Genomic DNA, 72,089 nt, shown 5'->3' with positions numbered 1-72,089 from the left:
TCAAATCCCATCCCAACTTGTAGAAATAACGTGGCTTTTACAAATTAGTAGTTTTGCTTAAGTTTTTCATCTAAAATTTGTGAATACTTAAAATAGCTACCTCATAAAATCATTGTGAAGGTATATGACAGATATATATACATACAGATGGGCATCAAATTGCAGTTGGGTTACCTACCAAAATCATAGCTTAGCCTAGCCACTTTCTATTGAATGATTGCATATTATTTTTTGCACCATCATAAAGTTAAAAGTCATTGGATTAACTATAATAATGCAAAAACATTTGTGTATGTGTGTGCATGCATATGTTTGCAAGTGTTAATAATTATTATAATTATAGTTTCCTGGTTACCTAGGTATAACCACTTCACTCTTATTCTCAAAACAGTTTCAGCTATAAAAATCTAGATGGATTTTTTCAAGACATTAAAAATATCATTCCATATTCCTCTATTTTCTGTGTGAGTCAAGCAGCAGTCTTAGATCATTGTTTTTTTCCTGTTCTGTATAGGTATCTTCTTCTATACTATAGTTTTATACAGTTTCACTGAAAGTGTTTTCCTGGTTCTTTTTAGAGCTTAAAATTCACTGAATTATTGAAATGTGTAGATTCCTATTTTTAATCAGTAAAGACAATGTTCAGCCTTTTTCTCTTCAAATATTACCTCCCCTGTGCTCTTCCTTTTATATTTCTAGAACTCAAATGAAATGTTTGCTGAACCTTCCCTCTCTACTGCTTTTGTCTTTTAATCTCTCATAAATTCCAACTATGATTTTTTTCTGTAATACATTCTGTACAAAGTCTTCTCATCTGGTTTCTAGTTTACTAACTCTCTCTTTAGCTGTGTCTGTTTTAATTTTAAAATTAATGATTGAATTTAAATTTTTAAAATTTATATTTAAATTAAATTATTTTAATCACTGGATAATTTATTTGGTTCTTTTAAGAACCTGCTAAGTATCTTATTTGTCTTCATTCTATAATAATTTATTTTTTCTTGAAGTTTTAAAACTCAGACTTTTATATTATACAACTTCAGCTTATTTTATTATTTTTGTGTTACATTTTCATATCTAAATTATTTGTAGATCTGATTTTTTTCTCTGCTGGTTCATACTTATGAGAATGTTATTTCTTTTGGCTTCTTGAAATATATGAATATATATATATATATATATATATATACATATGTATGTATATATAATTATCCTTGGATAATTACTTGTTTTAATCTTTGAAATGTATGTAGGGTAAATTCCACATATCTGCACTTGCTTTTGCTAAGTAACTGGTCTCTTCTAGTCTAGAGTCATTTTGGCTAAATAAATGGTTTAAGTTATTTGGGAGCTTCTGGGTATTGTGTTTAGGGCTCTAAATACAAAGTCTGTTTTTATAGTTTTTCTCTCAGTGTGTTCTTTTCATCTTTCCACTGCTGAGTCAGCATCAAGACGTTGTTCCCTACAATTTGTTCTTCCAGTGTTTTCACTCTCACCCTGATGTTCTTCTGGTATTCCTATTAATGTCAGGATGCTCTTTAAATTACTCTCTACCTTGGATGGACTGCAAACTTTTACCTGTCTCCCATGACTTATGAAACACTGAAATCTAACTAATGGTCAAGTGCATCAAGATATGGAAAGTTCATTACAACAAACACAGTTACAAATATCCTGTGTTTCTTAAATTTTGCCAGAAGATTTTCAATCACCCTTCATTTACCTTTCCTTTGTACTATAGATATTCCTTGATTTTATCAGACATTTTCTTAGGTTCCATTTTATTATTATTATTATTAAACTGTGATGTCCAGGATGGCTGATGCTGTTTGTTTGTTTGTTTGTTTATTATTTATGTTTTTGTCTTGTTTTAGGAGAACCATTACTAGTACATAAGAAACTCAAACTTCTATTTAATGGGTATGTGTGCACCTGAATGGGTGTTAGAACATTCAAAAGCTTATTATACCAATGTTAGTATCATGATTCAAAATATTTTTGTTGATTTTCACTTTTAAAATAGCTTCAAAGACTATGACATAGTTTTTTAATATCTTCAAAAGATATTATGTTCTCCCTCTGAAAGCAAATTTTATTTGTTGAAAACACTTGAAAATAATTTGAAACCTATTTTGATGGTGATAGGACTGCTCAAGTTGCTAAATAAAATAAACATTATTTAAAAAGTAGTTGTGACTGTGAAATAATGACATGGATGTTTTTAAGGCATGATGTCTAAATTGACTTAAATTGACTTAATCTCTCATGATAATATTCATTTAGCCAAATAAATTTAGGTGGATTTATTTAAATGCTTCTTTACCATAGAGTTGCATTTTTGCAGGTTGATGCATTCAACTAAATGTTTCATATTTTCATTTTGTTATCCTAAATATCTAGATAAATGAGTATTCAGAAACATCCTCAAAGTCATGAAACTTGAAATGGTGACACATACAAATGGATCAGTTTTTAATGCACATGTCCAATGATTTTGCATCTTAACATTTTCTACCTCTCATGTTATATACATGGCAGATATGATTCTGTTGTTTTGAGAACTTTTTTTCCTTAGGTTGTTGTTCAGGTAATCAGGTGGTAACACCAGATACGATATTACATGACAACTTGTATTTTTCATTGTTATCTTGAAATTTCAGCATGCACACAAATTAAATTTATAAAAATTATTCAAACCTTCAGTATTTAATTTAAAGAGGGTGATTTAAGTTCACATATGAAAGTATGTGGTGTGAGGATATGACACGTCCAAGTGTGTAGGGGTAAAATTGTAAATTATTTGGGGGATGAGTTGATAACTAACTGTATTGTTAATTTTATTGTCCATTTTGTGAAAATGAGTACATCTCTAATGATACTGCACCAAAGACACTCTGCAACAAACTATGTGTAAGAATTAATCACTCACCCTGGCTGGCGTAGCTCAGTGGATTGAGCGCGGACTGAGAACCAGTGTCGCAGGTTCAATTCCCAGTCAGGGTATATGCCTGGGTTGCAGGCCATGACCCCCAGCAACCGCACATTGATGTTTCTCTCTCTCTTTCTAGCTCCCTCCCCTTCCTCTCTAAAAATAAATGAAAATAAAATCTTTTAAAAAAAGAATCACTCTACAGTTAAATTTATACAAGAGATTATAATTATAACTACAATAGCCAATTTAGCTATTTACAGAGAAAAAGCTTTACATTTTTTAATTAAATTGATATATTAGTGAATATTAATTTTTATTGATATATATTTTCGATTTTTAAAGAATTTATATTGGGGAGGAATGAGAAAGTCAAATTTCAGAGGAAGCATGATTCTAATTACTGAATTTATAAAAGAGTGATCAATGTTTTCTGGGCTGAATATGCCAGGTGATTTTTAAAACTTGCTTCAAATTCTCTGATGTCATATACAAAATTAAAATCTGCCGTTAAATTGCTTGATGATTTTCACTTGCTATAGGTTGGGGAGAATGTTCTCATTTATTCCACTTAGAAATGTTTTTTTTTTCTGGTTTCATGACTTTCTTTCTAACATATCTTTATTTTTTAAAACAGCATGCATTTGTGTTTATTTGTCTCTGCAAACACTATGAATGATAGAAGCCACAGAAGAGCCAGGAAGTACTCAATGAATTGCTTCTGCCTCCATTATATCTGGTTTTCTGTGATCACTAATTGCCTGTCACAGCTACTGAGCCATGAAGCTGGCACAGCTGCCACCTCCTGTTTGGTCAAGTTGTCTCCTATTAATCTGAACTCTGTTGTTTTATTCCATTGTCTCTACTTTCTTACTCTAGACAGAATAAAAATCTATTATCTAACTGTGATATGACTGTATCAAAATTTTAATTTTGAATAAAAATAGAATGAAAAGAACTTCTCATGTAAAGTAAATCTCTCACCAGGGCTGCATGGAATTTTCTCTGCCATGCTGATTTTAAGGACTCTGTCATTTTCTTTTTCTACTATGACTTGACTATTTTCATAGTTTCAGAGACTATCTGGTGAAATTTTACAAGCAAGAACAAAATAAAAACGTATAAACATGAAGAGAAAGTTCTGAGGCCAGTGTGATAATGATCAGAAAGTTTTGTTGTTGTTTCTTTTTTTTTTTTTTTTGCTTATAGTTTTCTACAAAGTGTTATGGAAACCATGAGTGTGTACCCAAGGGGGCCAGGGACCTGATTTCAAGAATGAAAGCATAATCCAGCCAAAGGCCGGTGTTGGGAGAAGTACATGAACATCCAAGATACAGCAAACTCACCAAAACCAAGTAGCCAAAAGAAGCAAAATAAGCAAAAGAATCTTGATGGTGAAAAACCGCTTGAGCAAAGGCTTCTATAAAATCTAACAGGCACAGGCTACTGACATTTTTTTAATAATGGCTGCCTTCAATTTTTATTTTTAACTGAGTGGGCATCAGAGTTTGGGGGTGGGGTAGTTCAGCCTGCCCATTCATAAATCTCCAATTCAATAAATACAACATTTTTGAAGTGAAGTGAAATGCGCACAAGAATAATATCAATTTTACTGGCATTCTAATTCTGCAGCAAGGTTCAACTACAGCACCTGCACAACCTGTGCCACATAAGGTATCCTTGTGGATTATAAACACAGAGTTGAGTTGTAGGAAAAGTCACCTGGACTTGACCAGTTAAAAAGCTGAGCCATAACTTTCCAATCACCTAAGTGTGTGTGTAACTCATAGGGTGGACAAACCTGATAAAGCTGTTGGAATTAATATATGGAATTCTTTCTTTTAAACATTAAAGATTATGTATAGGGAAAAATGTGGTTGCCCAATTCCAACATGCTCCCATAATAAGGGCATGCTCCTGGTACCAGCAGTGGCCTGTTACCATTTGCTTAGGAAGCCCTGAATTTGGTTGGAGCAGGACATTGATGAACTCCAGGGCCATACTTTACCCAAAAGTTGAAGACTTACTTTCCATTCTAATGTCTGTATTAAATTATACCCAATCTGTTTCTTTCATATATTTCACCAGGTTAGGCAAAATGATAATGTGGAGGTCAACCAATGTAATGTATAGGTATCTTAAATTAAAAACAAAGCTCTACTTTTAACAATTCTAAAGGAAAAATGACAGCTCTCCAAATTATTTCTTATTGTCCTTATAAGTTAAATTCCAAAGAATGTTTAAAATCCAGGTCTTAAAGTCCAAAGAAAGTAAAAGTCAAACAGGATCTGTCCTAAATTTCTTATGTTGCTCCATTTCCACCAGGACCATGTAGGGAAGTAGCCTCCCTCCTGGAGGAAACCATTTTAGCCCTGCACTCTCTAGGACACTGTCATTTCTCCTATCCCAGAGACAGTGTACCTGTTTCCCCCACGCTCACGTTCCTATAACTGAAGAATCAATCCTCTTATATTCAAGAACTGAAGCTACTCCCAAGCTTTCTGAAAGGGACCTAGATAGGACTGCTAAACTAGCTTGAATTCTGCCCAAGACCTATGTCTATACCCATCACCTCCTGTGGCACTGGGATCTATTTCTATCAACTTCCATTTCCTTTTCTGTTCTTTTAAGAAAGAATCAGCTATGTTCATGCTTTTTCATTTGTTCTTTTCTGGCTTTACCTCCTAGAGATCTAGCACCATTTGTTGCATTTGAATATCTGATTTTGACATTATTTTTTTCTCTTCTTGTGTTCTGTCCCAGACCTTTTTTTTGCTAACCTTCTTCCTAGGTATTTCCCATAATAAAATGTTTAAAATCCAGAAGTTTGGGGGCTGGCAAAAACATCCATGATTCACACCAGGCTCTTTCACTTTCCTCTTTATTCTCCCCTTACTCCATCTTACAATCAGTGTATTTTCTCACATTTATTATTGCTAAATTTGAAATGCAGAAAATATTACAAGAGTAGCATAATATACACCCCTATATGGATTTTTTTTGTATATTTGGCAATTGCTAGCATTTTGCTTCCTTGCTGTTTTTCTTTCTATATGTATGTGTTGTTTTTTGCTGACACATTTGAGAACTATTTGCGACTACAAAGAAACTTTATATCTAAATACTTCAATATTGTCATATGAAAAAGTGATCTTTAAAAATCTATAATAGAATGAGTATTCATTTTATAGTATCTAACACATATCACATTCAATGTTCTTCAAATGTCCCAATATTTTCCTTTACAGCATTTATTTTTGTTTGTTTATTTATTCTGTTAATCCAGGTTCAATCAAAGATCATGGCTTGCATTTATTTTTCATGTCTCTTTGGTTGCTTTTAATCTTACAGGTTTTTTGGACCTTTCTGTCTTTTCTGAAACTATTTTTATTTGTTTATTTTTGTTTATTAGTTTCCTCAGAGTTAGCTACAGATTAAACACTTAGGACAGAAATACCATGACAGCTTCATTTTTAATGTGTCTCATCATCCTTGTGCCTTTCCGGAGTTCTAACTCCCATAAATTTCTCAGGCATGTTCTCTAGGGGAACAGGCATACTCACAACCCCACTCATATGAACTGGGTCATCTTAAAAGTTATTCATTAGCTCTTTGAGTATTCTACCTAATCTTCATGGTATGTCTCTCTGAAACTCACTTGCATTTTGTCAATTCCTTAGTACAACTTCCTAAGTCTTCAAGAAGATTCTGTAATTAGTATGTGTAGCTTTAAAAACGTGCTTCTCAATAGACTGTAGGCTGCACTCTTACTCCTTTCTCAGCTATACTAAGTTAGCTGGGGACTAACCAATCTTGCTGATGTAGTAACAAATTGAAACATCTCCTCATGTTTTAAATATCCTGTCTGAGGGCTTTTAAATGGCAAAGTATTTTTTTAGGTCATTTCCTGTTCTTTTGTGTAGATCTAGATTTACTTGTGAAATCCTAGGTCTCTTGATATACATAGTCTGTCCAGAAGGTTTCCAACCATGTAATATGAAAAATAGAGACATGTACTGAACAAGATTCAAGATACAAGAAACATTGTGTGTAGGGCAATGACACCTCAGTCCCCTTCAAAGTAGGCGCCTTGGGGACTACTGTGTTAGTAGGGAGAACTAACACAGTTCTCCCAATGGCCATAAGCTGCCCCATAATATTTTCCTGAATCTCATCAATGATTTGAAATCTCTTCCCTCTCAAATGTGATTTCAGTTTTGAGAAAAAACAGAAGTTGCATGGTGTGCCAAATCCAGGCTGTAGCAGGGGTGAGTTACCTGGGTGATTTGATGTTTCCCAAAAAAACTCTGCATGAGATATGATGAATGAGCAGTGTGTATCAGTGATGAAACTGCCAGTTCACAGTTGTCCATAGCTGTGGCCTTCTGAATCCTCTGAATAGTTTCCACAGAAGAATATTTAAGCTCAGTGCAGTCATTTTGAATGAGACTGCCTCACAGTACACATGCTAACTCAAGGGTGTCTACTACCCCCTCTAACTAGTGCAGTGAAGTCAGAGTCTACACATGCACATTCCAGTCCACTCTCCTCAGCTGCCTACATACATCGATGTCATGCAACCTGTTCTCATTATATTAACAATGACTGGGTTTTTTCTGGACAGTATGTCTATATGCTTATTCATGTCTCATTACAAATTTCCTAGTTAGCCCTGAGGTGGTTGTTGTTTGTTTGTTTGTTTGTTTGAGTTGAAATTGTTACCAAAGCAGAAATAGAAAATGTGGGAATAAATCTATCCTTAATATTTTTTATGGTCAATATCATTGATGACTTCCTTCTTCTTCTACACATAAACTGGGAAGAAAATGTGGCTTATGTCCCCTAGAAGCAGAACCTGAAAGAGTTGGGAGCACAAGATTTATTGAGAATGTGAGAAATGGATGCATCCATAGGAAGGTTCAAAGGGCGAGTCAAAATGCAACACTACTTCTTTCTAAAGAAAAGTGGTTGGTCTTTTGAACCTTTTATTGGTTTACCCATTTTTCTCTGCAAGTTCCCCCATGGGCAGGGGTGAATAAAGGTGGAGTAGGTGGCAGAGCTGGCCAGTCTCCCAGAAAGATGGCCCTTGTCATTTGAGGGGAATTGTCTGGAAAAAAGTGGCAAATATGAGCAGATAACAGCTGACTCTCACAGTAGCTGAGTTGCTGATGAGTTGGCTTGGTGAGCAGATTTGAGCAGGGCACCAATAGCATTCTGTGCATCATGATTGGACTTAATCTTTGAGTGAGCCCTAGAGAAAGGATTTTCTTAAAATGAGAAAAAACTACCCCGTATTACATCTCAGCTGATATGACAATCCTGGTGCAACTAAAAATATGCCATTCTATCTAAGTACACATGCAAAATTTCATTTGATCTTCTTAAACAATCTTTTAACACTTTTATGTATTTACTATTATTTAATGACTTTTTTTCCCCAAATTCCATTTTCTCTGCCTAAATCCAGCCTTGGGAAGTGTTGGGAACCGCCCTGACTGGTATCAGAAGCTGAAACCCCCGACTAAGCTAAGGCTAAGGGAACGCCCTTAGAACCATAAGCCAGCAAGGAGACAAGGGCTTGTCTCCCTGGCAGGAATGCTGCTTCTGCTGCTTTATTCATAACTGAACCCCAAAAAGCTTGGTCAGTTAGCCAAAGACGGGTAAGATTCCCCATGGGGGGAATGACCTAAGGCAGGCACAATCACTTTGGGAGGCCCCCCAAAAGAAGGATTTAGGGGGCTGCAGCAAAAGAGGGTGACAGACCCTCGCTCCTCGGCTTTGACATAGCCTGAGTTCTCATCCTCTGGGAGAAAATCTCCTTATTGCCTTAGTTCCCCTGCTAAGCCTGAAACAATGACAGGGTGGTGCAACTCTGTGCTGAAAAGGGCAGATTCCCTGGGTGATCAGGCCTAAGAAAGAACATGTAAATTACTGTGAAACCTTCTTTGTTTAGAATGCTCTCAGTTGAATGAGAGGGGTCCAAGGAGGAAGTTTGTTCCTCAAAGTCTTACAGCTCTTTTACCCCGACTCAATAGACCAGCAGAGTTCCTTGTTTTCTATAGTTCCTTACTTCCCCCTGATAAGTACTGTACTTTACCTGAATTATTATGCAAAATGAGCCAAATAAAAGCATGTATGGATGGTAAATCGGGGCGCTCCCCACTGGGGGGGGGGGGTGGCCATTTCATCCCTACTTCCCCACAGAAACTAGTCTGTCTCTGTGCATGTTTGTTTTTTCTCGCGTGTTTTTCGGCAAGCCATCCACAACGTTCCGTGGTCACTGCTGGACGGTGACCCACACGCAACAGGGAAGAGGCTACATTCAAGAGTCTGCCTTATTCTACAGAAGATAGATGACTCATAAAGCCTTTTCTCCTTAAATCCTTTTTGTCTGTGCCTCATAACAAAGCCATAATCTTTGATCTAACATAGACTCAGACTCTTTTCTTGAGGGAATTCACTGATTCTAGATACAGAGCCAGGTGTCCTTCCAAGAACTTTCTATGATGGTCCCCTAAGAGCCTTCTAGAGCTGCCTAGATAATACTTAACTAAAAATATTGCTCATCAGCTGATGCAGAGACCAGCCCACAGTATATATGTCATTATGGATGAAATGAGACATTCACACAAACTACCAAGTCTGGTGGAGGAAAAGGGAGAGCATGGCTTTTCTCTCAAGGGGAGCAAAAGACTTGGCCCTTGCTGTGACCAGCCTTTATTGGGTTTCTTGGCACATTACATGATGTTCCTCATTTACTATGCACAGGTTTGATTTAGGTGGCTACCTTTTACAGGAAACAAAGGAGCCAATGCTGCTAATCACATCACAGAAGAAGGATATTTGCAAATGAAAAGGAAAAAGTAGTTGAACTGGTTACACTCATCCTTGGAAGGTTTAGCATGGATTTTAGGAAGTTACTTTATAGTGAATGTCCTCAATTCAGTGTGAGGGAGGTTTTTAGCAAGAGCAAGACTCAAAGCAGCCTAGGCACATTGCAGGCCTGATTCCCCACAGGAGAACCTATCCATGGGCGTGGGTCCTGTGCATCTCTGAGTGGGAGCTGGGCCCATGCCATGCAGAATGATCTCCTACAATCAGCAATCTATTCCATCCTGAGGGATTTCTAACATCCTGATAATAAATTCTCATTTTCCTAACAATATGGAGGATCCTCAAAAAATTAAAAATGGAACTACCTTTTGACCCAGGGGTTCCACTTATGGGTATATAGCCAATAGAAACACAAAACATTAATTCAAAATAATATAAGCATCCTTATGTTTATTGTGGTATTACTTACAATAGCCAAGATGTTGAAGTCACCCAAGGGTCCATCAATAAGTGAGTAAATAAAGCATCTGCAGTTCATTTACACAATGGATATTTCTTAGCCATAAAAACAAACAAAATCTTACCATTTGTGACAGCATGAATGGACCTAGAAGGTATTATGGTAAGCAAAATAAGTTAGTCAGAGAAAGGCAAATACCATATGATTTCACTTATATGTAGAATCTAAAGGACAAGAACAAACAGAACAGAAACAGAAAACAGACTGATAGCTGTCAGGGAGGAATGGTGTTAAAAGACTGGGTAAAAAAATGAAGAGATTAAGAAGGACAGATTGACAGTTACAAAATATTCACAGAGATGCAACAGACAGCATAAGAAACATAGTCAATTTATATTAACTATGATGCCAAGTGGGTACTGGAAATACCAGGTGGATCACTCTGTGATGTATCTGATTGTGAAACAGTGTACAGCCAAGAGGGTGGCCCCAAATAGGGATTAGGAATGGGGTCCAGAACTCAACCTATCCAGGAAATATTAGGATGTCCTCACCCCTTACCCCACAGGTGTGAGTTGGGGGAAGGGACAAATGGAGCAGAGCCATTGAGAACTGTTTTGCATAGCAACAGCTTTACAGCTAACATCTGGCATGGTCATTTAACATATTTATAACCTTTAACTGGTTGCATAGGTATGTTAAATAGCTGTGGCCATGCTTTCAGCCAGGGAGAAGGGAGTGACTTCTACCCAAGATGTAACTGGGGGGCAGTTCTCCCAAGTTGTGGCACCTATGTGAGAGCTTGGAGAAGATTGGCTCTATGACATGGGGTCACACCTGCCCAGACCCACTATGGCAACCCAGTAAAACTGGAGGATATGAGAGTGCTGGCAAGTGTAGCCAGTTGTGGGAGGAGTCAGAAATGGAGCCACAGAATAAGACTGACTCAGGGATTTAAACTGAGACACAGCAGCCAGTATGGAAAGGACTAAGAGGCTGTGGCAGGGCAGAGAGGACCATGCAACTCTGGCAATAGAGGAGAGAGCCACCCACTTCTGGCAGACTGGTGACCCCTGCAGCCATGTGAGAGAGATCCATGTAGTTTTGCCAGAGTGCAGACCCCTGCAGCCCTGTAAGGGATCATCACTATGTGGCTTTAGCAGAGAACTGCCACTCAGCTTTGGCAGAGTGGTGACCGCCCCCTCCCCACAGCTTTGCCAAGAAGAACCATGCAGTTTTGGCCTGAGTGGGACCCCTAAAGCTTTGGTAGAAGAGGACCACACAGCTTTGGGGTGTTCCCTTTGGCTGAGTGGTCTGGGAAGCCGGAGAGACTTTACCTGGAAGAAGGGCAGAAGAACTCTTGCCAGTAGTCCATGAGAAGGTACCACATCGCTTTGGATTAATTAGAGAGCCTTCCTGGATGATGACACAGCTGATGGTGCCCATGGCCAGAATCATGGACGTCTACTTCTTTTCCTGAGATACGGTACCCCAAATTAGGGCAGGGAGAGAAGAAAGAACTGTGGGCATCTGTGGGTATCCAAAAGGGACTTTGATATTTTAATGAAGACTTTAGGTCACTACTTTAAGTTTGTATAGCATTAAATAAACATTTCCTTTCCACAAATCTCTGGCATCAAGAGACATCTTCCTAAGTTGGTAGACAATTGAACCTAGTGGGGCTCCTTTCGCTAACAGTATATAGTAACCCCGCTTGGCCTTGTGTGTGGGTGTGTTCTGTAATAGTTTTTGGTGTCCCTGGGTGGGCTTGCTCTGTAACAATTGTATGACCACTATGTTGTATACCTGAAACTAATACAAAATAATTTTAAATTGTAATAAAAAGTCTCATCTTCCTTAAGTTAACTAGATCCAATTTCAATTGTATATAACAACAGAAGTTTTCTATTATATACAAGAGTCTACATGTTTACATAATCTAATGTTCCCCAGGTGACATAGCTATTATAGTAAGCATCATAGCTGGAATTAGAACACAGGCATGTATGACATTTAAGGCTGACCTATCAGCCACTGTGCTATTTATATTTTTATAAATATCATAAACTTTTATGGATCACAATACACAAACTATACATTCAAATTATTTAATGATAAGTATTTTACTGAGGAGAAAAGGGGTATACATGCCTGTGTATGGTTAAGAACTGTAATAATCATCATTAAAATCCAATTTTAAAATATTTACCTTTAACAATATCACAAAGTGCCAGTGAAAAATGTCAATGATTAGGCTTCCTTTCAAATAACATTAGCTTGAGTGGAGCTCGCTCTCGCTTAGTTGCTGTGCATCCTAGGCACCTTGAAGGACATCCTTCAGGAAAATAAATGGGATGAAGTGATAAGGGTATTTCAGTGTGGTGAGCTAGGCAGTTCTCCTTTCCCAAGAATGCTAAGGAAAGGGGAGTAAAGTAGAATTCTCTGTGTCCCCTCCAACCTCCGCATGGGTCCTAGGAAAACCAGCACAGCTGCTCTTTGTCCTGATCAAGGGACAAGCCTAGCTTTCAGTGGTTCCAACTCCTTATAGACACAGCTGTGACCCAGTGACTCATATTTGAATACCTTCCTGGGAATAAGTTATATCTTCAAAGGCAAGGGGTCACATAGTCAAGGGAATTAATCATGAGATTTTTCCCACCCAAACAACTTGACTGAAAAACCTATCTCTAGATAGACCCTTCTATTTCCTAGGCTGCTTCTTTTATATACTGCATAAAGTAAAGATTATATTATGACTATCTTAACTTATAGATTAATGTTTGCATAACAATCTGTCAGTGCTCATCTTTCACTGTTTCACTTCACTATAATTTTCTTGTTTCCCCAGGGATTACTAATTAACTTAACAGACTTTTATGTCAATGCTTTCACTTTGGGTTTATTCATTGCAGTAATTTTTTATTTCACTGAAATTCACATTCCATCTATGTACCTGGGGTGCAAAGAATTTAGAAGCTAGGTGACTATCTGTTTTAGATTTGACATGCACCATATTTTAGCTAAGTATTCATTTTAAACTGGTATGATTAAAAAACTAGAGTTTAAAATGAAAGAATCCAAACATTTGATGACTTCTTTCATTAAAAAGGAGGCACATTTAAAAGGCATTTTCCCCAGAGTTTGGAAACATTTTTCTTTTTTTAAGAGTTTTGCTGGCAAAATTGATGATGATGACAATAATTAAAAAAAAAAACAGACACAAAAATCAACAAAAATAATACAATACAAAACAAGTGCTCCTTTTTACTAGAGAGAATTGAGTAACAGGGTTCCCTTCTCTTCCCTACTCCAAACTCCTCCTTTAGAAAAAAGTATACTTTCTGATTCTTGTGATGGCAAGTGGTGTGAAGAACATCAGAGTTGTTAGAAGATGAAAAAGCTTACAGGTTTTCCAGAGCAAGGGATAGTCATGGAATTTTAGATATATAGAGCTAGAGTATTTTGGGGAAGTTTAGAAAACTTCCCCAAAAACAGATATGAAACAGATTATAAAATATCCCATATGCTGTACAGTGGAATTTAAATTTATTGTGCTGTAAGCCCCTGAAATATCTTTAGCATTGGAATAACAGAATAGCTATATTTAACTTTCAGACAGATAGCTCTTATGCCAGAGTGAAGATGAATTAGAGGCACTGAAATAGGACAGAAGTTACTTAAATAACAAGAAAGATGTTAAGATGATACTAAGAAAGTGGTTATAGAAGTGGAAATGAAAGACTGTAATTAACATTTTCAAGATAGAAACAAACAGACTTAGTGTCCAGTTTGATACATAGGAAAAAAGAGAATAATGTGTTAAACCTGTTTCATTCTTCTTTAAGAAAAGATATTAGTGTGAAACCCTTCTTTGCCTTTTGTTTATCTGATTTTCTCTCAAAACTTCTGGTTACTTTGAAAGTTGTTTGTTCTCTGAGAACTCAGAGAGTTCCAGTTTAGGGTATCTCCTACTCATTCTAAGATCTTACTGCCCTACATTTTATAGACAGGGACAAAGAACAATATAATTAAAAACTCAAATGGGGACCTCTAAAAAACCCGAATTATTTTCTGAAGGGAGGGCTCATTGTAGTACAGGCTTCCCCTCCTAAGAGTGTTCTAGGAACTCATCTGTATCAGTGTACCAGCTGACATTATTGTGAGAGGCTGCATTCAACTTCAGTGAATTTTTTTTGAAGACTCAACATGTTTGCTCATTTCATGATGGGTGATTTATGAGCGCACCTGCTTATACTGTACTTCATGTTCAGCAATTTTTGATAAAGATGGCATGGCTCCTGTGCCCTGCTCTCCCTTTTCACCCAATCTTGCCCCATGCACCTTTTTTTTTTTTTTATTTCCCAGGATGAAAAATGTCCTCAAAGGGAAACATTGTGCTGATGTGGAAGAGGAGAAACAAAAAATGGCAAAAGCACTAAAGTTCATCACAATCTGTAGATTCAAAAACTGTTTTAAGCAGTGAGGAAAATGTCTTAATAGGTGTATTGTATCAAATGGAGAGGACTTTCAAAGTGACTGAAACTTAATGATGTAAGAATAAATACATATTTTCATATATTAATTCTGGAGTTTTTGTGTGTCTGCCCCTTATATGGTTTTTTTCCTCTTGGGGGTTTACATACTATTGACTGAGGTGACATATTATAGGTAAAGGGACAGATAATAATGATGACTGTTTCAAGGTAAATAAATACACAATTTCCTTTAACCCTCAGTTTTCCTATGATTTCCACACTGATTCTACGTAATAACTATCTGTAAACTAAGCCTCTTAAAATATAAGACAAACCCTGTTTTTAAGTAGCTCAGGCCAGTAGCTCAATTGTTTAGCATTAAATTAGATCTTATCAATCGCCCCTAAATGAATATGCGTGTGTCTAGTCACTGGGTGTGTATGTACTTACTTAGTTATTTTTTAAGCCTAATCTTTCTATTACATCCTTAGTGACTTGATCCCTGAATTGAGTCCCCTTGGGCCAATCTTCATGTACCCAAGTTTATTCAGGATTAGAATGTAGCTTATCTTTTTATTCCCTTTTGGGAATGAGAGTTGTTCCCTAGTATTAGATGTTCAAATGCCCGTGTTCCTAGCATTTACTTAGTCCATACTGAAATCAGCAGCTTTGTTTAATCGTAGATTCTTAATTTCCAAGGTATGGATGTACCCTTAGCCATTATAAGACCCCAATTTCACACACAAGCCTTTGTCAGAACAATCTCTTACAGTTCACCAGTGGGTCCCACTAGACTCCTTGCTTCTTGCCATGATCTGTACCAATTCTCTAACTCCTTGCTTCCTGCCATGATCTGTACCAATTCCCTAACTCCCTCCCTAGCTATAGTTCAGCTTACAAACTGTTATGAGGCTACTACTCTCTTAAGACTGTATGGCCTTCCCATTTTGATATTTCTTGACCTGGCCCATCACACTGGATTGTGTGGACTCAGTATTGTGACAGTACAAGTTTCTACCTTTCCACTCTATTTAGCTCAGTACTCCAGCTCATTTAATAGTCTCATATGTTTACGTTATTTGACTACAAAATTATATAGAATCATTAGTATGAAAAAGAAATTGTTTAGGGTCAAAACTAATATTTTTCATGAAGAAATGAATATATTTTTGCTTAGATCTCAGTTCACTCTTCTCTTTTGTCTAATTTTATTCTAAAGGAGGCCACAGAGGAATCTATTTTGTAATTTTTTTATGTTTAATTATCCATACCTGCTACCAAGGTAGGTAATATAACATAAAAACTTTGCTAAAAATAGCATAAGTGGGTTTTTTTTAATAGCCATACACTTGCAAAGACAGAGAGAATAGAAAACAATAACCACAAAATTTTGGATATTCCACCCTGACTTAGAGAGATAGAGAAAGCTAAACCTAAAATTTAGGATTAGAATGTAGGATTATGCATAACTGCTGGCCAGAAATTTTCAAGGGGAATACAGAAGGATACTCTCACCATTGAACAATAGAATGGCTCAAGAATTAGAAGAATTAGGTTGCTCCAAAGTGAAGTTTCTCATAAGGCTGAAAGTATGGGGAAAAAACAGTAGTAGTACCATCAGGTATATTATTTTTTAATTTTTAAGAACAATGATGTGTGTGTACTTCTTCATTGATGAGACTGCAGAATATATACAATACTAAATTTATTTTAGAGAAGAGGTAAATTACTCATATGACTTATTAGAGCTCTCATTTAAAAAGTGTTTCATACTTCTGACAGTTGTTAGTAAAGTCTTATTTTATAAGGTAGGTGCAATTGTATGATTTATTGTCTTTTTTGAGTATCTTATTCTAAAAAATACAAAGTAGATATGGGATATATAAAACAGAAAAAGAGAGAAAGAGGAATACATATAAGAGATCTTTGTCATCGCTTTTGTCTTAACTAAGAAGAGCTCCTTTGATGAAACTGTGGGAAACAGATGATATACCACAGATCTTTTACCTTAAACATTAAGTAATGTTTAAGGTAAAAATGTACCTTAAAAACTCCCAGGTTTGCTTGTTTCTTTTTATTGTTTTCTACTTGTGTGTTTGATTTGCTTTCTTCCTCCCTGGGTGTTGCTTTGAGGTATTCCTAGACTGGATTAAGTAAATTTCTGAGCCATATAAACAGATTGTTTCACTGGAAGATGTGTCCACATTTGTTTTCTTCAGTGATAACTGCTTAATGAAACATTTAAGAAATCCTACTCCTATTGAATAACTTTTACCTGTGGCATTGCCAGAACACAAATTAAAATCCTTCTCTGTTAAATGGAGATTTCTGCAATGACAAAGTAGTAATCCAGAGTGACCCTTCCATGGCATTCTTTAATCCTTGATGACAGGAAATGAAATGGGACCGGATGCAGAGCAAATTGTTTCATTAGTAACATAGCCTGGAAGACCTGTGAAACCATAATTTGCATTTCCTAGTACATTAGCTGTGAAATGTGATCATTTAACTCACAATTTAGACTCATAGATGCATACTGTCTACCCATTGGATTTTTTTTTTTGTTTTTAAATTCCATGTTAAAATGTAAAATTATGTTTAAATATAGTACACGGAGGTAATATAAATAAGATTGTTAACAAAACAATACACAACTGAAAGTAACTGATTACAGTGTTTAATTTTATAATACCTTCCCAATGGGGGAATGTATTAAGCAACAAATCTGTACTCTTTCATTTTTGTGAGTGATGTATAAAATGTACTAATCCAATCAGGACAGAGTAGATTTAATCATTTTGTACTATCTTTTAATTGGTTTTATCAATATTTTACATTGCAAAAATGAGTGGCTTAAATTAACACTATTACTATAATATGTTTTTCAGAATATACATTCTTAATTCCCAATATCTAAAACCCTGCAATGCAGACTCATCCTGATGCGAACCACTGGAAACCAGTTGAAAGAAATACGAGACATTATACAACTAAGATAAAATTTCACTGAACATTCCCTCCATGAAGAAGAAATGTGACATTTTTAAAATATGAGGTGATTTTTTTTCATGAGAACTGTTCTATTTAAACAAAGTAGAAAAGTATCAATGCCTTTTTCATAAGTTACAAACATATATTATATAATATGAGCAAATGATAACTGTCAAATTCATTTCAAATGTTCTTTTAGATGTAGGATAGAGGAGAAAAAGTAAACATAGTATCTTTTCAACATTATAATAATATGTCTTCTTATTAATATTAATAACAGGACAAGAGTGAACAAATTAAATCTGTGGAAGGCCAGGTAGTCAAAATAACTAGTCCTGGAGAATTGTTCTATCGCCTGCTTTAGCAGCCATAGACCATAAATACGTAAAATGGTATGACTGTGCTTCAGTAAAACTTTACGTACAAAATCACGCATACAGTCAGGTTTGGCCAAATGGGTTAAAATTTACCAAACATTTATCCCAAAATAACCCCTAGGGACAGTTACTATTAAAGAGACTCCACCATCCAAATATAGGCTCTTCAACCAAATAAAATTAATATTGATGAGAAAGATAAAGAATATTCTAGGATAGTCTATTCTATAAATCTTTAAGTATTATTTTAAGGGCATTTAGAGTTACATTCTTGTGTTTGTAGCAATTAATTTAGACACTAATAGTTTTTTACAAGTATTTTTTGATGTACTGTCTTATGTCTGAAAATTATCCATCCATACTGAATGAATATACAGAGGAGTGACCAGCAACATTTCAAGTTATCCATGCTCAAATTCATTAAAAAAGATACATTTTTCTCCCATTGCCTTATTCCAATGAGTCCATACAGAATAGGCTGATTTTATAAGCTATTGTTTTTCTAAATAGAAATAAATATATTCCCTTTATCAATCACCACAAATCTTGCAATTCTATCAATACAAGTTTTCATCAGTTGTGTTCTCAAGTACTTTTAAACTAATGAAAATAAGACAAAATAAAGCAATAACAATGCTAGCTACAATTTGTCCTGTATAGTACCTCAATTATCCTTATCACAACAGTAAGAGTAATATTCTCATTTTATTTTTATTTATATATATATTTTATTGATTATGCTATTACAGTTGTCCCATTTCCCCCCTTTATTACTCCTGCCCTACATCACCCCTCCTGCTAGCATTACCCCCTTTAGTTCAGGTCCATGGGTTGTACATATAAGTTCTTTGGCTTCTATATTTCCTATACTATCCTTAAGCTCCCCCTGTCTATTTTGTACCTATCATTTATACTTCTTATTTCCTGTACTGTTTCCCCCATTCTCCTCCCTCCCCCTCCCCATTGATAACCCTCCATGTGATCTCTACTTGTGGGAATCTGTTCCTGTTCTAGTTGTTTGCTTAGTTCATTATTATTTTTATTTTTGTATTTTTGTTAGGTTCAGTTGTTGAATGTTGTGAGCTCATTATCATTTTACTGTTCACATTTTTTATCTTCTTTTTCTTAGATAAGTGCCTTTAACATTTCATTTAATAAGAGCCTGGTGATGATGAACTCCTTTAATTTGACCTTATCTGAAAAGCACTTTATCTGACCTTCCATTCTAAATGATAGCTTTGCTGGATAGAGTAATCTTGGATGGAGGTCCTTTCTTTTCATGACTTTGAATAATTCTTTCCAGCACCTTCTTGCCTACAAGGTTTCTTTTGAGAAATCAGCTATCTGGTAGTCTTATGGGAACTGCTTTGGAGGTAACTATTTTCTCTTGCTGCTTTTAAGATTCTCTCCTATCTTTCATCTTGGATAATGTAATGATGATGTGCCGTGGTGTGTGCTTCCTTGGGTCCAACTTCCTTGGGACTCTCAGCTTCTTGGACTTCCAGGAAGTCTATTTCCTTTGCTAGATTAAGGAAGTTCTCCTTCATTATGTTTTCAATTAAGTTTTCAATTTCTTGATCTTCCTCTTCTCCTTCTGGTGCCCCTATGATTCAGATGTTGGAAGGTTGAAAGTTGTCCTGGAGGTTCCTAAGCCTCTCCTCATTTTTATGAATTCTTGTTTCTTCATTCTGTTCTGGTTGAATGTTTATTTCTTCCTTCTGGTCCAAACTGTTGATTTGAGTCCCAGTTTCCTTCCCTTCACTGTTGTTTCCCTGTACATTTCTCTTAATTTCACTTAGCACAGCCTTCACTTTTTCCTCTATTTTGAGACCATACTCAACTATTTCTGTGAACATCTTGATTATCAGTCTTTTGAACTGTGTATCTGATAGGTTGGCTATCTCTTCATCACTTAGTTGTGTTTTTTTTTTTTTCTGGAGCTTTGATCTTTCTTTTAATTTTGGTCATTTTTTTGTCTTGGGGCTCCTGTTACTTAGTAAGGGGAGGAGCTTTAGGTATTCACCAGGGCAAGGAAACCCACATTTCTGTGTTGTGGCCCTGTATGTGGGGGAGGGGTCCAAGAGAGGACAAATGCCACTTGCTTGGCTCTTGGCTGGCTTTCAGTGACTTCCTTTACTACCCACATGCAAATTGGGCCCTTCTAGTGCTGTTTCCCAGGTATGTGGGTTTCTGTACGTTCTAGTACCCTGTGGGTCTCTCCAACGAGCTGTCCTGTTGTCTGAGAGTTTCTCTTGCCACCACAATCCCCACAGGTTTTTTCAGTCAGAGGTTTTGAGGCTTTATTTCCCTGTGCTGGAATCCTGGGTTGCATGATTTGTCTTGCTCCCTAGTTGTTTCTCCCAGTTTACCTGCATGCAAATGTGGGACCACCCAGTCCTCCAGTCCCCACATTGCCTTGAGTCCTCTCCACCACACCTGCCCATCTCCAACCCTCCTACTAGTCTGGATGAATGTTTCTTCTTTAACTCCTTGGTTGTTGGACTTCCACACAGTTCAATTTTCTGTCAGTTCTGGTTGTTTTTTTGTTTTTAAATTTGTTGTTGTCCTCCTTTTGGTTGTGCAAGGAGGTACAGTGTTTCTACCTATGCCTCTATCTTGGCTGGTAGTCAGTAGTATTCTTATTTTAGAAATTAGAAAGAAAATGCTTGGGTTTAGAAATATGTAATTGCTAAATGTGTCTTATTCAATCAGAAATGGCATCAAGATTTAAAATTAGACCTCCTTCATGATTTTTAACTTTTCTCATTACAAAAACACTTAACAGGATTCTACGATGAATCTGGTGCTTTATAGACAGAATTTGAACCTCCAACAACCCTGCAAAATAAGTGTTAGTGTTTCTTTTATGTAATGGAGAAACTAAATCTTAGCTAGGCAAGTCATGGTAGGTAGTCTCTCCCCAGCCATATAAGTTCTTCAGTTAAAAGTTTTAAGCCAGCCCTGTCCATTATTTTTGTGCATTTAGGTTAACACATCTTTGAAATATAAGAAGTAATAGCCCTCAAAGGGCATATTAACCCTCAAGAGATCACATAATCTTGATAACCATCCTATAATTCAATCCCCACCTTGCTGTCTCTTACTTCAATGTAATTTTCCTTACTTTCCCTCTTTAACTCCAAATGCATGAAAAAGCTGCAATACTGTTATTCTCCAGAGCTTTTGATATCTTGCTCCCTGGCATATGTCTTGAGTTTGGCTCAAATAAACTCATAAAAATTCTCTACAGGTTTGGACATTTCTTATGTTACATGTGGATAATTTGTCCATGGTCAGAAAGAAAGCAGGGCTTGAATTAGAACTTGCTATGCCTGTCTTGGGAGCCATACTCTCTCCCTGCTAAGCCCAGCTGTAGATGAGTGAATAGAGATGTGTAGATTTATTTCAACCAGCCTAAACGAATGGTTTCATTTGCAAAGAATCAAAGGCTTGCTGAGATCAATAAAGAATATGAGATTTTCTGAGTATGTGATAAGAACAGAATAATGATAAAAGAAACTTTTAAAATACAGACAAAATATAGAAAACCAAGAGGTTTAAATCCTCTTCATATGCAAATCATTGTTATCAACATGAATGAATGGATTAACAATGAAGAGCTTCTTTGACTTATCTTCAACAAGGAGTAATGATGCAAATTTAGAAGATGTTAATGTGAACTATAGAAGATAACCCATATATATATATAAATAAATTATATATATATACATACAATGTATATATACATTGTGTATATATACAAATTATATATATAATAATATATATAAATTGCATGCATGTCATTCAATTGATAATAAATTTGTATATATCTACATATAACAATAAAGACATTTACATTTTTACATAAATCTCTTTATATGCTTACTTTTAATGTTTTTTTAAAGATTTGTCTTATTTCTAATATGCAAATACATGGGAATTTTAACTCTGTTTTGTGGGAATAAGGTCTAGTTAATTGTGCAAATGAGTTGCATGAAAATTATTCTTTGATAGCTTTTAAAACTTGGTCAGTTTTAATGATGTTTAATGCATACCTAGGGGGAAAAGAGCATTTGCTAATTTTAGAAAATAGTATGTTATTCAAATCTGTGATAACCTGCTTATTCATTTGATTTAAAAATTACTAGTATAAAATACTTAAAATCTCTTACACTGATTTCATATTTTGCTGTTATGAGCATATATTAAGCTTAGAATTGTCTCTTCATGGTGAATTGAAAACTTAAATCATTGGGTAATTGCTATTGTTATATATCTCATTTGTCCTAAAGTCCAGTTTGTATAATATTAGCACAGCTACAAAAGGTTTGTAAAATTAAGTAGTAATTTTTACACAGTTTATTGTTAAATATTCTGTTTATCTCTTATTAACACTATAAACAACCTTTAGTAATTTTTAATCCAGTCTGAAAACTGTCTTTAATAAAAAAAACATTCAGTCCATTTGTGTTAGGTGGCAGCTAGGAATGTTCAGGCAGAGGTAAAAATAAAGGCAGGGCTCTCGGCATTATAATCTAATAAAGAACTTAATACTGGAGGCCAAAATCAAAGGAAGACATGTTTAACCCATTGACCCAGCAGTCCTGAACCTGGTCTGAAAGGATTGCTAGGCATTCCAAACAACACCAGCAAAACTAGGATAGTGCTGGAGGAAGGAATATCCTTGAAATGGCTTCTGTAAGCTTCTGTAACAATCTTACTAAGATTCCCAGGTGTCCTGAACATCCCAAGATCGAGAATGTGGGAGGGGAGTCCTTGAAATTCTATGTGCCACTTCTTTATAAAAATGTTTGTTATCTTAATTTTTCTATATAAACAGTTTAAACAAGCTATTTTTGGTATTTTGCTTTTTAAAAAAATGAAAAAAAAACCCTACACATGCCCACATTTGGGTTGTCATTCCTCTGGGGAAAGCTGGCACCACATTTACTTGTCAATCAATATGTAACTCCCTCACCTCCATCCCATCAATTATAGAAGTCCTCAGAACAAAGGACTGGGGTTCTTGCCACCCTTGCTCTTGCCTTTCTCTCCCACCTTAGCAAGGCCTGTTCTCTTCCACTAGAACATATGACTAATATACTCTACTTGCATGCTAATGGACTTGCTGATCTGGAATTTTTTGTCACGTCAGCAAGAAGAACCATCTTTCTCCTGTTAACGTTTACATGGATTTTGATTATGATGATATTTTTACAATCTTACTTTGTAATTATTGTAAACCTGAGTTTTATGATAATATGTTCTGATATCTTAATTTATTTTGTACTGATTAAGGTGATTTTCCCCTGAAACAACCTTTCTATCATTTTGAAAGATATATGACCTATTTCTTTTGGTATTTTTTTTCTTTTATTGATTCCAGAGAGGGAGGAAAGGAGGGAGAAAGAGAAGGAGAAAACATGGATGTGAGAAATATTGATCAGTTGCTTGCTGCATGCAACCTGACCTGAGGACCAAACCTGAAATCCAAGCATGAGCCCTAACTGGGAATCAAGCCCACCACCTTTCAGTTTTCAGCCACACTGACAAGGGCTCTTTTGATATTCTCTTAATATGTATTTATTTTTTATTTTTTTATTTCTATTTTTTAAATTTTATTTTAATTGTTGTTTAAGTACAGTTTTCTTTTACTCCCATCCCATCCCACCCCCCCAACCCTCCCCACCTCCCTCCCATTTTCACACCCCCTAGTTATTGTCCACATGTCCTTTACACTTGTTCCTGTAAACCCTTCCCATTCTCCGCTGAAATTCTCTCCCCTCTCCCCTCTGGTCACTGTCAGTCTGTTCTCTATTTCACTGTCTTTGGTCGTATTTTGCTTCTTCATTTGTTTTGTTGTTTAGGTTCCTGTTAAAGGTGAGATCATATGGTATTTGTCTTTCACCACCTGGCTTATTTCACTTAGCATAATGCTTTCCAGTGTCATCCATGCTATCACAAAGGGTAGGAGCTCCTTCTTTCTCTCTGCTGCATAGAATTCCATTGTGTAAATATACCAGTTTTTTGATCCATTCATTTATTGATGAGCACCTAGGTTGCTTCTAACACTTGATTATAAATTCTACTGCTATAAACATTGGGTTGCATAGGTTTTTTTGGACTGCTGTTTCAGGGTTCTTAGGATATAATCCTAGTAGTGGAATTTCTGGGTCAAAAGGAAGATCCATTTTTAGTTTTCTAAGAAAATTCCATACTGTTTTCCATAGTGGTTGTACCAATCTGTAATCCCACCAACAGTGCATTAGGGTTCCCAGTTCTCCACAACCTGCCCAACACTTGTTGTTTGTTGCTTTGTTTATGATGGCCATTCTGACCCATGGGAAGTGGTATCTCATTGTGGTTTTAATATGCATCTTTCTGATAGCTAGCGATACTGAGCATCTTTCATATGACTCTGGATCCTCTGTATGTCCACCTTAGAGAAGTGTCTGTTCAAGGCCTTTGCCCATTTTTTAAATTTGGTTGCTTGTCTTCTTAGAGTGGTGTCCTGTGAGTTCTTTATATATTTTGGAGATCAAACCCTTGTCTGAAGTATCATTGGCAAATATGTTTTTCTATACAGTTGGTTCTCTTTTTATTTTAATACTGTTTTCTTTAGCCATGGAGAAGCTTTTTATTTTGATGTGATTTCATCTGTTTATTCTTTCTTTTATTTCCCTTGCTCTAGGGGACATATCAGTAAAGATGTTGCTGCATGAAATATCTGATATTTTCCTGCCTATGTTCTCCTCTAGAACTTAAATGCTGTCACAGCTTATATTTAAATCTTTTGCCCACCTTGAATTTAGTTTTGTGTATGGTGTAAGTTGGTGCTTGACTTCCATTTTTTTGCATGTAGCTGTCCAGTTCTCCCAACACCATTTGTTAAAGAGGCTATTTTTACTGCTTTTTTTGTTGCTGCCCCCTTTGTCAAATATTAATTGACCATAGAGACTTAGGTTTATTTCTGGGCTCTCTGTTCTATTCCATTGGTCCATGTGCCTGTTTTTTTGTTAGTACCAGGCTGTTTTGATTACAGTGGCCTTGTAATACAGTTTGATATCAGATATTGTGATCCTTCCTACTTTGTTCTTCTTTCTCAGAATTGCAGCAGCTATTTGGAGTCATTTATGGTCCCATATTAATATTTAATTGAAGATGATTAACTGCACAAAACATAAAGTTATTTCATATCTTCACCTCCTTCTAACCACACAAAAGCATTAAAATATTTAACTGGTTCTTTTCTATCTTGTTTTTACAGTATAAATTAGACATCTTATTATTGTGTGTAGACTCAGCTTTATTAGATTTGCCCTTATATTTTCAATTCACTTTGCTTGCCATTCCTTTCTGCATCTCAGCTTTTTCTTAAGAAATCATTTTTTTCTTTCTCGTATATGCAGTATTTAGAAGATTCTTAAGATCTATGAATGGTAACTAGACTCTTTAAAGTTATCTGAAAGGCTTTGACTTAGTTTTCTTTTTTTCTTTTTAAATACAGTTGGCTGAGTGTTTAATTCTAGATTAATAGATATTTTATGTGATTACTTTGAATAAATGCTTCCATGGTTACTGCTGATAAATCCTTTATTTTCCTAACTGTCAGTTTTCTGGTAGATAATCTGTTTCCCCTCCTTCTGCCCCTGAACTGCTATTAAGATCTTTCTAATTCTCTTCTCATTTCACTTTAATGATTCAAGGTGTCCATTTTATGCACTGGTTTCACTACCATGTGTTTTGATGTAGTTTTAATTTTATTTATCTTGCTTAAGAGCTGTTGCAATTTGTGAATCTAAAGATCGGTGCCTTTTACCTATTTTGAAAAATTTCAATCAATACTCGCTTCAAAAGTTTCCTTTCTATAATCTTCTCAGCTTCAATGAAGTATATGTTATTTTCACTACTTATTTAACTTCATATTTTTCTTCTCTGGATTTCTGTGTTATATCTTAATTTATTTGCAATTTTCTCTGATTTTTTCATTGTATCATAAATTCAAATTTAATTGTGTTTCATTTCTAGAATTCTATTCTTAATATCAAATATAACTAGCTACTTTTGTGTTTCATTTTTCAATAGCAGATTTTGAAATATTTTATTTACTTATCATTATTAAATCATGCACTTTATAATTCATAGCCAAAAATTCCCATATCAATTCTTTAAATGACTGATTATTCTGGAATTTCTTTGAGCTTTTACTTGTTTCTTATGAGTGTTTGGAGATGTTTTTTTCTCATGTGTTTTACAACTTCTGACCAGTGAGAGTTCTTTGGGGTAGGTTAAAAGTGCATCCCTACTAAGAGAGTATGTATTGCCCTCTTTCAAGAAGGCAAGGTAAGGGGGATCACTTTAACATAAACAGTTACCTGGTCATTTTTGCATCTCATCAGTGGTTACCCAGATAATAGTTTTTCTCTGGTACATTGTCAAGCATCCATAAGAAATGCTATATTTTGCCCTGGTTGGCATAGCTCAGTGGATTGAGCATGGGCTGGGAACCAAAGTGTCCTAGGTTCGATTCCCAGCCAGGGTACATTCCTGGGTTGCGGGCCATAACCCCCAGCAACCGCACATTGATGTTTCTCTCTCTCTCTCTCTCTCCCTCTCTCTCTCTCTCTCTCTCTCTCTCTCTCTCCCTCCTTTCCCTCCTTAAAAATAAATAAATAAAATCTTTTAAAAAAAGAAAGAAAAGGTACATTTGTTTAAGAAAAAAAGAAATGCTATATTTTATATTGTGGTCCAAATTCAACATAAGAAAATACCCTTACTATTCTGTGTTGTAAACTCTCACCAAGTTTATAATCATTTAAGCTTTGTACAGGGATCTGAAGAAGACTCATTAATATGAAAATTCTGGTAACCAAGGATTAGTATTTGCTCCATACCATCCACCAACCTTAACTCTCATTTACTTCTGTAGATTAGTGTGTGTGTACACACACACACACACACACATATATGTATATATACATATATGTGTGTGTGTGTGTAGACACACACACAGAGACACACACGTACATATTGCATATATATGTGTGTGTATATATTTTATGAGAAATGGAATGTTCTTAATCTATCTTATATTTGATAACTGATGGTATTTAAAAAACAATAAAAGTACACTAGGCTTTACTAATTCAGTAAGCAATGCAAACTTAATTCCCTTTCCCATTATGGAGTTAGGTTCTCTATTTCCATGTCTGGTCTGTAGTGTCACTCATCTGAACTCCATCTTCAAAATTAAGTGATGTGTCTTTTTACCAAGGCTAGGGAAGTTTGAAAGTGTCAATTCACCTAGTTAACTTGTCCTTTTAGAAAATGCTGTTTATACATAAGAAATTCTCAGTGGCCCCCAGATTTTTCAGCTTAACAAGAAGCATTAACTTCCAATTTGGTCTTATTATTACCTTCTGTGGTTCAGAGCTTTCCCATAGAAGGTCAAATCTAAACAGTCTTTTGAATAAATGACCTTTTATTTTCCCTCTCAGTTGAGCCTCAGAGTAATGTTGAAATCTAAATTTCCTTTTTATTTATTTTTGTCTTCAGATTAACTTAAACAACAAAAATAATAGTGATGTCAAAATACAAATGAAAGCCAATTACAACTGTTTTCTTTAACATTGCCAAATTATGAACATATAAAAGAAACTACGTAGAGTTGAGTATGAATTCATAACACATCTTGTGTTTCTGTCAGTTTCAGATGTCCATGCTGCAATGGGAAAAGCTATAAATGAACTCCTCCTCCTCCTGAAAGTGAAGGATTGTATTTGTTCTATAGCTGGAACAGCTGCTGTGTGTCCAATCTATGCTTCTGTTTACTCATGTAGCTCATTACTTCACAGGACACATGGCATTCAAATGTCAGAAAAAGTTAATGCTCCTCCACTGTATGTGTAACAGGAAGTCCTTATTCCACTTCTACCAAGTGTCTTTAAAGAGAGGCTTGTGTCTTTTCTTTGGCCCCTCCAATTCTGGCTGAAATGTGATTCAATGCCTAGAGCCAACTGCCATGTTAGACAGTGAAATGATCCTGGGAGGGAAAATCACAGAGAAGTTGGATAGATGGAGTCTGAATTATCTGATCCCATGGTAAAACATACCAGCTTTAGTTCAGATCACCTCTGAACCAAGACCTAGAGGAGGAAAAAACTCTAGGTCTTGTTCAAGCCACTTTTAATTTGTAATGTACTCTAGCTGTTACTAGTACTCATAGGTAAACCTAATCCTAACTAATATAGATTTTGGTGCATAGAAATATGGAGCTACAAGTAACAGGACCGAAACTCAACATTTGCTCAGTGGAATTATTAGGTCAGGTTATTTCATGATCAAGCTGTAGCCAACTGAAAGCACTGGATGATACACTAGAAAAAGTATCTCCTGCTGTTTCACAGAAGGCATTTCACACATTAACTCCTATAGGAACATTAGGGAAAATACTAAGAAATATTCAAAAAAATCTCAGATTATTAATTTTTGATGGCTGCTTTTTGCCATGTTTAGCAAAACCCTAAGGAGAGCTGCACATTGATCATGCTCACCTGTCTCCACACACTGCTGTGAGGGAGAACAAGTGAGATGCTTTCTGTTCACAGGTAGCACTGTAAACAGACTGAGTCTCATAACTGGGACCTTAAGGATCTGAAAAACCAAAATTCTTCCCTAAGACATTTATCTTCCATGTCTCTTAAACAGCCCCCTCAGTAGTAGACTGACCCCCCAGAGATTTTTCAAGGACCTTCCATTAAGAATTGTATGTCATTCAATGGTGATAAGTCCAACAGCAAACACAAATTAAAGGTGGTATCTTCCCATTCAAGTCCCTTGTTCTGGAAATCCTTAAAGAAACCTAAACTAGAAAAACAGCAGTCAGAGATTATATATTTGTAGATACACAGAAATATAGAGATACACAGATATATAGATGTAAATGATTTATTTACTTATCACAAGAAATGATACAATTGTGAAGATTAGCTGGGCAAGCTCTAAATCCACAGTACAAGCATTCAGGAAGGGAAGACCACCAAGTAGGGTGAAACAAAGGAACTCCAGTTAAAGCTTGAAGTTAATAGAGCAGGCAGGAATGTAATATCAGGTCAGCTGCTGAATCACACTGAGGAGGTGAATCAGCAGATTGGCAATGATGAGGTGGATGAGCAGATTATAACACAATGGCTGTTCAGGTCCCAGAATGTAGAGAACTCTGCAACTGTCCTTCCATCATTGGTGGGGTGGGAGGATGAGAAAGAAGAATGGAAAATCAAAAAATATAGAAACCACTTGGTAAGTAACCAAGAAGTGTACTAAACTTGTGAAGAAATTGTATTTTCAAAAAATCTGCAAGCCCAATATGCAAATACTTGTGTTTTTTTCACAACTAGAACACCCCTGGGTCTCTAAACCCAGACCCTGAGAAAATTGACCAGCTTCAAAAATCAGCAAGTTCTCATGTCCACATTAGATGTGGCTGGCTATGGAGTACCATGGAGAGGAAGAATCTTCCAGAAGGCTAAACCAGGTGTTCACAGAGGATGAATGTGGAGGGTGATCCTCCCAGATTACAGAAATAGAAGCAGTCAGAAGGTCACCAATAGTTTATTCTACTGCCAAAAATGAAGTATTCATCACTCCACTTCTAAATGATCTGATACCTGCTAAAGAGCAATGACTAGTTTTCCAAGTGAGAGTTTTTAGTTATGGTTATCCTGTTCCTACTCTATAAATGTATATTAGAAGTAGTGAAAGCATAAACTTGAATTTGCATTTGTAGGTAATCAAATAGGTTGAAGTCCTAAGATCTGTGCATTTTATAGGCATTCTGGAATTTTAGGTGGATGCAATATGGGAGAGGGAGGGTAAGGAGCCAAAGGGATTGTCAAGCAGCTAAGACAGCTACCCATCTACAGAGTGGTAAACTTTGACCTGAATTATGACTTCCCAGAATAAAGATTATATTATACTCTGTGTCCTTCACAATTCAATTTGGTCATACAACTAAGTTAAGCCCAACACTTCCTTAAAAGATAATTGGCATGTACATTTTACTTGTATCTTCATTACCTATTTCTCTTTTTCACTACCAGAAATACAATCTGATAGTGGCTACATTTGGTGATAAATTGGAGGGAATACCCTAGTGATAGCAGAGTAGTGTCCCAGTAATAGCCTGGATCTCTAAAAGTTTATCAACAACACCACCTTAACAGAACTGGCCTGTCTAACTTATATATTTATAGTTGCCAGAAATAATACAATTCCAATTCTTACTGATAAAGAGTTTTACCACAATGTCTCTGTAAATGAAATATTTGTCTTTTATCTGATTTCTCATCATCCTCCAACCTGCTTCATTTCTAGAACTTTTTGTCTACAATTTTGCTGAATTGTGCTATTAGTCATCTGTTTTTGTTTTTTTTTTTTTAATCTATCCTGTGGATAGCCACTTACAGCCATTTCACTGGGATTCCTAGAAAGAACTTTTATATCCATTAACAGCATAACTGTGCTGAGGCAAATACTGATTCAATTATCTCATCTGGGCTACATTCTCACGTCTAATTTTGGAGACTTTATCTTGCCATTACATTTAAGCATGGCTCATGAGTTATGTTAATTAAATTGCTCATGTAGCAAAATATGGCCCAGGTGGCTTGTACAAGACTCCTGGCTAAAGGAGTGTTAAAACCCAACACAGCTCTATGTGGACTCATATCTTGAACTAAATGGCATACATTCACTATACTCTGTCTTTCAAAATATATCTAGCTGCCTTGATTCTGTTTTCCATTTTGAGTATTACTGCATAGTACCTTGTGGGATCACAAACTACAAATACCAACTTTACTAGTAAACAAGCCCTTTAAGATCATAGAACATTTGCAGGAAACAATATTAGGAATTGCACATCAGATATATCAAACTTTATAATAGATTTTTTTATACCAGCACTTCCAAAATTCTGTTCTAGTAGTAAGAGTTCAGCCAGATATAAAAGGAGTATATGTGAAAAAATGTAATTTAAGAAGTTTTAACAATCAAATAAAATGTAATAGGCTTTAAATGTATTAGAACACTAATTATGGTCAAACGCATTTTTGAGCAATGGGGTTACCTGCTGTTGGGTGTAAGTTACACATAGTTTCTCAAACTTATTGGACTAAGGATCATTTTTTCCTCAATAACCCATGTTCTGTGGCTCATAGTATTGAAAATATGCTGTGTTGCATTATCAATAGAATTGATATTGGGCAACTGTCAAGCAAGTGTAGCTGTTTGGGATATTGCAATGAATGATTGTTTTTTGGTCATGGCATGGTTAGCAGCAACTTATTCATTTTTTCTATTTATTCAAGTCATGGAGTCATGCTGAATACAATCAACCTGAATAGGTCAAATCTAGTATAGTTGTTTACTGAGAAATGCTTAAATCATAAAAAGTCTGAAAGCTAATGGTAAACTCCAAATCTGACCATCCATAAAATGCTAAGTCTCAGAAGAGCTTCCAGAGCCTTTTGGGGCCAATGACTGTGCTCAGCAAGCTCAGGCCCAGAATATATAATAAATCATGGATCATTTGGTGAAGACACCAAATGAGGCATGGGATACCAATAAAACTGAAGAAGTCCTAGTTAAAAAGCCTTATGCACCAGACACAAGCTACAGAGAAAGATATTCACTGACAGAACATATTTCATGTGAGGAATATTATGTGTAAAAGACTGACAAAATCTTCACAACAAAAGACTGATAAAGTGGATGGCTTCTAGAATGATATTTTGTCATTCTATATTCTTGTGTAAGACAGGTTTTCAACAGTATTATTTGACATTTTAATAAAATTCAAATTTGTTACAAAGTTTGTATAATAGAATAGAATAAAAAAACTTCTTTTATGAAAAATGATCTCCCCTCACAATAAATTGGACACCAAAACACCTAATCATCTTGTGGTCACCATGTAAACATTTCAGAGTCAGTACTAACTGATGTTAGGAGCACTTTCTCATTCATGGATATCCATAGAAATCAAAACTCACACTTGTATGTGTATATGTTTAGGTGATGGGGGTAGTATTCAAGTATTGTGGTGCAAAATCAAATTTAAAATTTTTCTATATTTCCTTATTTGTGATCTATAATCTATAGGTTCTGGAACTGTAAAGATCAGCAAACAACAATTTTTCCAAAGTGTTCATTTCTCCTCAGCATAAAAATATCGCTCCATTTCTATACCACTTTTCAGCAATAGAAAATTATATATATAATATTAATATTTATATATATTTAAAATTTATATATATAAATATTATATATATATATATAGTTATTAAGACTGTACTTTATTACCATTAGCAAAAAAAAAAAAGACAGAAGTTCTACATTGGAAAATTTTGTTACCTCCTGGGTTGCTCAGGGAAGAATGTATTATAAAGCTCCCTGACTGTGAAGTACATAAAGTATATGAATTAAAGCAGGAGACTTTTCCCTTGGTCAAATAAATAGATCTAATATGGTTATTTTATTGTGAAATGCTTAAAAATCTCTGGAAAAAAAACAAAGGTATTTTTCTTCTTCTTTAGTTTGATTCTGCTAGCTATAAATTTATATTACAATACTAATCATTTTCTCTCTCCCTCCTGTAGTCACAAACCCAGGTTGGCAAGCAAGAAAAGGAAAAGACAAGAGACAGACCCTTGAACAGGTTACATCCACATAAAATATAGAACAACTCACTTAACTCCCATGACCTCCAATGATGTCCCTAAGTAAAAGTTTCTAATATTATGAAAACAAAATCTTCACAAAACTTTTGATAAAAAGTTTTGATATTTATCAGTTATGTGTGACCAATGCCAGATATAATGTATCTCATTTCCAGATCATCATTTCTCAAAGTTTTATTATTAAGCCAAGAACCAGGTGCCTTGGTGGGGACAGGGCAGTAGTGTACAGGGCTTGTCAAACACTGTTGATCCCTGGTCTGAGCTCCAGACAGGCTGAGTCAGAAGCTCTAGTTGTGCAACTATAGGACTGTTTCATCTACTTCTCATCACTTTTTCTTTAACAAAGTAGTGCTCAAATTTTAAAATTAAAATTACCAGTTTTAAAGTGTGTTTTAAAATTAAAATTACCAGGAGTGCTAGTTCAAACTACTGATACCTATCCTCAGCATGGAGATGGGTTACCAATTAACTGTCTGGGTTCAGGTGCTAATAATTTGAACTAGCTTTCTGGGAGATCCTAACATCATGGCTTAAATCTGTGTCAAATAGGCTGAATGACTATGACTGGGCAGAAAATCTTTGTATGATTAAGGGAACAGATGGCCAGGTTTTTCTCCAAGTGCACATGAAAGATTTGAGATACATGTCATTTTAGTCTGTTTCAATACAAAGTAAATATTTTTTAAAATATGCATTTTGATAAATATATTCCATAAGTTAATATAACAACAAACATAAATTTTACAAAACAATAAATAAAAGTCACTCAGGAATTTTGTTTCTTATAAAATGATTTACTTATCTCTCTTTTCCTGGGTTTAGAGAGTTACATAGAATATACAATATGGCTTATATGCAATATGGTCATTCAGCCTTTTTTTAAATACAGAGAGCCTTAAATAAATATTACTACTAACTGTTCTCTAATAAGCCAAAGCTTGAGTTACTGGTGTTTCTCTCTCTCTCTCACCCTCTCTCTCTCTCTCTCTCTCTCTCTCTCTCAACCAGCACGTCATTGCCAGCCTTTAATAAACAAGATTTCCCTCCCTTGATTATACTCTACAATGGAGAGATATAAAAGTTCCAAAATTACCCCCTTCTTTAAAATACTAGGAATATATTAAATGCTCTGCATAAGTTCTGCAAGTGCTTAAGCATCATTTTCCCTTTTGTTTCACTTTGGCCCCTCATCTTTCTGATTAGACTCATAAAATAGTTCCCTCCTTTTGGTCATATGCTCCAATATCTGTCACAGGCCAAGCACAAGTAATGATGGTGGCTTCCCCAACCCTGTAAGTTTGTACTGTTTTCATTTATTTGTTCTCTTTCCTAACTAGGTATTCTGCCATGTAAAACTTTCTTCCTTCTGAGTGGTATCTTAACAATTTCACTCTTAACTCATCAAATTAAATAAACAATGGATGGAAGATGGTGGCTTTACTCTAGACAGCGTTTTTCCGGGCTTCTGTGAAGAGGGGGGAAACTTGCGGATTGGTGGAGAAACAGAACAAGTGGACTAGGTTACCGAATCACTTTTGAAAGCAGGACATCAAAAATTATTGCACTCACTGAAAAACCATATGGTAAGGAGACTGCTTCAGGACAAAAGGGGCCCAGGGATCAGCGCGGGGTCTAGGGGTGTGCAGACCCAAGGCCCGCCCAGTGCTCCAGGGTCTGCCTCAGGGCTGCCGGGAGAGGGAAGCCGCTGCTCCCTCCCCCGAATACGGGGGGTGTGCAACTCCAGGGGAGAACGTGTCGCTAGAAGGAACAGATTGGCCAGTTGGACTGGGAAAAAATTGCCCAGGGACTATGAACACCCACCCAGAGACCTGGGAGAAATGAGGGCCTCTAGCTGACAGGACCAGGGGCAGCCTGGAAGACAGCCCGCACCCCTAGCCTGGTGGAAGTGCAGATCGGTGGAGAGCACAGAGCCGGCCACGCTTGGCTCGGGCCCCATAGGGAGGCCTGAATCTCGCGCTGTGATCCTGGGAGGGACATGGCGCTTGGAGCGTTCCTAGAGTAGTGGCTCAGAAATTTCTAGCCAGCCCGACTGGGGGTGCCAGGAAAGGCACCAACACCCAGTCAGAGTGCGGTTCGGCAGGGAACACAGCGCTGGAAAGGGCTGGGCTCCCGCACCGTCGGGAAGACTGACTCTCACGTTTTTTGAACCGGAAGGGTTGTGGCAAGGCACTTGGGGCGATCCTAGACCCCAAATCTCAAAAGTTTCGGGGAGGGGTGCACCCTTTTACGATTCCCAGGGAGGGCGCAGTGAATCCCAAAACATCGTGGGTGCCTCCTGAGATCATAGAGCTGGAACCCTGCAGGACCCGGAGTCCAGAAGAACATGGCAGTGAGCTCCGGAGAGCGAGTGTTCTTGGGAGCACCCAGGGTACCTGACAGACTGGCTGAGATCAGGCTGGGAAGCATTTCAAAGGTCCCTCAGCCAGCTGAAGCCAGCAAGATCAGAAAAACTGGTATGGCCAGTTAGAAACCAACAAGAGGTTTTTTTTTTATTATTATTTGGTTTGGTTTGGTTTGGTTTGGTTTGGTTTGGTTTTTGTGGCTGTTGTTGGTTGATTTTATCTTGTGTTTTAAGTGACTTTTCATTTTTCAATTTTATTATTCTTATATCTCTCAGTCCCTTATGTTTCTGTTCCATTCATCCAAGTATTATTTCTTCCACTCCAAATTTATCTCTCCTGCACTCCATCTTCTGCTTTTTCCCCTTTTTTTATCTTGCAAGTTACTGCAAATTTGTATTATATTTTTCTCACTTTTCCGACATTTTTTACTTTAATAGTATTTTGGTATTCTTCTTATTTCTGAATAATCTTCTTTGCTTGGCTGGTTATACTGTCATTTGATAGGTTCCCCCTGGTATCTCAGTCACAGTGTGTTGATAATTTACTATTCTTCATTTGTGTTCCATTAATACACCTCTCAAGGTTCTATACTCCTTATTCTTGTTATCTAGATCTCATTGATTCTGTCACAAGACTGTTGCTTTAATATTGCTGTAAAGAAGACATAGTCCATACAATTGTAAATACTACTCAACACCCCTACCTGATTTCAGCCCACTTTGCAATTTCCTGAACTAGACTATTGTGGGGGTTGTCTCTATTCTTTTACACACTAAACCTATTTACTAATCTTTATTTCAACCCTACCTTAGAATCTGATCTCCCACAGCCTCACAGCTTTCTAAATCCAACTAACAATCTTTTCATCCCCGATAAAAGTCTTACCTTCTTTCCATCATTTCTAAAACATGGGTAGTGGAGTGGAGGATCACGGTTAACACTATACGGAGCCAAAGGATAACCCATCGCTTCTCTACTGGCTGCTAATGTAAATATCATAGTACACTGTCTTGCTGTCTTAAACCATTTTGCCTTACTCCTCCAACTGATCACAAAAAAGAGTCGGGGGAAGTTGTGAACACCAGGATACACGAAGGAGACTGCACCACTGAATCTCACAGGTATTCTACCACAGAAGTTCACACTATAATCACAGGGAACCAGAAGAGACCAATTTAAGAAACCGAGGCTAAAAGAGGTAAAAGACCTGTATTTAGAAAACTACATAACACTCAGGAAAGAAACCAAGGAAGACACAAACAAATGGAAACATGTACCGTGTTCATGGATTGGAAGAATTAATATCATCAAAATGTCCATACCACCCAAAGCAATTTACACATTCAATGCAATTCCTATTAAAGTACCAATGAGATATTTCACAGACATAGAACAAACACTTCAAAAATGTATATGGAATTATAAACAACCCCGAATAGCTGCTGCAATTTTGAGAAAGAAGAGTAAAGTAGGAGGGATCACAATACCCGACACTAAACTATACTACAAGGCCACTGTAATCAAAACAGCCTGGTACTGGCATAAAAACAGGCACATGGACCAATGGAACAGAACAGAGAGCACAGAAATAAGCCAAGCCTCTATGGTCAATTAATATTTGACAAAGGAGGCAGCAACATAAAATGGAGTAAAAATAGCCTCTTCAACAAATGGTGTTGGGAGAACTGGACAGCCACGTGCAAAAAAATGAAACTCAAGCACCAACTTACACCATATACAAAAATAAATTCAAGGTGGATAAAAGACTTAAATATAAAACGTGACACCATTAAAGTCCTAGAGGAGAACGTAGGTAGGAAAATCTCAGATATTTCACGCAGAAACATTTTTACTGACATGTCCCCTAGAGCAAGGGACATAAAGGAAAGAATAAACAAATGGGACCTCATCAAAATTAAAAGCTTCTGCACAGCTAAAGAAAACAGTATCAAAATTAAAAGGGAACCAACTGTATGGGAAAACAAATTTGCCAATGATACCTCAGACAAGGGTTTAATCTCCAAAATATATAAAGACCTTACACGACTACACTCTAAGACAAGGAATCCAATTAAAAAATGGGCAAAGGCCTTGAACAGACACTTCTCCAAGGAGGACATACAGAAAATACAAAGACACATGAAACGATGTTCAATATCGCTAGATATTAGAGAGATGAAAATTAAAACCGCAATGAAATATCACTTCACACCAATCAGAATGGCCATCATAAACAAAGCAACAAACAATAAGTGTTGGAGAGGTTGTGGAGAAAAGGGGTCCCTAGTGCACTGTTGGTGGGACTGCAGAGTGGTACAACCACTATGGAAAGCAGTATGGAACTTCCTCAGGAAACTAAAAATGGATCTGTCTTTTGACTCTGCAATTCCACTGCTGTGACTTTATCAGAACACTAAAGAACACTATTAAGAACACTAAAACACCAGTCCAAAAGAACCTATGCATCCCAATGCTCATAGAAGCACAATTTACAATAGCTAGATGCTGGAAGCAACCTAGATACCCATCAGTAAATGAATGGATCAAAAAAACTATGGTACATTTACACAATGGAATTCTATGCAGCAGAAAGAAAGAAGGAGCTCCTACTCTTTGCAACAGCTTGGATGGAGCTGAAAAGCATTATGCTAAGTGAAACAAGCCAGGCAGTGAAAGACAAATACCATATGATCTCACCTTTTACAGGAACCTAAACAACAAAACAAAGAAACAAGCAAAATATAACCAAAGACACTGAAATAGAGGACAGGCTGACAGTGACCACAGAGGAGATAAGAGGGAATGTCAGGGGAGAATGGGAAGGGTTTACAGGAACAAATTTAAAGGACACATGGACAAAATCTAGGGGGAGGGTGGTAATGGGAGGGAAGAAGGGAGGGTTGGGTGGGTGGGTTGGATTGGGAGTAAAAGGGAGAAAACTGTACTTGAACAATGATTAAAATAAAATAAAAAAAAGGTCAACTGGAAAGTTGAATCACGTAGAATCATAGGCAGAAATACATAAAATAACATGGCATAGATTTGGGTGTGGACTAGGTTCAGTTATTGTTTATTAACTTGCTTTCAGTCTCTTTGATCAGATCATGTAAGAGATTTTAAGAATTTGTAAGAAATTTAACTCATGAAAGAAATCAATTCTTTGGGGAGTAAAATTATCAAAAAGAAATAGTAAATGTGTTATTATTTTAATAGCCAGTACATTTTGAACAAAAATTTAAATAACTTTAAAATTGTTTGGGTTTAGAAAATGTGCAGTATCTATTTAAGACTTCTTAGTTTTCAAAACCTTTTAGTTGTTATCATCAATGGCAAATATAAGCCCTATTTGTATGTGATTAAAAAAAAAACACTACACTGATGCAAATGCTTGAAAATACTTTCAAAAGCAAGCTTTTCTCCATAGCTTTAATGTGAAGATACAAATATTTACATGGACATATATAACTGTCATACAAACATACTATATAAATCATGTCAATGTTAAAACAAGGGTCCTAAAATATCTTGTAAAATTGAAAATCCCTACATTAGAATAAAGAGTATAAATATCTGACATATCTAAACAGTAAGATTTTTTCCTTAGAGGATTAAAACATTCTTATATATTTTTATTTGGCATATGTGCTACTAGGCTATAAATTATAAAGCATAAAACAGTAGAAGGTCTAACTAGATTATTAGGACACTAAGCTAGTTTGGATATAAGGTGAAATTTGAATTCTGTGTTTTATAAAATTATAAATTCTATGAAAGGTTTTGGCAGACAGACAATATCCATATACCCAAACATTTATTTAATGATGGCTTAAATTCCAGTAAAAATATTGAAGAAAATAGTGGTGGTCAGAACTAACACGGAGGAGCAGGGATAGGAATTTGTAAAGATGTGACTCTTCCCAAGACCTCCAACTTTGAAAAGAGGAATTAATATCTATAAAGGATGTGTGATAGCAGAATTTATCAAACATTTGACACATTATTTGTCCCAAACCACAAAATCATGTGTAAGCACTTTGGGAAAATCTCAGGAGTAAAAGAAATGGTCCCTACTTGCTAACAATGTATCTCACAATTTATCACCTTGGAAAGATTCCATTTCATTTTTTATGAAATTTGTTTTTAAGTGTGAAGTGCAGAAATTTCCTTCACACTCCCCAGTGCATACACTTCACCTCATATTCACAGAATAATTCACAGAAGGTTATGTGCCATATATTAAACAATCAATGGATATGATGAAAGAGTTTAGTATAGTTTCTCATTATAGATTTATTTATTTTGTATTTTTGAAAAAGAGTTATTTTTAAATTATAGAAGAATAAGAGCCTTGTTGATACTCATTACATGCTTTTTCTTGTCACCTTGTGAGACATGGATCTGCTATTAACCACTATCATACCCCCAATTTAATAATTGTTTAGAATATACAGCCAGGCAGTTTCTTGCATGTTAGTTTTTTGGGCCACATCAAGATGTTCTGTACTATTGATGTTTACTTTAACCTGACTTGTAAAATGTCATTATTTATCTTCTCCTATATTGTGTCAAATTTATTCCTGTAAGACAGATCATATTTTTAAAGTATGTGTATTATTGAAAAACAAGTGAACAGAGTACACATACATACATTCATAACTTCATAAAATCAGTGATGACTGACTCTGTCAATATGATGCTAGTAGTCACAATAAAATTTTAAAAAATGTGATGCTAGTTTCCTAAACTTTAAAAATACCTAGAATATTGATCAATTTCTCAACTTAGTGCTCTAATCATTTATTACACATTTTAGCACTCTATTGTATGAAGTAGTCTTTGCAATGGAAACCTCAATCTCCTACTTTATTTTATACTATACATAGTGTCCAGAAGACTAGGAGACACAAAATAATACTCAATAATACTTTTGATTGTCTTATGTGATTATAATGGAGCTCCTATGGATACCATTCTTTTTCAAAGATTTGTTTACATAATACTCTTCTTACGCTTATGCATTTCTCTGCTTATCTTCCACTTAGCAGCTATCAGAGTAAGTTTAGTGTTAGTTCTAAATTCTAACCTTCAGTGCTTCATCCCAGCACATTAACTATACAAACACATTTGTGTGCACACACACACATATAGGACTGTGTTAGAAGCATTCAAAATATTTGTTTTTAGTATTATTTTGCTTGTGTTAAGTACTTTCCCTATGCATAACATTTTTTTAAAGAGAGTAAAACAGAAGGCACTTTTGAATTAATGATCAATGTTAACAAGATTATGTACATGACTATCACACCTGAATTTAAAAATCATGTAAGTCTGAGTAAGTTAATTACCAAAGGAAAACCCTCTTTTTTTGCGGGGGGGGGGGAGGGTGGTGGGAGCAGGGTGGCTAAAAGGACATAAGTTTGGAGGCAAAGCAAAATCAAATAATGTGTACTTTTTTTGTTTGTTTTCTCTTATTGGGCTTGAACTTATGCTGGGACTTCACTGAATCACAGGAATTATCCTGATAGGTCTTTTAGAACAATCCATTGTTGGACAGTCATACAGCGTAACTTCTATGTACATGAACTTGTGTTCAGGCTTTTAAAAATGTTTGTAGGAAAGTATCTTTCTAGACATTTTTGTCAAAGAGTTTGCTGCACTACACTTTGTCAAATATGTGATTGAAGCAAATATTTCTATACCTTTAATCTGTGTGGTTATTCCCTGCAGTGAATATCATCATAAGCTACAGTTGTGAAAGTACCCTACCCTCTAAGTGTCTAACCTGCTTACCATGAAGGAATTCAGACAAATGATACATAGGAAAGCCTTCATTTCCTTCTGGTTGCACAGTTATTTGTATGACATATAAAACTTGGTGTCTACGTGTAATATGGAATTCAGGATAAGTTAAATGATAAATTACTTTTAATAAATGCACAATAATAAAATAGCAAAAGGATGACCTTAATAAGATATTCATAGATGGGAAAACTCTAAAGATATAAAATTTAGTTAAGGTTATTCAAACACACAGTGATCACATGTTCATGCATACACACATGGCTCATCTTGAACATACGCAGTTTTCTTCATTTGTACCTATTCCTTAGACTCTAACTAGCTCTAGATCTTCTTTTGCTAACAAAAGATGTATATTTTTTAGGATTGTTTTTAGAATCAAAATACACTTAACTTTCACAAAAAAATAGAATATTAGAAGGAATAAGTAAATGACATATGAGTGTATTGTTCAGCACTGTAACACACACACACACACACACAAAAGCCTCTGAAATTTTTACATGAAGAATTGTGCTCTGAAAGCATCAGACTCACCAATGAACTAATATATATTTCACATTATTAGGGAGACTTTCCAATGAGAACAATAAGTTGGCAAATGTATCTCTATATGTTTTCAAAAGTACATTTATTATTTACTATTTAAAACTTAACAAAGGGGTCAACAATCATTAAGAACAAAGACTTTTTAACATATACTCTTTATTTGCTCATGTTATGTAAAAGTTTGGCAATTAGTTATTATACTCTAAGATGTGTGTGTCATCTTCTATTATTGTAAATTAATTTAAAGTAATATATCTAAGCTATAGCTTCTCCATCTTTGTAATCTTGTCCAGAAGAGCTTGGTTGTCACTGATAAAATGATAAATATGATATCATTTTTACACATTAAATATAATGGAAAAAGCTCTTTACTATTTAACAAATCTTTTACATAATGAAACTAAACTTCTTGAAAATTTTGGAGAAGTGTTGTAGTTCCATGTGAATGCAACTTTTTATGTGTAAAAAAGGAAAAAATTATTTGTGACTGTGACCAAAAAGTATAACAGTTACTGAAGAATAAAAAATTCAAAAGCTAAAAAGTAGTTTCTTCTGAAAGATTACACTTCTTGTTGGCATTTTAAAAAGGAAAAAAAAACATCATTCAGTAGTGCTTCAGCTGATTAAACAAACTTTAAAAAGCAAGATACATTAAAAGAATACTTCATTACCATGTACTTTTTATAAGTAATTCAACTACTTAAAACTGTTTCCCAAAATAAAAAATACAGTAAGTAGAATTTTTGTGTCTGCACTTTGATTCTATTCTCTGTTAACCTTTTTCTGAAAAGACATGCCAGACAATATTTTCAGACAATTGTTCTCTTCAGAGAAACACTAAGAATAAGCATTTGTACTTGAAGTGTGAAGAACATTTTAATGGTGTTAGAAATAATTTTGCTTTGCTAGCTGCAGAGCTAACAAAAATAACTAAAGAAAACAGTCCAAAAGAATTTAGATTTATCACTGAACTCTGTCTTGTGTTTCTCAGACTTCTTCTTTCACCAGCTGATAATAAATGTCATGTATCTCTTCATGACATGTAAGGTTCTTCACCTTTTCAAAAATGACAGACATTCCAAATAAAAGGTTAAAGGTCTAAAATATTAATCCTTCACAGATGAAAAAATTTGCTAAAACTTGGATGTTCTCTTACAATGATAAATGGTCTCAATACATATAACCAAGATAGATTATATTTTCCTTCTGAAGTAATAAGTAAAAATAACCTGTATTAGATAATATTAATTTATCCTATTAAGTGTATGTTGAAAATTTACTACATAGCACAGTACTGTTGTTACTATTTAAAGATATATGCTCCTAAGAAACAAATTTTGCAATTGATAAGACAAGCACACACACATAAAACAATATTGTCTGAAGTGGAATATAATTAAATGCATTACTTTGGGGCATATTCCACATAGGGAGGCTGGTATAATCCAATAATACAGAATATGTGCTAAAGGTTGAGCTATTTCTGAGTTGAAATATTTTCTCTTGCTCAATTCAGATATTTGCAAATAGATCTTATCTCTATGTGCCTCATTTTCTAATCTGTAAAATCAATTTTATGGTCATTTATTTATACATATTTCCCTAAGAAATCTTAGGGAAATTTCTGTTTTCTCAAAGATACAGGGAGAAATCCCTAAGAAATTCCCTAAGAAATCTCAGGGAAATATGTACATTTTATATCCCTGCTGAAAAACTTCTTTCCCCCTTCTTTCTTTTCTCCCTTCCTTCCTTCTTTCCTCCCTGTATCTTTGAGAAAACAGAAATTTAGAGTAGTATATCGGCAATCTTTTCTACTTAGGCTAGATATTTTAGAAAGAATCCTGCAATTCCTGTTGTGTGCCTCTTTTTAAATGAATGTCTATACTTCATGCTCTGTCTTCTTGTTTTCCATCTGTATTTGCCCATCCCACCACCACACACCCTATCATTATTAGTCCTGTAAAAAAAGTGGGTTTCCCAAACAGGAAAACCAAAGAGTCTTCATTCATGGTGGGTCTTCATTCCTAACTAAAAGGCTTTTAGAAATCCTGTCCCACATCTAAGTAAATGGTCTCTCAGGAGTGGATTTGTCCACCTAAACAGAACACACTAAGAACAAGGGTGAAGGAGAGATGTTGGTAACTCTTTGAACTGTGTATTTATAAAAAAAATGCATTCACATTTAAAACATTTAGACTTCCCTAAGATAGAAGCACAGGTAGATACACTGCATCCTTGAGCAACCAAAAGAAGGACAAGAACAAATTTGAAAACAAAAAATAACCACAACTGACAGAAAAATTGAATTGTATGGAAGTCTTACAACCAAGGAGCTAAAGAAAAAAATATTCATCCAGACCAATAGGAGGGGTAGAGACTGGCAGCCAGAACAGAGTGCACTCATGGCAAGGTGGCAGCTGGAGGATTGGGGCAGGCAAGGTGATGGCTGGCAGAATTGGCAGTCCGACCTTTGCATGTAGATAAACCTAGAGGAACAACTGGGCAGCAGAAAGATCACAAAACCCAGGGTTCCAGCATGGGGAAATAAAGCCTCAAAACCTCAGACTGAAAAACCTGCGGGGGTTGATGAAGCAAGAGAAACTCCCAGCCTCACAAGAGAGTTCATTGGAGAGACCCACAGTGTCCTACAATGTACACAAACCCACCCACCTGGGAATCAGCACCAGAAGGACCCAATTTGCTTGTGGGTATTGGAGGAAGTGACTGAAAGCCAGCCAGAAGCTGAGCAAGTGGCATTGTTCCCTCTTGGACCCTTCCTCCACAAAAATGTTCACAGCACAGCAATGTGGGTTGCCTAGCCCTGGTTATTCACCAGAGCTCTGCCTGGTGAATGCTTGAGGCTCTGCCCTTTACTGTGTAACAGCCATGCTGAGACAAAGAAATATGACCCAAATGAAAGAACAGATCAAAGCTCAAAAAAAGAAAAATTACAACTAAGTGATGAAGAGATAACCAACCTATCAGATCCAGAGTTCAAAAGACTGGTAATCAGGATGCTCACAGAAATGGTTGAGTCTGGTAACAAAATGGAGAAAAAAGTGAACACTATGAAAAGTAAAATAAGCCAAAATATATAGGGAGCAAACAGTGAAGGGAAGGAAACTGGGACTCAAATCAATAATTTGGAGCAGAAGGAAGAAATAAACATTCAACCAGAACAGAATGAAGAAACAAGGATTCAAAAAAATGAGGAGAGGTTTAGGAACCTGCAGGACAACTTTCAATGTTTCAACATCCAAATCATAGGGGTGCCAGGAGGAGAAAAGGAAGAGCAAGAAATTGAACACTAATTTGAAAACATAACAAAAGATAACTTCCCTAATCTAGCAAAGGAAATAGACTTCTAAGAAGTCCAGGAAGCTCAGAGAATCCCAAAATAGTTGGACCCAAGCAAACACACAATAAGTCACATCATCATTATATTACCCAAGATTAAAGATCAGGAGGGAATCTTAAAAAGCAGTAAAAAAAAAGGAGATAGTTGCCTACAAAAGAGTTCCCATAAGACTATCAGCTGATTTCTCAAAAAGAGGGAAGAAGGGGCTGGAAAGAAGTATACAAAGTCATGAAAGTCAATGACCTATATCCAAGATTACTGTATCCAACAAAGCTATCATTTAGAATGGAAAGGCAGATAAAGTACTTCACAGATAAGGTCAAGTTAAAGGAGTTCATCATCACCAAGCCTTTATAAAATGTTAATAAAATATATAAAATATATAAATATATATTTATATATAAATATATAAATATATATTTATATAAAATATATAAAATGTTAAAGGGACTTATCTAAGAAAAAAGAAGATAAAAAATATGAACAGTAAAATGATGACAAACTCACAACTATCAACATCCAAACCTAAAATAACAGAAACAAAAATGAACTAAGCAAACAACTAGAATAGTAACAGATTCAAAGAAATAGAGATCACACATAGAGGGGTATCACTGGGGAGAGGCATGGGGAGGAGGGAAAGTGGGAAAAAGTACAGGGAATAAGAAGCATAAATGGTAGGTACAAAATAGACAGGGAGAGGTTAAGAATAGTAAAGAAAATGGAGAAACCAAAGAACTTATATGTAGGACCTATAGACATGAACTAAGGTGGGGAAATGGTGGTGGGGGAAAAGAAAGGTTGGTACAGAGCAGAAGGGAAAAAGGAAGAAAAATGGGACTACTGTAATAGCATAATCAATAAAATATATTAAAAAATGTTTAAAACCATGCAACCAACCATCTTCCCAGTTATCTAAGTGAGCAATCTAAAAACTTCTTTATTTTCCAAATGGAGCTCACTTCATATCCTATGCTCCCCTGTGCCTCTGAAATGTCTCATCTTTCCTATACACTGGCCAACCCTCCCCTCTCTCATGGGTCAAGCTGGCATAATCCCAAGAGCATCTCATTGTAATATTCTCCCAACCAATATTTTCTTTATAGCTCACTCTTCTAATTTATCCTGTATCTTACCATTAGAATTATCTTCCCCACCCCACGCCCAAATATACTCTTTCATGCCTCAGTTTTTCTACTGCCAACAATCCAAAATAAGTAAGAATGTACTTTTAATCAAACTTCAACTCACCTTGAAATCTCTTTCTCTGAAAATTCCTCCATTCCAATTCCCTAAACCATCTCCAATATACAACCTTATGAAACCTAAACTCTAGTCAAGTGAAAGTATTTCTTAGATCTGTCCATTCACATCTTGGCATCCTGCTCATGATTGAAATGTACTGTGGGTCATAGGTCCAATAGGCTTCTAGGGTACTGGACAATCTTACAAAATTAATTTTTGCAGCCACTCAACATCATATCTTTCATTCATGCATGTGTTTAACCATTTAACATGTTATTCTAATCATTAAACTATAAACTCCTTGAGGACAAGGCTATGTCTTATCTGCCTCAATAGCCAACACATGACACATATTTGAGTTTCACTTAAAAGATTCACCCTTGTTGCCCCAAGAAAAAATATCAATTCATCTTAAAGTAAGATATTCCAGCCCTGGCTGGCATAGCTCAGTGGATTGAGTGCGGGCTGTGAACCAAAGTGTTGCAGGTTCGATTCCCAGTCAGGGTACATGCCTGGGTTGCAGGCCATGACCCCCAGCAACTGCACATTGATGTTTCTCTCTCTCTCTCTCTATCTCCCTCCCTTCCCTCTCTAAAAATAAATAAAATCTTTAAATAATGATCTATAAATCTATAAATAAATAACATATTCCATGTCTGTCTCTCTGTCTCTCCAGGGTACACTTTATCTCCTTGTCCATTAATTTTCCTTTCTGTGCTGAAATCTGTTGGAGTTCTTTCCCCAGGGCCTTTCTAGCCACTCTGAGTCAGTAATCTACATTTCTCACCTGAGAGATGTAGGCTCAGAAAATTGTACAGTCTGTCATACTCCTGGTTAGTCCCTTGTTGTTTACTGCCTTTCTTTTTGTTTGCTAGGGTACTTTTTTCATCATATGTTTATTTTTACTTACTAAAAAATAAGTTACCCTAAAGATGTCAAGAGTGACACAATAAATACACTGGAACTCAGCACCCACTTAAGAAATGTAACATTCCCAGTTCATATAAAATTCCTTTCCAGATCTGAACCTATCACCTCCCCTCCCCACAATGAATCACTACTGTAACTTTGGTGATTATTATGGTTATACATTTCTTTAAACTTTTACAACTTATCTTTGTATACATATTTTGTATAAGGATCTTGTTATGTTTTTAAATTATATGTAAATATTATGTAGCAAGTAACATTATTTTGCTGAATATTGTTATTAAGAGCCATTAATATTCATGTGTGTAACTTGAGTTAGCTTACTGTCATTTTCATATACAACTTCATTGTATTAATGTATCATACTTTATTTATTATCATTTTGATGAACACATTTTGCAGTTTCCTTTATTTATTTTGAAAGTATTTTGCTAAGGAGATTCTTGTATGTATCTTCTTGGGTACATTTGTAAGTTTTTCTAGCTACAATATAAATATAAAATTGATATTTGAGGGAGGTAGATATCCTTAAATTTTTTTCTCTACTATGGAAAAACTACCTACCAGGATTTTTATCAAAATTGTATTGATTTCTTACTAAATTCAAGAAAATTGACATCTTTTTGTGGGGAAAGGATATAAAGGGGAAATGAGGGGGAAGCAAAGGAACATGAATAGAGGAATCATGGGCACAGAGGATTCATGGGCTAACTGCAGGAGTGAGGGAGATGGGGTAGGGATGAGCAATGGGGAAAAAGGTGGGACAACTGTAACTGAACAACAAATTTAAAAAATGTCTACCTGCCATTCCAGGAATAGTCTAACTTGCTTCCTTCTGTCTCTATATTCTGACTACTGTGTCCTTCTTTTAATTCATTCAAAAACTGACATCATTACAATATTCAGATAAGTTCTTTCTTAATATATTCCAATAAAATATTATCATTGTCTTTTCATGGTACACAATTTTGTTAAATTAAATGAGACCTAAGAGCCATATTTCTACAGTTTTTAAAATAATATTTTATATAAAATATTTTTCTCAATTTTTATTTATGAGCTACAGTACCATGTTGAAGTGTTATATTACTCATACTCATATACCTAGCAAAATCAATAAATTTATTAATTAACTTTTTTCTCTAAATATTTCTTGAGATTTAAGTAAAAAAAACTATTATTTGAGAAAATGAATTATTTTCTCCTTCAAGCCTTATACATTTTACTTTATTTTTTTTCTTTTTCTGTGGTTAAAACTGAAGGACAATATTGAAGAAAAATAGCGATGCCAGATATCCTTATTTGATCCCAGTTTTAAACAGAATATCTCCCATGTTCCAACTTAAAGAATCATGTTTGCTATAAGTTTTGAGTAGGTACTGGTTATCAGTGTAAGAAATGTTCCTTTAATTTCTAGTTAGTTCAAATTTCTCTTGTTTTTTTTATAAACCATATTTGTGGCAAACTTTATGGAATCCCATTGATTTGATCAAATGTTTTTATCCTGTATAAATGTGGTGGAATACATTTATGTCTTTCTAATGTTAATCCATTCTTGAGCCTGTGGATTAATTTGAATTATTCATGAAGGATATGTTTTATATAATGCCATATTTTGACTTTTAATACAGTATTTGTTTCAGTTTTTTACATCTGTGTTTGTGAACGAGTGTCATATAATTATTTTAAAGACTTGGCCTGCTTTGGGTATCAGGTACCTAGTTGTTTTATGAGATAAATTTGGCATAGTTTTCCCATTTTCACTAATCTGGAAAAGGTTATTTGATAGAAACAATACATATCTTAAATGTATCATATACTTCATTGTGAAAACACAATCTTTATTTCAAAGATCAATTTTTTTAAATATTGTAGTAAAATGTAGATAACAATTCCCTATTTCGAACATTCTTAAATCTACAGGTTTTTTTTAAAGATTTTACTTATTTCTTTTGTTAGAGCGAGGGGGAGGGAGAGAGGGAGAGAAACATAAAAGCATGGTTACCTTTCACATGCCCCACACTGGGGACCTGGCCTATAACCCAGGCATGTGCCCTAGACTGGGAATCAAACCAGTGGACCCTTTGGTTCGCAGGCCTATGTTCAGTCCACTGAGCTGCATCAGCCAGGACTTTTAAGTTTTCAGTTTCCATGGTATTAAGTACATTCACATTGCTGTGCAAACATCACCACCATTCATCTCCAGAACTTTTTCATCTTCCCCAACTGAAACTGTGTACCCATTAAACACTAACTGAAGGTTGTGTTTTTAAATACTAACTTTCTATTGCATTTTGAATATTGCTTTTAAGCAGGAGAGACCTGCTGGGCATGAAAAAAACATAAGGAAAAAGAATAGAGGACATTTTATTTGTATGATGTTAAATAGATCGCCAAATCCAGGTTTCCTCCAAGTAACTACTTTGTTTACCTAAAATCAGAAACCATTGTAAAACCCTGGGGAAAAAAGAATTCCTGCAAAAGAAACAGCCCCCAGAAGTCTTCTATGAGATGTTTTGCCAAAGGGGTCAGTACCTAGGGTTTATAATTTGGAAATTAACTTGAGTTAGGAATAAAAAAAAGTAGTATTTTTGCCCTGCCTGTTGAGGCTCAATTGGTTGGGCATCTTCCTGCAAAGCAGGTCACCAGTTTGATCCTTCATCACGGCACATGCCTGGCTTGTGGGTTGGGTCCCAGGTTAGGGCACCTAGGAGAGGCAACTGATCAGTTTTCTCACATCAATGTTTCTCCTCCTCACTTTCTCTTTCCTTTTCCCTCTCTAAAAATAAATAAATTAAAGAAATAAAACAATATTTTTGTTTACCTGATTAAGAGAATTTAGATTCCATCTACTTCATATGAATTCTAAATATAGTTTCTCTGAAAAGATGTTCTCACAAAGTGTGAGGCAGAACTCTCTCCCAATATGGAAATTGCTTCCAGAAATCATAACAGAAATCTTAGGCCAGAAAAGGAGCAATTAATCTTGTGTCAGCTACAATGAGAATATTTTTCTAGTCAGCCTGACTACTTTGACACCCAAAAGGCAACCACTCAGTGTTGGGAATTTAAATCTTACAAGCAATCATATCAATCATACCAAGTCTCCAAAATTATTACTGATGTCTTCCCAGACCAGCTTCATCTTTTCTTTGCCTCTATATCTCTACTCTACTTAAAATGCTAGACAGTCTGTCTGTAGGGCTGCAATGAGGGACTGGAGCCAGTGTTTTCTATGTGTAGGTTGACACTGAAAAGCAATCCTGTCAATCCCAGCTTCAGAGGAAGAGTCTTGGGCAAGAGTCTTATCTCAGAGATGCATGGTGAAAATAAAAATATATTCCAGAACTTTGGGTCTTTTAAAAAAATATATTCCTAATACATGCACCATGGGGCATTAATACCTTGTTAATGAATTACAAATTGGCAGTTACAGAACAGACATGGGGATGTGAAGTTCAATATAGGGAATATAGCCAATAATATTGTATTAACTATGTATGGTGTCAGATCAGTACCAGATTCACATAACGTTTAATCACTGAGTTGTATACCTGAAGCTAATAATATTGTATGTCAATTGTCATTAAAAAATAAAAAATATTTTTAAATAATTAATAAATAAATTTTGATAAAGAAAAAATACATATCTTGCTTGAAGTGAATTTACAGAAAATTAGAAATACTACCACTATCTGAATATTTGTGCAGGATATACTTTATAGATAAAATGATGTTAGTATTACCCATCAGTAACTATGGTTAATGTACATGCTTTGAAGAGCATATACTTTTTTCTTTTTTTCAAAATTTTATTTATTTATTTTTAGAGAAAGGGGAAGGGAGGGAGAAAGACAGGGAGAGAAACCTCAGTGTGTGGTTGCCTCTACACATCTCCAATTGGGGACCCGGCCCACAACCCAGGCATGTGCTCTGAATGGGAATGGACCCAGTGACCCTTCGGTTCACAGGCCAACACTCAATTCACTGAGCCATACGAGTCAGGCATGAAGAGCATATAGTTTAGTTTAGGGTTAGAAAAATTTTTATGTAGTGATCCAGATAATAAATACTTGGGGGTTTGCAGACCATATGGTTCTGTTGCAACTACTCAAATATGCTGTTGTAGTCCAAAGAAAGCTTTAGAAAATATGTAAATGAATGGCCATGGCTGGGTTTCAGTAAAACTTTATTTACAAAATGGACAGAGGGTCAGATTAAGCCCAAGAGCTATAGTGTACCCACCTCTGCTTTAGCATGAGCTTTACTCTCTTATCTTCACCTACCTCTATGAGATAGCAAATTGGGAACTCACATATGTCTGTTAGAGTCCAAACTTCCCAAACTGTCCTTTATCAGGTTTACAATTTGAGTTTGATTTTGTTATCATTGAACAAAATGATGTTTGGTAGCTTATTTAAATGACTTATTTGAAAGGGAAATTTTTATATCTAAGTGGTTAGGCTTTGGGGGATTGATTCTATTTTGATGTTCAATCTTAGACTATTGATTTATTTCTTTGAGTTTTGCCTCAAATACATCTATAATGAAAAACATTGTGGAAGGTCCTGGTCATCCAGTCATATTTATTACACCTAGATCTTGAAAATATTAGAGTGCTTACATAGAGTGTCTGCACTGGGTGACATCTAGGCATTTTTTCTCTTTATTATATTTATGGGGTGACATTGGTTAATAAAATTATATTGGATTCAAGTGTACAATTCCATAATATATCATTTGTATACTGTGTTGTGTGTTCACCACCTCAAGTCAAGTATCTTTCCATCACCATTTATTCCCCCTTTATCATCTTCTAACTCTGCACTCCCCTTTCTCTCTTGCAATTCCCATACTGTTGTCAGTGTCTACAATGTGGGTTTTTTTTCCCTAATCCCTTCATCTTTTTCACTCAGCTCCACAACATCTAGGAATTATTATAAAACTTGTCTACAATGGGTAAAACAGCACTGGTAGTGTTTTAAAAATTTAATCACAACTTAGATATTAAATCCAGATGACTCTTCCTATGTGCCCAGGGGCCTGGCATGCTCACAAGGATGTCAAAGGATATATTAAATTTTCAAAGAAAAAAACACAATACTCAAAATCTATTTATCTATCTTTATAATTATATATTCCTGACTTGTCCTTTCAAACCCTTTTATACAAGTTTATTAAGCTTAGAAAATTTTTTTATATTTGTCTAGTTATACATTTTATGTTATATATTCTAATTTTTCTAGGTTTTTTCTAATTCTAGAAATTCTATTATTCAGGCATTAACTATTTTAAAGCTATCTATAATATCTCTTAATTTTTCTCTCATCATTTTCATGTATTCATCTTTCTTCTCTTTCTGAAATAAATCATTGGATTACTTTTTCTAAGTAATTTAAAGTATTTTTAATATTGCATAGCTCTTATTAGATTTACTTCAACAAGCACCTTTGTCTTTGGGAATTTGAGAACAGCCTTTCCCAGAGCTTAACCTTCAGTCCCTTGCAGGAGTGTTAGAACTTTTGGCATTTCTAGCCACACTGGAAAAAGAGTTGTCTTGGGCCACACATTAAATACATTGAGACACATAATCACACACACAAAAAATCTTATATTGTTTTAAGTAAATATACAATTTTGTGTAGGGCTGCATTCACAACCATCTTAGGCCACATTCAGCCCTCCAGCAGTGTGTTAAACACCTCTGTTAAACCAGAACTTTTGGAAGAAGGCAGAATTCCTGGTCATGGTGAGAACTAACTCCTTTGGAAGTAATAATCTGAAATTATATGATCCAACCCTTACTCAAATAGCCCTCATAAACCATCATTTAAATTCCACCATTACTCTGTTCTAATACACTGTTAGTGACTCAATGTGAATATTTTTATATTGAATCTTATTCGTGTCCCTAATTAATTTTTGTAACACCACCTGATTAAACATCATTCTGTAATTCAAATCCATTTCCAAAAGTATTTAGGAAACTAATATTCTCTAAATGAAAAGTCTCTACAAATAAAATGTACAAATAAAAAATAAATAAAAATAAATGTCCTTCCTAATACAGAATCTATTTTGAGAAAACAATATAACTTGCAACCTTAATTTTCAACCTGTAAAGTATTAAGCTACAAATCAGTCTAGATAAAAGCTATCAGAGCAACAGAAAAGAAACATATTTGAATTTTGTTTTTAATGGTAGAAAAATGCTATTAGTTGTGGAAGCAACAATTCATTTAATATTAATACTCTAGGATATGTCTAATTTATAAATATTTTTACTCTTGTAGCTAGTAAAGTAGTGATCATCACTAATGAAACAATCCATCTTCAAGAAAGTAATCCTTTCAAACACTACTGAGAAAAATGAGATGCTATAATTCCCCAAAGAACAAATACTAGCAGGCCCTGGCCAGTTTTGTTTCAGGATTAACGTATGGGGGAAGTGGAAGAATTTTGTTAAACTCTTCAGCTTCATATCAACTAAATGCTGTTTTGAATGCCTTTACTGTGTTACATAGATTTGCTTCCATATTCATAAGCCTAAATCTTCCATCTGGTTCACACTGTAGGTGTGAAAGTTTATAGTTGAAAGACATGTACTTGGCAAAAACTTAAAATTACAGGAAGTTTTTTGAGTAAGCAAAAGGTGAGAAATTACTACAGTCAGAAGATTTGAATATCTGATTTCTTCATTTTGAATTTTACAGTTTCTTTATAGTACTTGGATCCTTAAGTGAGTCTAAAATCACTATCATTTTTTTCAAAAAAATTCTTCTGAAACATTTTGCTCAGTGATGTAGAAGACTATTCCTCTATTAAAATGCTACAAAATACACAGAAAAAAAACTGGTGCTTTACATCTTGTAGCATACTGAGATAATAATAAAAAGCAGTTTTAACAAGAAAGTGTATCTCAAAAGCTAGATTTCTTTAAATTTCAAAACTTTAAAACAAAATGGCTGTTAACACTATTTAATGCCAGAACTGAAGGGTCCACCTGAAGACAAGCTTCTTTGAGGTCCTTTCATTCATTCAAACAGAAGGGTTCACATTCTTGCACATACAGTTGAGCCAGCCTCTCCAGGCTTCACACAGTGTGCGTGTGATCTCACCCACTTCTGCCTGAATGATTCCCAATCTTTAACTCCTGTCCACGAGTTTTTTTTAACTCCCTAAGGTACATTTCCAACTGAATGAAGGCACACACACACATCAGCATAGAAATAAACCAGCTGTTTATAAGATTCAAATCTATTCTCTATACCAATTCTTGTACAGGTAAATTAATGAGTACCTTGGAAATAATCCTCAATTCTTTTCTTTTCCCTGACCACCTAATGTAAACCTTTTACCAAAACACATTTTAGGGAAGTATTTTAGCTCCCCTATATCTTTCACTTTTATCTCATCCTACTTAAAATTATTGTCAAACCATTAGTTTAAGATCTTATTTCTTACCTTAGTCTCCATAAATAACCTGTATATTGATCTTTCTGACTTTAAGTCTCCTCATACATATCAATAATGGCCTCAATTTTGTGCAACTTTAAGAACAAAATCTGGTTATGTCAATTATGTTTTTAAATCTCTGCAGTATGACCTAAGTAACCACAAGATTAAAGACAAACTAAATGATAAATGACTAGAGGTTTTTATATGACTATTTATAAACACGTGAAAAATATAAACAAAAACTACAGAACAATCATTGTTAAATTTGTGAATACAACACAAAGAATAGCACAAACCCCAATTACTTGACAACAGTTTATAATCTGAGAAAATAATTAAAATTAAAACAAGACCCATTTATTGTTTTAAAACTGGGTAAAGTAATTCATTAGCTTTAGATTACAGTAATCTAAATTATTATGTGTACATAAATCATACCAAGGAGACTCACTAAAATTAGAGGTTATTAGTAAAAAATCCAAGTTAACCAAAGTAAGAAAAATATAGCCAAACTTGGATGAACAAAGTATTCTAAAGAATGGCCCCTGGCTGGTTTAGCTCAGTGGATTGAGCTCGGACTGCAAACCAAAGCATCGAAGGTTCGATTCCCAATCGGGGCACATGCCTGGGTTGCAGGCCACAGCCCCCAGCAACCACACATTGATGTTTCTCTCTCTCTCCCTTTCTCCCTCCTTTCCCTCTCTAAAAATAAATAAATAAAATCTAAAAAAAATATGAATTACAACTGCACTTAGTCAAGGTTTGATCAAGGACAGAAATTACATGGTAATTTGAATAAGGGCGTTTTAATATTCTTAATTATTAACTATTACTGAAGGGTGACTATGGGTATAGTTAACTCTGATGAAGATAATAATATCAGATATAGGAGAACATTCTACCTCTACAACTGAGATGGAATACCTAAAGAAGGAAAAATTCTGAAATAGACTCCCTAAATCCCCAAGATCCAGGTTTTTCCATTACTATACCAATGTAGCTTAACACCAAGAAATTTGGTAAGAGAACAATGTCATGTGACCAAAGCAGGGCTCCACAGGGTGGATTTGGAGTACAGCAATTTTATCTGGCACAACAACCAACCATCTTGATTTACATCACTAGATGTGTTGTGGAAAACTGCTCCCAAGGAGGATACACTTAGTTTAGGCTCTCACATAGATCATTTCTGAAACTATAATAACAAAGTTTTATTGATTTGAAAACTAAAAATAAAATATTTCTAAGATACTCATGAGTCAAAGGGAAAATTATAATAGGCATTTAAAATATTTAGAGAAATAATGATAACAATAAAAATATTTAGAATGAACAGATAATGAATATATTGCATATTAAAAATGTAGAATGAAGTTAAAATAGTTCTTAGAGAGATTGATCATTTACTTTTAAAAAAACAAAACTTAATAATTAATGAGCTATGTATTTACATTATAAAATTAAAAAATGATTATAGAAGTAAATTTGAAAAGAGTAGAAAAGATAGAAAATAAAAATAAAGGCAGAAATGAGAAACTTAAATTAACTAAATAATGACTAAAATAGAAAGCAATCTAAGGTTCAATAAAGCCAAATGTTTATTCTTTAAAATACAATCCCCTGATAAGCTAATAATATATATAGTTTAAAGAGAAAGAGCAATAAGTAATGTTATTAATGCTCTTAAGTAATGACACTGGATGACAAGGAAAAGAAGGAGTGAAAGAGGAAGAGAAAGAGAAACAAGAGAGGAAAAGGAAGAGCAGGAGGAAGGGAGCTAAAGAAGGAGGAGATAGAAAAAAAGGATAAAATATAAATAATTTGGTGGGATTTACCTTTCCAAACATCAAGACTTACTAGAAAATTAAAGCAGTTTGAATAATTTTGAAATGACATCAGAGGTGGACAAATAACTTAATGGAGTGTAGTAAAATAATCCAAAGACTGGTCAAATATATGTAGGAAACTTGATTTATGAGAGCATAAATTGCAAATTAGAGGGGAAAATGATAGATTATTTAGTGAGTATTGAAGAAGTAATTGTTCATGTTATAGAAAACTATAAAATTAAATTAATCTCTGATATAATAAAAATAGAAAATCCAAATGAACTAAACATATAAATATGAAAAGCATAATTATGATTTTGGAGTAAGGAATGATCTTTTAAATGCTACTTGCAAATTGCATTACAAGGAAATGGTTTCCATTTTAATAAAAAAAGGGATCATAAAAAGATGTAAAAGACAAATCACTAATTAGTTTCAGAGGAGTGTTGCAAACCAAGCAACACCCCCCACAAAACTCCAACAAATCAATAATGATAATTTAAAAATTAGTCCATGGAGGACATCTTCTGGAATTGCATAATGGGAAGTTCTATAGGAACCTTTCTCCCCAGCAAGACACTGTAACTAATTATATATTTTTTAAAATTAATTAAAGTTTCTGGTAATTGTCCTAAAGCCATAGAGTAAATGTTTTATAATATTCTAGAAAATCTGCTATCTTCATAAAGAACAGTGAGCTTCTCCACTACTGGAGCAAGAATCCATTCATCAACTCAAGACTGAGCATGATTGAAGTTCCAATCTTAACAATTCTGGCCAAAAAGATGTGAGTTGCTCTCTCTCTAGCTCTCAGCTAAAAGTTACAGTGTTTTTTGCATGAGGGGGGAACTCTACCAGCATTTTTTGTCACCCTGAATTCCATGTTTCAAAGATTATATTACAGATGAGTGTGTCCAACAGCTAGCTCTCTCCTGCCACCCAGCACTACCCAGGCACAGTAAGTTAAGAATATGGAGCCGGATCACCCTCATCTCAGCTCCCTAGAATGACCAGTTTCCACATCAAGAGAGGATAGCCAAGAATATCAGCAGCTACTGACCCCCATCCATAAGAAAACATTGAAATAAAATAAATCTCAATCCTATTTTCATACTATATAGAAAAAAAGTTGAAATGAACCATAAGCTTAAAAATAACTGTTATAACTTTTATAATTTTTAAAAGAAAATAATTGTGAACTTGAGGAAGCAAAAATTTCTCATTTAGAACACCAAAAACATCATAAAGAAACGTGGATTAATTGGACTTCATTAAAATTTTAAAATTCTGCTCTTCTAAAGACAACATTAACACAATAGAAAGACTAGCTACAATCTGGAAAAAAGTTGCTTTCAACTCACATATTTAACAAAGAACATGTTAAAATAAACCCCTATAGTTCAGTAATGAGACAGCAAATAACTCAATTAAATATAATGAAAAGATTTTAGTGGACATTATATAAGATATAAATGAATAATAAGTACATGAAAGTGTGGTTTATTAATCATTGTATATTAATAAATGCAAGTTAATATCACAGTGAGGTACTTTTTATGTCCATTAGCTTCCCTAAAATTATAAATAATGACACCACCAAATTTTGATGAGTAGATCTAGCTGCTGGAACTCTCATACATTGCCAGTAAGAGTGTAAATTTGTATAAGAACTTTAGAAAACTGTTTCTCATAAGGTTAACACCCACTTACCATCCAACACAGTAATTCTACATCAAGTTACTTTCCCAAAAGAAGTGAAAAGGTATATCACAAAAAACTAGTACACATATATTTGTAGCATTTCTATTCATAGTAGCCAAAATTCAGTGTAAGGAAAAATTAAAAAATGTGAGGGGACAGTTCTTAAACCAGTGTGAATAAAGAACCATAAAAAGCAAATGCAATATGTAAACTTGATTAGATCTGGATAGGGAAAAATGTTTCCAAAATATTGGGGGAAAATTTGAAGGATTTGAATATAGACTGTATATTACATGATTTTTTAAAAATCTAATGTTTCTAGTTATAAGTATAATAATGATATTGTAGCTATGAAGGACAATATTATCATTCTTAGGACAGCACCAACTGAAAAATGTTTGTACATGTGCGTATGTGTATGTAAGAGAGACAGAGAGAGAAAAAAAGAAATAACAAATGTTGAACTATATATGATGTTTAAGAATTATCTCTTCATTTCACTAATGTTTCTATATTCTTGTTTGATAGTTTTCATTAAGAATATTTAAAATAGATAACATATGTAGGTAAATTAAATCAATAAAATTCTATCATGTGGTTCATACCATGTTTAACAGTAAATTTCAAGACATTGAATATTTGAGGCAACTAAAAAATAATATTAACACAGGTCTATTATTGTCACATTAATATATAATTATATTGGTTAATATAATCCATTAATATATGGTTGTACTGGTTTCAAAATATCTTTTGAAACTCAAATATGAATTTTTGAAAAACAGTGTAGTTAAATTTTATTCATTATTTATAATGAATACTAAATATAAGAGGATATTTTAATATATTTTTATTGTCTGCTAATCTAAAGGTGCTGGAGAAAATATCTGAAAAATATATTAAACGTTATTATCAGTGTTTGAGAAAACTTATCTAATGGGAAATATTGATATGAAAATTTGTTGGACTTTATAAAGATTGTGGTGTATTATTACTGGGAAAGTCTAAAATTTAAGCTGTTTGTTTTATTTTATTTTAATCTAGTTTTACTTTGGCAACTTTCTACTTGCAATATGTATCTCTCCTAAAATGGCTATGTTAAAAAAACAGATGATAAAAAATTATCAAAATGTCTTTCAAAATTTTTTGATAAGCTTTATATTTTCTTCTATACACAAAATAACCACAGAGAATGAAATAAAATATCTGACAAGCTGGTAATTGAAGTAATACAATTTGGAGAAGCACTTGTACTTTTACAGCCAATCTCTAGTATATGTGTATATGTGTATATATATATATATATATATATATATATATATGTGTGTGTGTGTGTGTGTGTGTGTGTGTATTCTTAGAAATTGTGAAATGATAACAAATACTTAAAAAATCATAGTTTAACTTCAACAAATGATCTCTAATATAGGTTTTAATATTTTTGGCTTTAAGAAAGACATATTTCAGTTCTTAAAGCTAATAGATAACCCAACTGCTTTTAAGACTAAACATGTAAAATTAGAGGGAAATTTTGCAAAAGAAATAATTAATCTACTAGAAAACAAAGTGAACTAATAATTTTATTAAGCAATGAGTATACATGGCTCTTTCTTCCTTAACAGGATACTATAATACATTAATCTTATAAATTTAAAGGTACATTAATTTAGCCAAAATAGTGGACTTCATTTCAAACATATGAAAATAATGTACATCTAATTCCACTTTAAACTTAACAGAAAGCAATCCAGGTTTATTCATAAAATATGTCAAATTGGTTTGTGGAAAGGTCTTGGAAATTAATATAATATATCAAATTTTGGGGACCTCAGGTATTAAACATGAAAAAATGTCTTTAAAAATCTCATTAAATATTTCTCACTGTGGATCAATTTTTTTTTCTTTTTGATTCTGCCTTGAGGTCCTGAAAGAGTAAACAAGGTAACATGTCAATGACAGGATAATAAGAACATTTTATATATCCCATCTCCAAGGTACTCAAATTTTTTATAGGTATGAGCTTGTCAATCTTCACTGCCTACTTCAAAGTAGGCAGGTAAAAAGAACTATAATGACCACTTTAAAAATGAATATTGTGGAAAATTTTGTAGTTCATATAAATGAAAATGAAAAGTAGTACTTTTTAACAATAAGTATTATAGTTCTAATGTGTGGGATGGATACACTTTGAGATTAGTTTTGTTTTAAAATCATTAACTCATTAAATAATGTCTTACTAAAAAAGTTTATCTACATTCCACTTTTAGTCTTCAATTCTTATTATATTTAACAAGAATATTTAAATTGTCATTGTAATATTTTCACTAGGTAAAATGGTGATAACAAGAGATAAAAGGGTACAACTTTATATCATGTACAAAATATACAATAAAATAAACGTAAGTAAAAGAATATTACAATGAGTAGAATGCTTTATCTCACTACACATACAATTTTTCAAGAATAAATGGCAAAGACCTAGCTGGTGTGGCTTAGAGGAATGAGAGCTGGACTGCAAAGCAAAGGGTCGCCAGTTCGATTCCCAGTCAGGGCACATGCCTGGGTTGTAGGCCAGGGCTCCAGTAGGGGACACAGGAGAGGCAACCACACATTGATGTTTCTCTCCCTTTTTTACTCCTTCCCTTCTCCTCCCTCTAAAAACAAATAAATAAAATATTTTAAAAAAGAATAAGTGGCATAAGCATTTATATAGCTTGTAAAAATATTAAAATATATTAGATATTCTCTAGTCATATACTTTATTGTTGATTATTAAAACAATAAAATTGATGGTGAAAAGTTTGGAACACACCAAAAAATTATATAATGTAATTTATATAAGATGACAGAGGAGTGAGTGGAAGCCACACTAACTTCCTCCCAGGACCACTTTGGAATTACAACTAAATTGTGGAGAAATTACCCAGAACAAACAATGAGCTATAGTGAGAGAGAAGCCTCATAACCTCAGACAGGAAGAACCAGCTTTGGCACAACCTGTCTGGTAAGGAATGTGGTAGAGACTTGAGAGGACTGGCTGGGTGCCCACAGGCAGCAGCACCAGAGAGATAATTAGGTAGTAGGTTAGACCCCTCTGAGAAGAATGGGGTCTAAACCCTAAGCTGGGATCCCTAGCCTAGAACACCAGAGCCCAAAATGTATACAGATAACTGGTACCAAAAAGTGGCAGAGTTGCTCTCTGCCAGAGACAGATGGCTGGAGACACAAAGAGCCATTTAAAGGGCCTACATACAAATTTTCATTTGCTGTCAATTGCTTGGGGTTCCAGCAAAGGTGAGAGCAGAGTGGACTGGAAAAGCCTGTGCAGAAACCTGGTGGTGAGTCATCTCCCAAACAGCGGCAGCCATCATGCTCAGGCAGACCACTCCCTTCTGAATGGCAGCTACCTGAGGGAAAATAACAGCCCTGCCCCCAAGAGAGAGTCTGTTCTGGTTCTGTGTTGCTTAAGCCTCACTGCTGAGTGCAAAGATACTAGATCTATAACTAAAGGAGACAGCCACAGACATAAGTCCCTGACAAAAAGTGAGGAGAATGGACCAGAGACGTTTCAGGAGGGACTGAGGACAGAGGCTTGGGGTAGGGAACTGAAAGAATAACCACCGGAATCCAGGTTCTGAGTCTTCTCCCACACTGCAGCAGCCATGCTGCTCGGGCAGACCACTACCCTCTGAGCAGCAGCAGCTTGAGGAGAAACAATAGCCCCAACACCAGGATGAATTCTGTCCCTCCCTATGGGGCTTAAGCCTGACTGCTGAGTGCAAAGTGATTAACAACTGAAGGAGACAACTACCAACAGCAGATCTCTAGCAGTCTCAGAGAAGGGTGCTTAAGGTCAGATGTGGTCAACATCAGACACCACCAGAGGCAGATTCAGAAAGAAAAAAACAGTGGTAGATAATAAAGGCTACTGAGATGAAATCCACTGTGGTCTTCTTCATGGTTACTGATATTTTCTTTCCTGTATAATTTTTTAACATTCATTTCTAGTACAGCAAGTTTGTGCATAATGAGTTACTAAAATTCATATTATAGTTTATTTCTCTCCTTTCTTATAATAGTTTTAACCTCTTTATACCTTTATTAATATTGGTTCATTTGACATTAATACTGAGATTGCAGGGGAGAGATATTTTTTCCTGGATAGGGGTTTGTTCCCTGGGCTTTGTGGTTTTCTTCTGGCAGTATTTGCAAAACAGTATATAAGACCTGGTGGGCAGAGTGACCCTCAGTCAACCAGCTGGAGAAAAGGACCCACCAAAGAATGACCCACCAACAATCAAAATCCAATTACATCCAGAGAACCAACAGGAACAGCATCACAAGAGCAACAAGTTAAGGAGATCAAGGACACTGCACAACTCAGTCTCACAGGTCTCTGTGAAGTTCACACCACAGACTTAAGGAGTCAGAATAGATCAATCTAAGAAGCAGAGGCTCTGCTAATTCCACACCAGCAGCGAAAGCTGAGCTCTCAGGCCTGCAGCCGTGGGGACGCTGTGCACGCTAACCCTCAGCCCAATGGCTGCCCATCTGCCCCAGTAGCAGAGGCTGAGTGCTCAGGACTGTAGCCCTGGGATGGAGCACCCCTAACTTCACCACCCAGAGGCACCTTGCACCTGGACCCTGCACCCAGGGCCCTGCAGGGCTCACTGGCTCTCTAAGAGGAAAGCAGAGATGCCCCCACAGAGGAGAGCTTCAGGGCTCAGGGAGTCAGCAATCCCCAGAAAGACTTAACTCAGTTCTGGGGACTGAACTACCCTGAATGAACTCTGACAGTCCCTAGCATCTAGGACAGCAAAGAGCAGGGAGGTGATGTGTGAGTTGCACCTAATTGGTGCACCTCAAGGACAGCACAACTGGTGGACTAAAGGTGTAGGCTGGGCTCAGAAGGGCACTGGGGGCCCGGCAGCAAACTGAGGAACTCAGCTGGAGGCTGGACAACATGAAGAGTGCAGCTCAGAAAGGGAGAAAAGAGAAACCCATCCCCTCTCAGCCTGCTGCAACCAGGAAAACCAGCAGAATTGGTTTGGTTGGTTTAAAACAAACAGAAGGCTCTTTTTTAAAAATTCCTTCTTCCTTTATTTCCTTCTTTCTTTTTTATTCCTTCTTCCTTCCTTCTAAAAAAAATCCCCACAAGTGAGACAATAAAACCTAGAGCTGTGAAAAGACCAGGGTTAGACCCAAAGAGGCATCATTCCCAACAATTGAGACAGTGAGACCAATTTCACTTTGCTACTCCAGAGAACTTACAAGTTATTGTATATTTGTATTATTATTTTTCATTGCTTTTACATCTTTTATTTTATTAGTATCTTGTATTTCTCTTCTTTCTGTTTATTCTTCTTCACAAGGTTTGTTAAATTGCATTGTTTGACTGGTTTCCCTTCTCTTTCATAGTGTATTTTTAATTTCCCATCTTTCACTTCACTTGTGTTCCAATAGCACACTACTCTAGGTCCTGTAAATCCTATTCTTTTTATTCAAATCACATAGATTCTGTCATACAATTCTTGCTCCATTACTATTGTAAATAATTGCTGTTCCATGCAGTTGTAAGGCCTACACAGGACCCATTCCAGATCTTAGCTCACTTCACTATTTCCTGAGTGTTATTACTATTGTGGTTAACTCTGCTCTCTCCCACACTACACATATTTTCTATCCTTTACTTTCACTTAACCTCATAATCTGACCTCCCACAAGCTCACTGCTTCCTAGATCCAACTCACAATCCTTCCCACCCCCCAGAAGAGTATTATCTGTTTTCCACCTTTTCTACAAAGTGCTTACTCAGGTGAAATATTATGGTTAACACTACACATACCCAAAGGGTTTCCTATCTCTTCTCTATGTGTTGGTACTTTTAATACCATAGAATACACTCCTGCTCTCTTCAACCATTTTGCCTCCCCCCTCCAAATGATCAAAAAAAAAGAGTAAGTGAGAGCTGTGAACACCAGTATACCTGCTAGAGGAGGAAACACACCAACAAAGGAACCATCAACAGATCACAACAGAAGAAGGTGAAGGACGGAGTGGGAGCCACATAACCTCAACCCAGGACCTATCTGGAAACACAACTAGATCGTGGTGAAATTATACAAACTAAACACTAAAAAAGAGCAATAGAGAAGCCTCAAAATTTCATACAGACAGAAGAACCAGCTTCAATACAACCTGTCCACACCTGCACAACAAAATACAAGACATGGTGAATGAAGTGACCCTTGGTTGGACCAGCTGGAAGGAAGGTCCCACCAAAGAAAGACCAAACAACAATCAGAACCCAAAGACATAGAGAGAGACAACATAAATGACAGCCCAAGACCAGTGAGATCAGCAGATCAAGGAGACTGCCCTACTAAATCTCACAGGTCTTCTACTTTAGAAGTTCACACTATAAACCCAGGGAGTCAGAACACATCAATTCAAGAAGCAGAGACTAACAAGAAGAGTCCCACAAAAAATGAGAGGACAAAGAAACAATCCCCAGATGACAGGAAAGGAAGAAGCATCAAAAGGAATGCTAAAAAATAGAGGGAAGTTAACTATCAGATATTGAGTTCAAAGCAATGGTTATTACGAAACTCAATGAGCTCATAGAGAATTACCCAACAACTACAGGGAAATTACAATGAACCCACTGTGAATATATCAAAATGAAAAAGGAAATAGAAACTATCAACAAGGGCCAAGAGGAAATGAAGAACACAATTTCTGAACTGAAGAACACAGTAGAAGGAATCAAAAGCAAGATCCCTGAAGCAGAGGATCAGATCAGTGAGCTGGAGGACAAGGTAGAAAAAACACCCAGAAAGGGCAAGAAAAGGAAAAGAGGCTCAGAAATAATGAAGAAGGGTTAAAGGAAATGCAGGGCAATATGAAATGTAATAATATCTATATAATAGGGATACCAGAAGGAGAAGAAGAAGAGCAAGGGATAGAAAACCTGCTTGAAAAAGTATTGATGAAAAAGTTCCTTAATTTGATGACAGAAAAAGTGACACAAATCCAGGAAACATAGAGAGTCACAGTCAAGAGGAACATAAAGAGGCCCACTTCAAGACATATCATAATTAAAATGGCAAAATTCCAAGACAAAGAGAGAATCTTAAAGGCAGTAAGGAAAAACAGGAAGTAACATACAAGGTAAGTTAAAACTAGGACTAGCAGCTGACTTCTCAATGGAAACACTCCAGCCCAGAAGGGAATTACAAGAAATATTCCAAGTAATAAAAACCAGAGGCCTGCAACCAAGACTACTTTATCCACCAAGGTTCTCAATTTACATGGAACACCAAATAAGAAGCTTTCCAGACAAAAGAAGTCTCAAAGAATACATCTCTTTCAAACCAGCTCTACAAGAGATGTTAAAGGGTCTGCTTTAAGAACAGGAAAAGAGTCAGACAGAGACAAACAGAGGTATGAAAAAAATGGCAATGAATAAGTACCTATCAATAATAACCTTAAAAGTAAATGGATTCAATGCCCCAATCAAAAGACATAGGATAGATGAATGGATATTAAATCATTACCCACACATATGCTGCAAGAGACCCACCTCAGAACAAAAGACCTACACAGACTGAAAGTGAAGGGCTGGAAACAAACATTCTAAGCAAATGGACAGGGGAAAAAAAGCTGGGATAGCAATACTCATATCACACAAAATAGACTTCAAAAAAAGAGCCATAAAAAGAAACCCAGAAGGTCACCTCATAATACTCAAGGGAAGAATCCATCAAGAACACATAAACATTGTAAATATATATGTACCCAACATAGCAGCACCCAAATATATAAAGAAAATTTTAGAGGACTTCAAGAAAGATATTGACAGCAACACAATGATACTAAGGGGTTGTAACACCCCACTGTCAAAAATGGATAGATCTTCCAAACAAAACATCAACAAAGATATTGTGGCATTGAACAATGCTTTGGATCAAATGGACTTAACTGATAAACATGAGCCTTTCATCCCAAAGAAGCAAAATACACATTCTTTTCAAATGCACATGAAATCTTTTCAAAGATAAACTACATGGTAGGACACAAAATAAGCCTCAACAAATTCAAGAATATTAAAATCATATCAAGTGTATTCTCTAACTATAAGGGACTGAAGCTAGAAACCAACCTCAAGAACCAACCCCAAGGAAAAAACTCAAAAACATTCAAACTCATGGAGATTGAATAGCATGCTATTAAAAAATGAATGGGTCAAGTAGGATATCAAGAAGGAAATAAAAATGTTTCTGGAAACAAATAAAAATGAACTCACAACAATCCAAAACTTATGGGACACAACAAAGGCAGTCCTGAAAGGGAAGTTCATAGTAATACAGGCCTACCTAAAAAATATATAGATATATTTCAAATAAACAATCTAACCCTACAACTACAAGAACTTGAAGAACAACAGCAAAGACAGCCCAGAGCAAGTAGGAGGAAGGAAATAACCAAGATCAGAGCAGAATTAACATAGAGACTAAACTCACAATTCTAAGGATCAATAAATCCAGGGGCTGGTTCTTCAAAAACATAAACAAGATCAACAAGCTTTTAAGCAGACTCATCAAGAAAAAAAAGAGAGAGGACCCAAATAAACACAATCAGAAATGAAAGAGGAGAGAATACAACTGATACCACAGAAATGCAAAGGATTATAAGACATTACTACAAAGAACTACAGGCCAACACATTTGAAAACCTTTGTGAACTGGACACATATCTAGAAAAATATAATCTTCCAAAACTTAATGAAGAAGAAGCAGAAAGCCTGAACAGACCAATAACAGCTGACAAAATCAAAGCAATAATCAAAACTCTCCCACCACACAAAAGCCCTGGACCAGACAGTTTCACAGGGGAATTTTACAAAACACTTAAGGAACAGTTAGTCCCTGTCCTTCACAGACTCTTCCAAAAATTTCAAGATGTTGGAAGATTCCCAAACTCTTTTTATGAAGCTAGCATCATCCTAATACCAAAACCAGATAAATACACAACAAAGAAAGAAAACTGCAGGCCAGTAGAGCTAATGAATATAGACACTAAACTCCTTAACAGCATATTGGCAAACCTCATCCAGCAATACATTAAAAAGATCATACACCATGACATCACATAAAAAATCATACATCACATAAACAAAAGGAAGGACAAAAATCACATGGCCATACCAATACATGCAGAAAAATCATTTGATAAGTTACTGTGCCCATTTATGATAAAAAGAGTCAGCAAAGTAGGGATATAGGGAGCATTCCTCAATATAATAAAGGCCATATATGAGACATACAGCCAGCATCATACTCAATGGGCAAAAACTAAGAGCTTTTCCACTAAGATGAGGAACAACACAAGGTTGTCCACTTTCACTACTCCCATTCAACATGGTGTTGGAAGTCCTAGCCACAGCAATCAAAAGAGAAAAAGAAATAAAAGGATGCAAATTGGAAAGAAGGAAACAAAACTGTCATTGTTTTCAGATGACATGATAGTATAAATAGAAAATCCTATAGCCTCCAACAAAACACTGCTCAACCTAATAAGTGATTTGACAAAACAGAGAGATACAAAGTCAGTATTCAGATGTCAAAGGCATTTTTGTACACCAGCAATAAAATATCAGTAACAGAAATCAGGAATGAAACCCCATTTGATATAGCAACAAGAAAAATAAAGTACCTAGGAATAAACCTAAACAAGGAGGTAAAAGACCTGCACTCAGAAATCTACACAACACTGAAGAAAGAAATTAAGGAAGACACAAATGGAAGCATGCACCATGCTCATGGATTGGAAGAATTAAAATCATCAAAATATCCATACTACCTAAATCAATTTATAGATTCAAAGCAATCCCTATTAAAGCATCAATTACATATTTCACATATATAGAACAAACATTTCAAAAATGTATATAGAACCATATATAACTCCAAATAGCTGCAGCAATTTTGAGAAAGAAGAACAAAGTAGGAAGGATCACAATACCTGATGTCAAACAAGGCCACTGTAACCAAACCCTCTGTTACTGCATAAGAACAAACATGCAGACCAGTGGAACAGATTAGAGAGACCAGGAAGAAAACTCAACTCTCTATGGTCAATTAATATTTGACAAAGGGATAAAAACATAAAATGGAGTAAAAATAGCCTCTTCAACAAATGGTGTTGGGAGAGCTGGACAACTACATGCAAAAAATTGAAACTTGATCACAAACTTATACCATACACAAAAATAAATTCAAGGTAGATAAAAGACTTAAATATAAGTCATGATACCATAAAAGTCCTAGAGGAGTACATAGGCAAGAAAATCTTGGACATTCCACCCAGCGATATTTTCACCAATTTGTCCCCTAGAGAAAGGGACATAAAGGAAAGAATAAACAAATAGGATCTCATCAAAATAAAAAGCTTCTACATGGCTAAAGAATACAGCATTGAAATGAAAAGGCAACCAACTGTATGGGAAAACATATTTGTCAATGATATCTCAGACAAGGGTTTGATCTCCAAAATGTATAAAGAATTCACATGACTCCACTCCATGAAGACAAACAGCCCAATTAAAAAAATGGGCCAAGTACTTGAACAGACACCTCTCCAAAGGAGGACATACAGAGGGCAGAGATGTATATATGAAAAGAGGCTCAGCATCACTAGCCATCAGAAAGTTGCACCTTAAAACCACAATGAGATACCACCTCACACCTGCCAGAATGGCCTTCATAAAGAAATCAACAGCAACAAATATTGGAGAGGATGTGTAGGAAATGGAACCCTAGTACACTGTTGGTGGGAGTTCAGACTGGTGCAGCCACCTTAGAAAACAGCGTGGAATTTCCTCAGAAAACTAAAAATGGAAATGCCTTTTGACCCAGTAATTCCACACTGGGATTATACCCTAAAAACCCTGGAATGCCAATTCAAAAGAACCTATGCACCCCAATGTTCACAGCAGCACAATTTACAATAGCCAAGTGCTAGAAGCAGCCTAAGTACCCATCAGTGAATAAAAAAAAACTATGGTACATTTACATGATGGAATGCTATGCAGCAGAAAGAAAGAAGGAGCTCCTACCCTTTATGATGGTACTAGAGAGCATTATGTGAAGTGAAATAAGCCAGGTGGTAAAAGAGAAATACCATCTGATCTTACCTGTAAATGGGACATAATCAAGAAAACAATCAAGCTAGCAAAATATAACCAGAGGCATTGAAATTAAGAACAATCTGACAGTAACCAGAGGGGAAGTAGGAGGAGATAATGGGAGGGAAAGGGGGGAAGGGTTTTCAGGAACATCTGTAAAGGGCATGTTGAGAAAATCAAAGAGGGGTAAGATTAAGGGTGGGAGGTGGGATGGCTGGGGTGTAGGGAGTGGTATGGGGAATATGTAGCAACTATACTTGAACAACAATTAAAAAAATAAAAATAAAATTATAAACAGAATAAAAATCCCTCTTCATAATCCAATAATTCAGAATAAACCATTATAAAATGTCAGCATATTAAATTCCAGGTCCATACCTACTTATGTATTTTAACACACATATTTTAAAGTATATGTTTTACAATTATAATGAAAATACATTTTTAAAACACATTTTACTTAACATTGCAAATATTTTGCAACTGCCCCAAAATTCTTTCTTTAAAAGGTTTTAGTCATTTATCTTTAGAGAGATGGGAAGGGAGGGAGAAAGAGAAAGAGAGAAACATCAATCGATTGCCTTTTGCATGCCCCACAGCACAGGCATGTCTAGGAATGGAATTGGTGACCTTTCAGTTTGCAGGACAGTGTCCAACGCATTAAGCCATACTAGTCAGGGCTCAAAAATCTTGAAAACATTTGTTCTAACACATATAGTAGTAATACAACATAAATGTATAATGTTTATTTAAAATGTTTCATTTCGCAGATAACAGGTAGCATCTACTTTTTGTATTGTAAGCAATGAAAAGATGAGTCTCTAAGAGCATCATTTTTTGTCTATGCTTTACTTTATTTCTATAGATTGTTTCCAAACTTGAATTTCATAGATAAAATATGTAAATTAACCCCACATATTAAAATTCTTATCTTGAAAACTGTACGTAGAAATGTGTATAGTTTACATTCCAGGTACTCACCTGACATTGTCTTCACAGGCATTTATTACTACAAGGTGGGGCAAAAGTAGATTTACAGTTGTAAGTACTCAAAATGCAGGGTTTATTTTGTATTAATATTTATCAACTATTGTATTATTTTCCATATGAACAACTATAAACCTACTTTTGCCCCACCTTGTATGGTGTTTTCTTTGAAGATATTTTGTAAAGAAAAAATATTATCTCTCTTGACTTTTAAAGTTTTATTTATTATTTGATTAGTTAGTTGGTTATTTATTTATGAGGTTAAAACTCTTACTTATCACCCTTTATTTTCATTAATTATTTGTGACTCTGTACTTCACCATTGTCTGTTTATTTCTTTTCATCATTTATCTACTGGGTATGTTTTTTAAATCCATTTTTAAAAGAGTGGTAATTTATTAAAATAATATATACTCTTTAAAAATATCAGTCTGATAAAAAGAAAAGGAGACAAAGAAGAAAACAATGAAACCTAGTCACTTAGAAATAGCCTGCATGGTGATCAGACAACCATGTTCCCATAAACAAGCATGTGTGTGGGTAGGAATTCATACTCATAATGAATGAGGAGACTGAGACCTAGCTGAAAAACATATAAATTTGAACTGAATTTCAGAAAAGAAATACAAACTCAATTGATGCTGAAGGGATTTTGAAATTTCATATAAATGTTTCTTTACCAGAGGTGATATTGTTTCTTTAAAAAGTCCCTGTAAGATTGAGAAAAGAGATTCTGGTATCTACAGGTTCTGGCAGAAGTAATGCTTGTTTGAATGTGGTTGGTAGGGTAATAATATGGGCATAGTAATTTATAGTTTTAATTTGAACATTTCACCTAAAATATTATATGGTGTGTTTGAGTGTGATATTGTCATGTTACAGAATTACATGCTTATGATTTTGTAATAAAAAAGGGACATTATTTTTGCTGGACCCTGTACATTGAGTTTAAAGTCATTGTGGTTTTATTTAAGCCACATGATTATATTTTAAGTACTATAAGATTGATTCCATGATATATAAATGAGATTTTTAGTAGTGATCTATTTCTTTCTTCTTCCCTACCCCTACTGGCCTATTTTTATTGCTTGGATTATTTTTTCCTTGTCGTGGTTGATTGCATTTACATCCTGTTCAGATATGTAATTTTATTTCCTTATTTAGATGATTTTAATTCTCAACCTCAGTCATTTTACAACATCTATTTTTATACGTCTTGAGTTTGATTCCTTTATGGATTTCATATGGGATTGCTTAGTTAATTGGCATATAAGTAATTTTATGCTTAAGAATGTCTTTATACTTGACACTAGAACAACAGCTTGCCTGTGTGTAAGATTTTGGAGGCACATTCCATTCTCTCAGAATAAAGCAGGCGTTTTCTAGTGTCTTGCCTCATAGTTCTAGAGACATATAGGAATCTGATGTATTGAACTCTAAGTACATTTTTACCCTTAGTTGCCCCCTTGCTTTATCCCTGCAGTTTGTTACCTTATTCTAAGTATGTTTCTATGTTGACCTCCCTGCATTTGTACTTTCATGATGTCTAATGTGCCTTTTCAATGATTATATCCAGTCCTTTATTCATTTCATGTTTTGTCACTTCTTCAGAATTTTGACTTTTTCTGTCCTAATGTACATTTCATTTCTCTTCTATTAATATTTCTGCCAATTCAAATTTAGGTATTAGATCTGTAAATGTACAGTTTAGATTTTGTACTTATGACCTCTGTGTGTTGTTTAATCTTTTCCTCTCATTATGCCATTTCATCTTTACATCTCTGCGTTTTTATTTTTATCTAATTCATATGTTTAATGCACAATTCTCTCTTTGTCAAGCTGTTTTCTTTTAGACTGTTTTACAGGCTATTCTTATTCATTGTA

This window comes from Phyllostomus discolor, chromosome 11 (genome assembly GCF_004126475.2).
Source record: "Phyllostomus discolor isolate MPI-MPIP mPhyDis1 chromosome 11, mPhyDis1.pri.v3, whole genome shotgun sequence".
In the NCBI taxonomy this organism is placed as follows: domain Eukaryota; kingdom Metazoa; phylum Chordata; class Mammalia; order Chiroptera; family Phyllostomidae; genus Phyllostomus; species Phyllostomus discolor.
This window is presented reverse-complemented; position numbering follows the sequence as displayed.